Here is a 68,693-nt window from a genome sequence, read left to right as displayed (position 1 = left end):
GGTGTGGACCCCAGCAGAGTTTAACAAAATATTTGGGGCAAGCAGGGGCCCTGCTGGCTGTTGAGTAGCACAGGCAGAGCTGGTGGCACAGTGGGATGCCCAGAGGGGCATTAGACCGGTCAGAAAGGTTTCCTTAATAGTTTGTCGATACAGGTGGGACCCACTACCTTTGGAGTCTTCCTTCTCCAAGCACCCAAACGGTGCTACCAGGTGAGTTCATCTGCATCTTTGGAGCAGGGAGGAGCCTGAGCATGGCTGTTCAAATTACCTGAGCACATTCAATATAAATGCTAAGGGTGGACCTGGGACCCTCTGTTGGGGCATCATTTTGTTCAGATTTGGTGACACTCCTGCGGGGATTGGAGCCCCAGGGGAGGCACACACAGAAGGTGGTAAAGTGTATTTGTTTTAGCGTGTAAAAAGGTGGTTCAAGCCCCTCTTAGTGCTTGAAAAGGCGGGACAAGCACTGACAAGAAGCTGCCCTTGGCTGAGGCCGTGCAGAACAATCCCCGCTGTGCCGGGAGCGCATCCCCGGCCCCGGGAGCGGCACCAGCGCGGTGGGGCCGGGGCCGTGTCCGCAGCCCTGCCTGTCACCGACATCTTTTCATAAAAATCCTTTCTTTAAGATTTTTTATTCCTTCTGAGAAGCTGTGGCCTCAGCAACAAAATGTAAACAATGGTTATCTGCTGCTGTGGGATGCAACAGGTGGATCCATGATTGGTCTAGGGTGAATGTTTGGATTTCTGGGAGAGAGCTGGGTCTCACTCTGTGCTGAGACACAGACCTTTGTTGTTCATTTCTTTTCTAGCTTCTGAGAACTTTCTTTCTATTATTTTAAGCATAGTAATAATGTAATATATAGCATAAAATAATAAATCAAGCCTTCTGAACATGAAGTCAAGATTCTCGCTTCTCTCTTCACCCTGAAAACCCTTGCAAGCTCTGTAACACCTGCCCGGCCGGGGCCCTGCGGGGACTGAGGGCGCTCGGTGGGCTGGGCTGAGCTGGGGTCAGAGGAAAAAAGGCTGAGGGAGAGTGGTTGAAGCATTTTAAAAGACACAGTGAGAACCTAGTAAAAATTGTGCGCTAGAAACAGTATTTAGGTTTGGTGATTCCTTCAAGACATTTTAATCTAAGAGTTGATTTAAAAAAAAAAAAAAATTGTGGGCTTCTGGGAAGCTTTTGTTGCAGCTCCCAGGAGAGTCTCTGGGGCACCAACATCTGCAGAGGGAGCTGCTCCCTCGGGGTCACTGCGCACACAGAGCCTCCTCAAAATGGGAGATTTGGGTAGATCTGCAACCAGAAATGTGTACTCAGCTTCAAAATATGTACTGATTGTGTCAGTTTTCCTGGAAAACTTAAATTGTTTGTGAATTCAGATTTAGTTGTAACTATTTGAATGGATTGTTGGGGTGTAGACTAGAAATATCACGGAACATGTTCTCCAGGTGTGTGTCAGCTCAACCACCACTTTATTTTTGTATGTATATGAGATTCCCTGTGAACATGCACTTGCTCATAATTTGCTATTTTTGTATATTTCTAAAAGAACATTTATAAAAGCACATTTTTCTCCATGTACATTTATATTAGGTGAAGGGATGATAAACATACCATACAAGTAATATTTGAAGACTTCCCTCAGAATAAGGAGAGCTGTTGTAGCTGTTCTTGAAGATCTGGTGTGTTCTATTCATGAAGGGAGGGCATCACCTATGGCTGCGACTAGTGGCATGTGCAAAGCAGCAGAAAAGCTTCTTACACTAATATTATTTCTATTAACTTGGGAAAACTTTCATTTTCTTCCAGGACAGTGGGCAAAAAGTCCTACCTGAGCAGGAAACTGGTTCCATTCCAAATGCTTTGTTCCAAAAGATTTTTGTTACTGAAAAAAAGTTATATTTAATATGTGTGTGTGTGTGTGTGTGTGTGTGTGTGTGCACATGAACATAAGGAAACGGCCACTGGACTAACAACATAGGAAATCTGACCCTACCAGACTGGTCACACATTCCTCAGTTCATCTGGATCCAGTTGCAGGGGGAGCCCCAGCCTGTCATAAATCGGTGGTGGCAGCAGCAGCAACATTAGAGAAAAGCCAACCCCCCCACCCTGGGACATCCTGCAACAGTCCAGGTCCCACAGGAGGTGGAGATACTGTTGAAAGTATCCAACCCCAGCTCTGTCACAACAAATCCTCCTAACAGCAGATACTCTTAAAAACATGCAACACCTCGAATGCAGTGAGCCGAATGCCTCTACCTGACAATGGAGAAGCACATCTCCAGTCTGAGCAAGGGATGAAGATTTCCATTAACTGATGTTCCCTCACATAATAACCAAGGTCTAGCTCTGGGCTCGTCTTCCTACCTGCAAGGACAGTGATGGTCTGGGTAGGCCACCCATGGGGATGCCAGGGACAGGGAACAGAAGCTGAACCACTCCTAGCAAGGAGCAGCACGCAGGGAGCAGCCCTGGCTCCTGCTGCACATCTGGGAAGAGGGAACTGAGTTAACAGCTATACATTTGATATTTGCTACACTTTTGGTGTTTGTCATGCAGCAGGAATGTTATGGAAAGGGCAGGGATTTTTCACATCAGCAGAGTATCCAATGGAGCAGAAATATGCAGTTTGCTAGAAGCTGTAGAATTCCCTGCAGAAACTGCTGGAGTGCCTTGTCCAGCCCACTCTGGAGGCATTACAGGGGTTGGCAGAGGCAGTGCCCCAGCTAATGCAGCTGTGAAGGCACAGCTAGGCAGCCTCTGGCATGATGGGGCACTGTGACTCTGTCTAATGGCTGTTGAGAGTGAAAGGCCCAATTTAACAGAATTTCAAACTATCTAAGAGAAAGATGGCTCAACAGAAGGAAAGAGATGGGAAAAGTGGGAGGCAACTCAAAATGATGATGGAATACGGTCAGCTGGAGAAAATCTGCTCTGCCAAAGAAATGTTTAGTAACTGTGGTCAGATGGTTTCAGGGTAAAGCCCATGGAGGGACAAAAAGTGTGGGCAGCTCCAGGAATTCAGGCTGCTGCAAAATAAATTACTAATAGCTGTGCAGCTTGCCCAAAGCTCAGCTCTGATGTAACAGAGCGAGCTCAGAGGTGGAAGGGTCACCATGGGCCTGCTTCCCTTTCCAGTGGCTGCACAGATCCCATGGACAGGAGTGGCTGGTGAAGGTAGGTCAGCTGCCAGGCTGGGCAGGAGCCTCTCCAACAGGAAGGGAGGAGCAGTAAATGCCTGGCTAAAGGAAGTTATACCTGATAGTCAGGGTTCCAGAGCTTAGTGAAACAGACTGAGGTGCTCATTTTACAGAAAATATAATCCATCAGCTGTACAAATCTTTAGGGAGAGAAAGGAAATTACATATACCACATCACTCACAGTCTTCAGGAGAAGTAGAGAGAATTAACAGAACATTAAAAGAAAAGATAGTGAAAAGATGCATGTACACTAATCTGAAATGTCCAGAAGCCTTACATTTGGCTCTGCGGCATACTCAGAATACTCTGTGATAAGCTATAGGGCTGACACGAACATAAATTCTCTTTGGAAGGCACTTAGCTATGCCAAGATCTTATATCCCAGCTTATTGGATGGAGATTGACCCAGTGTGTCATATATAATCAGAAAGGGTTCAAAGAACAAAGTATGCTCAGTGTTATCAGCTCAATCCCCCGAAATACAGGTACATGATATACAGCCTGGAGATGGAATTTTAAATAAGGTATTCTCTAGAAAATCCAAATTAGTACCTAGATAGGAGGGGTCATGTGCTGTTTTACTGTGTTCCTATTTTGCTGTTAAAGTTATGGGTAAGAAAAAATGGATATACTCTTCTCACATCAAACAACCAGTAGATGATCTGTTCAATTAGTTTCACTAGCAGTGAGCAGTGATCACTGTTGAGCCCAGTTCTGTTCAGTTTATTTATTGATGATCTGAATAAGGGGATTGAGCCCACCCTGAGTAAATTCACAGATGACACCAAGATGGGTGGCAGTGTTGATCTGCTGGAGGGTAGGAAGACCTTGCAGAGGGATCTGCACAGGCTGGATTGATGGGCCAAGACCAACAGCACGAGGCTCAAAAAGACCAGTTCCCAGGTCCTGCACCACTTTGGCCACAAAAATCCCCTGCAGTGATGCAGGTTTGGGGCAGAGTGGCTGGAAGGCTCCCAGCAGAGAAGGGCCTGGGGATGCTGGTCAACAGCAGCTGAACACGAGCCCAGGAGTGTTCAGGCCAAGGAGGTCAACAGCACCTGGCCTGTACCAGCCAAGGTGTGGCCAGCAGGACCAGGGAGGAGATTCCTCTCCTGAACTTAGCACTGGTGAGGCAGCACTTTGAGTTCTGTGCGCAGTTCTGGGCCACTCAGTTCAGGAAGGACATTTTGGTGCTGAGTCCAGAGAAGAGCAAGAAAGCTGATGAAGGATCTGGAGCAAGTGTCTGATAAGGAGCAGCTGAGGGGGCTCAGAGGGCTCAGCCTGGAGAAAAGGAGGCTCAGAGGGGACTTTCTTGCTCTTCACAACTTCCTGACAAGAGGGTAGAACCAGGTGGGAGTTGGGCTTTTCTACCTGGCAGCCAGCAACAGGACAAGAGGACAGTCTCAAGCTGCACTAGAAGTTTACATTGGACATTAGGAAGGACAATCACAGAAAAGGTGATTAGACACTGGAATGGGCTGTCCAGAGAGGTGTTGGAGTCACTGTTCCTGAAGGTGTTTAAGGAAAGACTGGATGTGGTGCACAGAGCTCTGGTCTAGTGGACAAGGTGGTGCTTGATCACAGGTTGGACTTGGTGGTCTCAGAGGTCTTTTTCAACCTTTTTCAACCTCTGTGATTCTGTGATCAACAGGTTGATAAATAACTGCCTTCTGAGAATCCTTTGTGATTTTGTGAAGTATTTGTGCACAGGAGTCTATGTTGTACTTCACCCTGTTAGCCTTAATTCTGCTATGTTTTTTACTTGTGATAATATTGTATATAAGGGCAGTACTCAAATATCTTGAAAGTTTTTTTCTTTTTCCTTTCAATATATTAGCAGGGTGCTCCACTAAAACAAAGGGAGGGCTGTTGTGGGATGCTCCAGTGCCCAGCTCAGGGAGCTGCAGCATCTGCAGGTTGTGCTCAGAGTGGGGGGAATGGCCAGAGCCCCCAGCAAGGGGCTGGGACCTGGCACTGCCCCTTTGCCTGACCAAGGGTTTGGGGCCCTAAGGAGCCATGTCAGGGCTCTGGGACTCTGCAGGAGTCAGGAATAGGAGCCAGGCTAAACATCAGCATCAGGATGGGCACAGCCTGGAGGGGCTTTGTCTGGGGTCCCCCCCAGGGCACCAGCTCAGCTGTTCTGTGTCCCTGCACCACAAAGGAACTGGGACTGTGCTGTGGGAACCTGGTGAGCTGGTGAGAGGAGCTGGTGTGACTGGGGGCCTGTGGGGTGTGCAGGGACCCACACGGGGCCCGTGGGGTGTGCAGGGACCCACACGGGGCCTGTGGGGTGTGCAGGGACCCACACGGGGCCCGTGGGGTGTGCAGGGACCCACACGGGGCCTGTGGGGTCACTGGAGCCTCTGCTGCCAAGGGGCTGTGACCCCAGCAGTGCCAGTGTGCTGACAGTGGCACCCCAGAGCAGCATCTGAATGGTCTGACAGGGGTGACAGGGGAGTTTCCTCACCAGTTTGCTGACCCAGGTGGGACCTCAGGCCACTGCCCTGGAAGCTTTATGGCCTGTGGCCAATTAGAGGACACGTGGAAGGTTCTGCAGTTGCATTACCCCATCAGTGACACATAGCTGGTTTTGGTGACATGACAGTGATTCTCCAATGCAAAACATGCCACGAGCTGGGGGCACTCCAGGATGTGAAGAATGTGGAGACTACAGGCTCATGCTTAACCCTACACAGCCCCAAGACAGCATCCCTCTTTCTTCTAACACCAAGTCATCATCTCCATTCCCTGCAGCCCACGTTAAAAGCCAGTCCCAGGGGATTTTGGAGCTGAAAGGCACTCACAATGGTACCACCATTATGTATTGCTCTTTAGAACTTATGGCAAGAACTCCCAGGCATTAGAAGAAAAGAAGAAAGTGATTTCCATCCAAACTAATAAAAAATAGCTTTAGTGGTTTTTTAGGCCTTCCTCCATAAGTGTTCAGTTCAGAACTAAAAAAGTTACTTGTAATAATGAAAATAAGATGTTTTACTTCTACTGTGCAGAGCAAATCAGGGAAGTAAAGGCCCCCTCTGCAGACCAGCAAGGAGTCATCCTCCTCTCTCTCCTGTCACACAGCCACTCACTGGTTGCAGCATTGTCAGCAGTGAGAAACTCAGCATGGGACAATAGCCCTTCCTAAGAGATTCTGCATCCAACATGTTCCAGCTTTGTTCCTCCCGATGCTATTGAATGCTGATCATTGGATGCTTAGCACCCCTGGACGTGCTCTAGTCATCACCCACCAAGGCATTTCACTGGGGTCCTGCAGAAACAGGAACAGCATCAACAGGAGAAAGTAGTAACACCTTCCTGTAGATCTGGTGTTAAAACTCCCTTTGGCATCAGAAGGATTAAAAGTCTGATGCTCCATGCTGCATGTCAGCAACAAAACCCCTAAGAAAAGATTCCCTCCCCACTCCTTCAGCAATTGCTGCCTGTCACAGAGGAACAACTGACCCAAACCATTGCTAGGCTGGAGCCGCATCTTTCCTAGACTGCAGGTTCTGTGAAATTTTGGCTTTCCTTCCCTGCTGCTTCAATTGCCTGATATGCAACAGGGACACCTTGGCAGTGGGATTGGAGTGTGCTTGCAGCATGTTGGTTGTCACCCATTCTCAGAGCCTGGGTCATTGATAGCCTGGGTGTCACCCAGCCAAGCTATGAGGCTGCTGCCTCTTTGTCTGCCCCCATTAATTTATTAGCACTTATTTTTGGAAATGGGATTCCTTGGATACCATGGTCCTGCCGGTCTAAGGTGTTCACAACTGGGGTAACCCGAGAGCAGCACAGAGTCTCAGAGCCTGGAGGGTCTGAATCTGTCCCCACCCTGACATGGCTCCCACTTTGAGCATCACCCAAAGCCAGCAAAAATAAGTCCAAAGCCAGAGTATTTTCCTTACCATTGTCTCAGTCTTGCTGCTGCTCTCTCTGTGATACTGCAAATGCACTAATCCTTTAGCTGGATAAACACTCCTCCAGGGAAGTAGGGCAAACCTGTCGCAAGGAGCACAGCACAGAGAGAAATGTGTGATGAGCAGAGCCACTTCCCTGCACATCACAGAGGAGGGGAGGGAGTCGGCAGTTTTCCTGCCAGGGTTTGTCCAACAACAACCAAAGGTGTCAGTCCAGCGATGGGACACAAGTGTACATGGGTTGTATGGGGCACGAGGAGGGGCCACCAGGGCAGCAGGACACCCGAGAGGCTGCTCCTGCAGCCCGGACAGCGTTCCCAGGACAAGCTGCTGTAGCTCTGCCGTCGGGAAGGTGAAGGATGAAGGATGTCCCACCTGGAGCCCGCAAAGCCGAGGCGAAGGGCGTCCCGCCGTCACTGCCCGAGCGGCCACAGCCTCTGCCTTTCGTCACTGCTCCGCTCAGGAAACTGCCTAGAGCCGTGCCAGGAAAAAGAAGGGGAAATGTTTTCCTCGAGCAATTGTGTCCCCGTGAGGGCATGTATGCGCCAGAACAGCCTTTCAGCTGCTGTTGAGCAGGAAGGTGGGGCCGGGAGCGCTGAGCGGGGCACGGAGCAGCCCGAGGGGGAAGCGAGGGGGCTGGGGCGGGGGCTCTGGGCGGCAGCCGCGCGTCCTGGGGCGCTGCTGAAGGCGTCCCCCGCCGGGTTCACCGGCTCCGCTGCTGCGCTGACCCCCGGGCCGGGCCGCTTCTCTCCCCCGCCCAGAGCTGGCGCCATGCCCCAGCGGTCGGGGGTCACTCTCAAACGGGGCGAAACCTCTGTCCCAGCGATGCCGCTCAAACCGGGAGGGTCCCCAGGGCCCTGAGAGCCGCCCCCCACCCGGCGCAGCCCCCGCCGCGAGCAGCCGGCCCCCGCTCCGCGCCCCGGAGCCCCGCCCCGGCCCTCACACAAACCCCGCCCCGTCTCTCAGGGTCCCAGCTCGGGCACCCAAGCACCGCCCCTCCCCAGCTGCCTCTCTTCGATTGGACACCGTTCCCCGCCAGTCAGCGGGATTCCCGTCATTCATTGGCTGTCGTTGACGGGTCTGGCGCAGCGCCCGCCTCCTGCGGTTTCTGGCGGGCGCTGATTGGGTGGTGGGGGAGCGCCCCTCCCCGGCTGGGCCGCGGTCGGTGCCGGGCAGGCAGAGGGTCGGCGCCGCCATCGCCATGGGCACCCGCGACGACGAGTACGACTATCTGTTCAAAGGTACGTGCTCAGCAGGGCCGCGGCCGCCGCACCGCGCCGGTCTCGGCCGGGACCAGCGGGCCGCGCGGGCCCGGGGCCTCCACCGCGGCCTTGGTGCGCGGGACGGCCTTGTGGGCCCCCGGCCTGGTCTGAGCCGGGGCAGAGCCGGGGGAGCGGTGGCAGAGCCGCAAGGGCCTGCCCGCTCCGCCCCGGCCCGGCCCGGCCCGCGTGGGCCGGGCGCCAGCAGCTGGGCGGCTGCGATCCCCGGAGGCGACCGGAGCCGCGGCGGGGAGCGGGCGGGCCGCGGGCCGGGGCTGTGCCCAGCCGTGCCTGTGGCTGTGTGGAGATCGCCTGGTGTCGAGTCGGAGCTGCAAAACCGCCAGCTTCGGTGGAGGCTCCTTCGCAGGTCCCCGCTGAGCGCCGGTACCGGGAGCCTGGGAGCGGAGCGGCGTTAACTGGCTGTGCTGATGGGTGTTTGCCGCCTGCCCTGGCCCTTCCTTGGCATGTCGGGCTGGCCAGGGCTCTTGTGAGGGCTCGGTGCTGCTCCTCCTGCGCTGGCTCCGGGGACAGCCGGGGGATGCCATCCCGTGGGATGGCTGCGGGCTCTCTGTCCCGTGGGTGTTTCCCCAGGCCGGCCTGTCCAGGGGCTCAAGCTGCCCAATTTCCCGGAGCAGCCCACAGCTCTGCCTGTGAGGCCCGAGGAGCAGTGCAGGTGGGTGTAAGCACCCTCGGCTTTGGTTTCCTCGCCTGTTTTGCACTGGATCTACTGTTGGTAGAGTGGCTGAAAGCTGATTTCCATCCCCAGAGTTCGCTCTTGGGAGGGGCAGAGCCAGCGGTGCTGTGGCGGTCTGTGAGGGCTCTGGGGGTCTCCTGCTGCTCTGACAATTTCCCAGGCGTTCCATGTCTTTGTACCTGGACGCTCACAAGGGCAGCAGTGATTCTGAACTTGTGGAGCAAAGAAAAGAACAGTTCCTCATCTGTGGGAAATATTTTATAAATATATTTGCCCATTGCTTTATTTGTTTTACAGTGGGTTGAATCTTGAAGACAATGGGGGAAAAAGCCCTTATTTCTTCTCCGCCTATAAAGCAGACAACCAGACTGTAAAAATATACTAAACTGAGTCTGAAGTAGTTTCCTTCTGAAGTCTGTTTCCCAGGTGGTTTAATAGCCAGGAACTTGAAAGCCTAAAAATTGTACTTATTTTTTTCTTTCTCTGAATAGTCAATTAGCTAGGGAGAATGCATTCATCTTGAAAATACTTGCTTTGAAATGCGTTTTTAATGTTATTTGGAATGAGACTGAACCTAAAGCCATTTGGTCAGGATCTGTGCTGTGGTGATGCTGGCAAACTTTGTAGCACATGATAAAAAACTGGTGAGAGAATTGTCCTTTTCTGTGCATCTTTTGGGAGGGGTTGTTGTGTGGATTTCTAAAAAAAAAAAAAAAGTAGATAGAGAAGGATTTCTTTGTGGGTTTGATTATTTATCTTTTCCTTCTTCTGAGGCTTTTTGGGACTAGACAAAAAATAATATAAATAGGACCAAGAGGGATGAGTGCTCTGCTGTGGGACCAGCTCTCCTACTTTTCTTTTTGCCTCCTTCAGTAGTAGAATTAAACCTCAAGGACAGTTGCTGTAATGATGTCCAGGACTTTGTTTGGTTTGTGGTTTAGCCCCTTCTTAGCTACACAGATGACTTTTGAACTATGTTCTGCCAGTCTGTGTAGTAGTTGGTGGTTGAAATAATGATGTAGGAGGATCTTAAGTCTAGGAAGGTTTATTTTTATTAAATTTAAAGCTTGACTGTTTCCCCTGCCACCTATTTCCAAAGGACAGCATGTGCCAGGCAATGACTAACTTAAGGTTTGGGAGCAGTCTGGGATTGTGAGTGATTACAGTCAGATCTGCTCTGCTGGCCTACTGCTTCTTTGTTCCCAATTTCCCTTTTTTTCTGTGTGCATCCCAACAGAACTGCTTATTTTATTGATCACAACAGAATATTCCTCTTTACCAAAGTGCCTAAAGCATCCTTTGGGGGAAGGAGCCAAGGTTTGTATGCAGGGCTGTGTGGGGTGTGAGGCTGCGAAGAGCTTGTGCCTGTGCTCAGGGGTGTGACCCACGTGGAGCCAGCAGTTCTGGCCTCTATTCCCAGTCAGGTTTGTAGCAGGAATGGTGAAAAAGCAGGGACTTCTCAGGATGTGTTTTGAATGCGTTGATTTGGAATTGAATTTGTGACCTTTGAAGAGCCGTTAAAAGTGTGGGAAGCCTTGTGCCTATTAAATGTGAGCTGCACATTAATTTTGCTCCCAAGATTAGCTACTATCAGTGTTTATTTTAAAAATTAAATCTGAGGTTGTGCAGATGTGTGCTGGCTCATGAAAAAGGCAGGAAAAATCAACCATAGGGCAAAAGAGTGTTCTTTTACTTTTGTGGGAATTTACACTGCTCTGATTAGTCTCTGTGTAGCTAAGGCTGTGGTTTTTAAAAACAAATGTGTATCCTATTAGTCACCAATATCTGGCAACCTTATGTACTTCATATTTGTCACAAACTCTCATTAGATGGTGTCTGCTAGAGGGAGTCTTAATCTTCTTATATACTCAAAAGTATATATTCTTTTTCCCAGATGAATAAATGAGTGTTTTTAGAATTCTGTCAGAAATTGATCTGTTTATTTCCCCTTTCTTACCAGGGATGTATGGCACTGGAATTTCCATTCTGACTTTGGCTGGTTGTGTACAAGGATGTCAGCGTCCAGGGCAGGTGTGTGGGGTGGGATTGTGCTGTAGCTCTGGGTGTTGCAGACACAGGAGGCAGAGTGAGGTGGTGACTGAGTTGGTGATGTGGTGGTGGTGATGCATAACCCACAGAGTGGCAGGGGGTGCTGGAGGAGAGGGAAAATCAGGAATAATGAAGGAGCAGGATTCAGGATATATATAAACAGGGCACTGTGCAAGGCTTGTCTCTGTGCTCTGGGCCATCTGAAGGTGGCTGGTGCTGGTTTTTGGTTCATGTCACTGCCAGGATCTTTTCATCACCAGTGGGGCCCTTAGGGGCATTTGGAGAGTGAGTTCCTCGGTTCTGGTGAGATGTGTTTAGAGAGTATTCAGACTCTTAAGTTCTCATTTGGAACTCTTTCCTTCTCTGTCATGACTTCTGAATTTGAACAGGCAATACTGTGTGGTGGTCTGTTACCAAATTTAGAAACTTTCCCAAGATCTAATCACTTAGTCCAGAATGTTGAAGGTATCTTCTTGCTCAGCTCCTGTAGAAAATAAGTTTGTAGCTTCTCTCTGCATGTGGGGCCCCCAGTCTTGGCATCTTTCTCCTGAAAGTGAAAATGCCCTTTTAGTGCTCAAGATTGGGTATTAATAAGAAGCACATGGAAACTCTAGGAATGCTCTTTATTGAATTGGGATCTGGTTGCTCTCCTGTGACTTCTGAAAAATGCTCTCCTAGAAGCTCTGCTGGAGTGTGGGGCAGCAGGGTGAAGGGAGCCTGTGAATAACCAGCCAAAGGAGCACAGGACCCCTGGAATTTTCTTCCAGTGACAGATGGAGTTAATGACCTGGGAGCCATTTGCATGGTTTATGCCCCAAATTGATACTTTTAAAATGCCAGAGCCTGAGAGATGGCTAGAATGTGGCAAGGCCGTGCTTTCTCCAGCTGCAAACTCATGGGAAGATAGCTCCTCCAGAAACAGCTGGAAGCCTCGGGGGTCTTCCAATCTGGTCTAGCTTGTGTGGTGGATATTGTTGTTACTTTTGGTTCTGGCCAGGGCTTTGCTGTAGGATGGAGCCTTCTCCAGCCCCAGCTCCCTGTGCAGGATGGGCGACCTCTGCCTGTTCTTGGACAATCCCATGGAATTAGTGATGGAAAACTGTCTGGAAAATAAAGATGACAAAATCCTACAGTTAGAACTTGGAATAAAATCTTGTTTTTATCTATCTGTTCTCATACCCTAGAAAGTGGTTTAGGCTGTTTGCCAGGGCAGGCAGAGCCCTGTGAGGAGCTGGTTGAGTTCTCCTGGGTGGGAGCTGTGGTGCCTTGCCACGCTGTGCGGGCTGCCCGTTCCTGCTGTGCTGTGTTTTGCCTGCTCAGCTGTGCCAGCACGATTGTCTGGCTGTGCTCTCAGGCAGAGGAGCTGCACAGGGGCTCTGCAGCCTTTCAACAATGGCCCTGTGCAGCAGAGCCAGGCTCCAGCACCAGCCGGGGAATGTGCTCAGGGCTGGGATGGCAGCGAGCTGGAGCAGGGCTCCATCCTCAAACAATGGCCTGAGCAGAGAAAAGCTGAGGCGCCACTGAAAGACAAGGATGATCCTTGGCCCTGGGAAAACACTGGTGAGCTCATTCTGGGAGTGTGCAATGAGAAGGTTCTTCTGTAGTTGCTGGGGGGAAATTGGGACCGTTTTTTGTCCATGTCTGCTTTTCTGTAGGAAAAGCAGAGCAAGTGAATGAGGAAGATCAGCAAATCTGTGCTTAGAGCTGGAGTAGGAAATATTCCCTAGGTTAAAGAAGCTCACAGAGGCTGGCTGCCTTTCTTCCTTTTTTGCTTGAGCCAGGACACTTGAATTCCAAAGGGTATGTGATAAGAGTGTTTGTGAGAGGAAGGGAGCTTGGCTCAGCTGTTTCAGCTGTGTTTCTCTCTGTTGTTTCTTGCTCTCATCTATAAGCAAAAAAGTAGAGGGAACCTCCTGCCTCAAGATGTGCCTTTGTTTTCACAATTCCTTTCAGGAAAGCTGGGTTTTGTGTGCTGAAGATCTCTCTGCACTTACATTTTCTGTTATCATGGCAACACCATGTGTGGGGGCAGAGGTTTCTAGCTCATCTCTTACTTCTCATGCAGTCTACTACAACTTGTTTTGTTGGATGAAGTTCTGCTTTGCTTTGTATCTTTTTTGTAGTACCAAATATCTCCTGTTTTCCCCTTTTTGTGGTGAACAGATTTATTAATTAAATTATTGAATTAGAACACCCTATATGACTCCAACAGGGACTGCAAATGATTTACTTACCATGTTTTTTATTTTTTTAAATAAAAATAGAGTTCACTTACACTGTATAAAGGCTTTTGTTGGGCAGACAAGTGGCCTGTTGCCATGTTCTTGCCTGTAGTGTTTCTTAAAATGTGGGTTGCAGCCTTCCTGTGCCAAAGGTTGAGTGTGTGAGGGGCATGTCTTACCTCTGCCTGCTGCAGTGGTTGGGGCTTCCAAAGCACTGTTTGACTTTGAGAGTCACTGTAGCAATTTCTCATTTTCACCTCTGAGGACCAGGCAGCTACTCAGCACAAAACAGCTTGGGGCTCTCCTGGGCTTGGAGAAGCAAGGTGTGCATAGTAAAGACTGTGGTGTTGTCTCTCCTGTGTTATCTGAGTGCATTTCTGGTGGGTGCTGCCTGCCAGGCCACGCTGCAGCCTGGAGTTGGTGCTGGTGTGAGAAATTAATTGTGAAAATAATGTCTTTGCTTTCAGTTGTGTTGATTGGAGACTCTGGAGTTGGGAAAAGTAACCTTCTGTCACGTTTCACACGCAATGAGTTCAATCTGGAAAGCAAGAGCACCATTGGGGTGGAATTTGCCACCAGGAGCATCCAGGTGGATGGGAAGACGATAAAAGCGCAGATCTGGGACACCGCGGGCCAGGAGCGATACCGAGCCATCACCTCAGCGTGAGTACCCTCCCTGTGCTCCACAGGAGCAGAGATGCTGCAGGTAAATGTCTGGGTAGAGAGTGAAACACACTTGGCACACATGACAACCTCATTGTGACAGACTTAAGTGTGGATCCAAGTCATAAGGTAGCAAATACTTTTGTGTTCCCTTGATTAATATAATGAAAGTACGTTTTAGATTCTCGTGTTATGGTTACGGATGACAATAACAAATGACAGCTTAAATCAAAACTGTGGGAAATTCTGTTGGAGTTTTGGGATTTAGTTTTTTGTCTGTGCTGAATGTGCTGCATTCATTATGTGGAGTGAGTGTCATTTCAGATGGAAGCTGGGTACTGTTGGTATCAAGTTTTGGTCTAGGTATGGTGGCTTACTGTAACACCCATGGCTTCTGGTCTCAACTGCCTCCTTAGTCTTGAGATTGAGGGTATTTTTAGGAAAACCTGCAGCCACAAAGTCCTTTGAAATCTCAATGACTTAGAATTAATCACAGCCCTGAAAATTAGATACGTGAGTGCAGACACTGAATAGCCAGGAAGTAGGAAGGGAACAATGATAGTGCAGGCTGTGCAACATTGGGCACAATCCCTGGAGGTGAGAAGCTCTTTCACCTGTGGCACCTTGTTAATCTGCAGAGTGGTTTGAGCTGTACCTATTTCTATGCTGGCAAAAGTATCCTGCAGAGGACAAAAAGCAAATCCTTTGGTCAGACCTGGTTCTCCAGAGCATTTTTTGATCAGTGAGTTGATTTTTTTATGTTACAGATGTGTATCAGTTTTTAAAGGTAAAAACATGTTTCTGAGTCATTAATGGATTGAGCCATTAAACTCAAGGTAAAAGGAATTGTCAAGATGGGAGAAAACCAGGAGACCCTGAAGCCCAAAGGGAGCAGTCTATAGGGAAAGGGATGCAGAAGCAGATGTAAGTGACAATTTCAAATTGCATATTTTCTGGATTTGTTAGTTGACTTTAAGAAATTTTTTTGTGACCCTTGCTCTTGCTGTAAAAACTTCTAGTCTAGTCTGGGTCATCAACAACAGGTTTTACTGCTGGGAGTTAGTGCAGCTGCAGTCCTGTGATCCTGCCTCTCCTTTGTGCTGGCACTAACTGCTGCTTGACACATCACTCAGCCAGTTCAGCCTGCTCGGCCAGCAGAATGCCAAACATCAGGGAAAAGAGAATGATTTCTGCTGACTTGGTGCCCTGACTCAGTTCAACAACATGTCAGACAGGTGCTGGCAGAACTGAGGAGAAATGGTAGGATTGTGTGGAGGAGAGATACGGATGTTACAGGATTGCTGATACAGATTGGCTTGTGTGGAAATGGGCCCAAACCTGCGCTGAGGAGGCAAACCCTGTTCCTGGATTAGAGGTTGGTGGGTAGTGACAATATCTATCGTCCAGAGTCCCCTCTTTAATTTGTAGGAGGGACAGGAGATAGTTGAAGGATCAGGAACAAATACTGACATTTTATTAAGGGCTGTTTTCCTGGAGAAAGTTAGGTTGTAACTTCACAAAAACCTCCCAGCTGCAATGGTGAGTTTTCCTATACACAGCTGGAGCAGACAGGACCTTTTCAGTCCTGGTTTCTGGAGGCTCTCCAGCATTTTGGTACACACACTGGACTTTTTTAGAAATGCTATTAGAAGAAAGCCCTGCATTTGGAACTTGGTCTTAGGCTTCGAAACCACTCCAACAACAGTGTCTGCATCAGCACAGCTTTTTCTGACGGGGAGCGCGTTACGGAGGGCGGGATGGGCCGGGTGCTGGTGTGGCTGGGACAGAGCCCTGCTCAAGGGCTGTGCCTCCTGTTTTCAGGTACTACCGCGGTGCTGTTGGGGCTCTGCTCGTCTATGACATTGCCAAACACCTCACCTACGAGAACGTGGAGCGCTGGCTGAAGGAGCTGCGGGACCACGCCGACAACAACATCGTCATCATGTTGGTGGGCAACAAGAGCGACCTGCGCCACCTGCGGGCCGTGCCCACCGACGAGGCCCGGGCCTTTGCAGGTACGGCTGGGGCTGCTGGGATCTCACCCTTTGTCCAGGGCTCAGCTCCCACCTCCAGCTTTAGTTTGGACCCTAAAAAAGGCATTTAAGATGTTTTGTTAGTTTTTGGTTTTTTATATTGAAATACCTTGACTTATTAACTAGCATGTGTGGTTGGTTTGGGTTTTTTTGGAGCATTCTCTTTGCCATTTTTAGTTTGCAGTTTTCTGTTGTTTTTTAAATCTAGTGGTAGTACATGTTTTTGAAACACTGTCCTTGAGCTGCTGTTGCCTTCTGAAGCAAGGCGAGGCGACTTGGTTCTGAGGAAACGGCACGGCGACTCACTGCTTAGGGTCACTCGGGCCAAGAACACACACAGACACCAGTATGGTGGACGGTTCAAGACCTTTATTGTCCCGTCTCGTCGGGTTTTATACTGGGAAAGTTTTTTCTCTACGTCAGGGGGTCTTACCTTACTGTAATTGGTTAGTAAGGAGTAGAAAGTTACTAATGTTAGGGGGGACAGCATTCTTGGGTGATCCTTTATCACTAGGCGTTAGGGGGAGAGGAATCCTGCTGCTTTCCGTGACATCGCGAGATTTTCCGAGCGCCTGACCCTATCTACTACAAGCTGCCTGATAGCTGAAGAGTAAACACTTCTTCTAACAAGGCTAGAAACAGTAAGCAGCGTTTAGAAGAGAGAATATCAAAATGAAAATAAAAAAAATCACAATATAAAATGTCCATCCTTCCTTCCTAGAGACCTGCTTCTGCTGAGTAGATATCAATGTGGACAGCTACAAATGAATGCTAAACCTTCTCTTAGATGGGGTGGTTGCTGCTCTAGAGCACTGATGCATTTAGTGGTGTCATCTAGTCTCATTTAATGCAGCAATCATCAGGTTTGAGAATTTTTATTTGTTGGGAGAAGTCAAGTGAATTATGTAAGATGCTGCCACTGCATTCCTTCTCTCTTCCTTACCTGGCAGAGCGCTGGTCACATATTCTTTTGTCCTGAAAGGCCTGGGCACATTCAGCTTTTGTGTGGCTGTCAAGCTTGGAGGTGGAATGTAAATGTACAGCTTCTAAAATACCTGTAGAAATATTACCAAGGCTTGCTTATACACACTCTCTGAAGTTTGCTGGTAAGCAAGTACCTTGAGGGTAATAAAGCCACTTTAAATTTTCAGATGGAGGAGAAGTGACATTTATGTAAAAGAAGCAAAACAAGTTGGTGGGTGCCCCAGATAGTCTCTTACTTTGGTCACTTGATTCAACTTCTTACTTTTTAACCCTGGACTTCCTCCTGAGGCTGTTTTAAATTGCTAGTGATGCTCTAATTGTTGCTGTTTAAGCTCCATTACTGAAATTTACCTGTTCCTGGGCAGGTGATACAGAACCATTCTAGGTATGATATTTCAGTGTTAATCACTTTCTTTTGTTAATAATAATTTTTAAAAATTGCATTGTAAGAGGAAAGAAGAAAATAGACTGTTTCAGGGGGTCATTGTTATTTGGAAGTGGGGTCTGATTAGGAAAGTATAGGTCTTTTGATCTTGGGATTGCAGAGGAGAATTGTGTCTCTGTAGCAGCTGATGTGCTTTTGCTGGGGCTCTTCCTCAAGGTACCTCTGGGTGTGATCTGTAGCCAGAAGAGAATGGTATTTTGTGTTGTTTGGCTGAGCAAGGGCTGCAGTGGGGAAAATGTTCTTGCACTTTGGGCAAAGGAAATGTTGCTGAACTCCAGCACCAAGGTGTTCCTTGTGCAACAAGGAAATGAGAAAAAATTACTGTGCCCTGGCTGGTTTGGCCTAAAGTAAAAGTTAAAAAACCTCAAAGTAAATGTAAAATAAAGTGTCATTAATTTGTTTAACTGAACCACTTCTTGTTTATTACAGAAAAAAATAACTTATCTTTTATTGAAACATCTGCTCTGGACTCTACAAATGTAGAAGAAGCCTTCAAGAACATCCTTACAGGTATGGTTTGTTATGGATTCAGAGGAGCAGCTGAGGTGGTGGATCTTCTTCATGGGCATAGTCTGTAGATTTCTGGAATGTTTTGGAAATGAGTGGTGGGAACAATGGTTGCTTTGCAAGCTTTCGGATCTCACCTTTGTGTTCTGCCTCCCACCCCATACACCCCTTTCTGTCCCAGGTGAGGGTTTCTGTCTCCTGGAGGTTTCTATCTCCTGATGTTCCATAAGTTCAAGCTATGGCAATAGCACTGTTGTAAAGGGACTGCTAACTGTACTTCTGTGCCTGCACAAAATCTCAGCAGTGAAGCCCCAGCCATGCTGGAAGTTAAGTGTTGCAGTATCTTCTCTTGCACCAAAGCAGGCTGGTAGCATTTTCAGACTACTGAACTCTTAGTCTCAGCTGATAGCAAAGGTGGTGACTGCACTGCACCAACAGCATCTTCTGCAGAGAAGGACCTGGGGTTTCTGGAGGATGTCAGGTTGACAGTGAGCCACGGGCAGGGACACCTCCCACTGTCCCAGGCTGCTCCCAGCCCTGTCCAGCCTGGCCTTGGGCACTGCCAGGGATCCAGGAGCAGCCCCAGCTGCTCTGGGCACCCTGTGCCAGGGCCTGACCACCCTCACAGCCAAGAATTTCTTCCCACTATCCCATCTAGCCCTGCCCTGTGACAGTGGGAAGCCATTCCCCCTTGTTCTGTACCTCCAGGCCCTTGTCCAGAGTCCCTCTCCAGCTCTCTTGGGGGACTGTAGTTGTTGGTAGTCTGCATTAAGATCTTCTCAGAGCCTTTTCTTCTCCAGACTGAGCAACCCCAACTCTGACTCCAAGGTGCCCAAGAAGAGGCAGACAGGAAATAAAGGGTACCCAAGCTGCTCCCATAGGTAAAAGCCTGACAGATGAGGAATGGGCTGTATTTGGTGCCCAGCAGATCTGTGTTATTCAAGAGCCACTAGTGAAGCATGTGGAGTGTGAGGCAGAGCCAACTGCCCAGAGCTGGAGCTGGGCTGGTCTTGCACCGTGTAGCAGATTTGTGGCTGATCTGGGACACTTGGCTGGATTTGAAGCAACTTCCCTGGCACTTTGAGAGAGTATTTTTTATTTTAGTGTTCTGAGTGTAGTTCAACAGTCACCATCCATCCTGTCTTCCCTTGCAGTGTTGTTCTGAGACTGACCCAGGTTAGAGATGCTGGCCTCAGGCCACTCTAGGAAGCCACAGTGCTGTAACACCTCAAGCTGAGGTCAGGCCCAGGCAAACTGAACTCAAACCCCTCTCTCACAGCACCTGGGCTCCCAAAAGTGTTGAGATTGTCTGCTCAGGTAGCATAGGCACATGGATAATAAGACTGAGAAGTCCTGAAAAGATTATTCCTAAAGTGATTGCACCTGGGGGAGAATCATTCTTCTAAGAGAGAAGGAACCTAGGAAAATGTGCTGTGTAGAGTAGTGAGTTGGGAACCACCACAGGGGGCTTGGTGGAGGGAAGAGAATGGGAACAGCAGGACAGGAGTTTCCTTACTGGACACTTGTTTGAGGAATCACTAACAACTGGAAGAAAAAAAACCCCACAAAACACCCCAAAGAGATGCTACCCCAAAGCAAAGCGGGCTTGGCAACCACTCTAAACAGCTGAAATTCAAATACAGTACTGAGCAGGAAAGAAAAAAGTGTGACAGCCTCTGAACAGTCCTCCTCCTTCCTTTAGCAAAGATCTGTTGGTAGCCAGTGACAAGACTGGCTTTGAGTTAAAACTTTTCATTTTAAACAACATAAATATATGTTGTGCAGATTCTTAAAAAAAAAAACCAAAAAACCACCAAAAATCCCCATTAAAAAACCCTGCACAGTCCTCTGTGATTTTTAATCCTTACTAAAGGCTTTGGGTGTTGCTGTTTTGGAGTTGTGGCTCTATGAATGTGACCATAATATTTACCACAGACTTCCAGGGAAGTACTTGCCCTTTTCCTGTTTCACAATGGAGGGAAGTTGGAACAAGGGCTTATAGTCAGTGAAATAATTTAACTTAAAAACCTTTCCACTTACTAGACTTCTGCTAAGTATGCAGTTGAAACAGTTTGGTTGTGAAAGCTTTTAAGTTGGCAGTCTGTCTTCAGTGGTTACAGCTTTGTGGATCTGTATGCTTTCAAGCATTAAGTTAGTTTGAGTCAAATAAATTCATTTGGAGAAGTCTGGGGCTTTATGGACCCATGCAGCTTTTACTGTCATAGGTAGGAAAACTGATGTGTTGCAAAGGAGCATTGCTGTTCCTTGGTAGGAACACTGATGTGTTTTAGGGAGGAGCATTGCTGTTACTTGGTAGGAACACTGATGTGTTTTAGGGAGGAGCATTGCTGTTCCTAGGTAGGAACACTGATGTGTTTTAGGGAGGAGCATTGCTGTTACTTAGTAGGAAAGCTGATGTGTTTTGGGAGGAGCATTGCTGTTCCTTGGTAGGAACACTGATGTGTTTTGGGAGGAGCATTGCTGTTACCTGGTGGCAGCAGTTGCCGGGAGTGGAGGTGGACATTGGGTAACCTGTTGCTGCAGTGGAGGTTTCCCAGCACCCTGGTGATTGGTGTTTCTAGAGTATGCTGCTTGCTTTTTTTCAGTCACAAAGATGATGATTCCCTGTTTTAGAATGAGCATTCTTGCTCCTTTCCCATTTGAAAACCTATTGGAATATGATCCCAATATTACCAGGTAGAATGTGCCTGGGCTTGTCTGACCCTTGCTGCTGGGCCAAAGGCGGCAGCTGTGGTGTTTCACCTCAGAGACACTTTTGGCTGGCTGGAGGTTGCAGCTGGGCATTGAAACAAACCCAGGCTTGTAGAAACTCAGTTTACCTCAGGTGGAAAGGCTTCAGGCTAAGGTGAAGAGGAAAAGGAGACGGATTCTGCAGAGGGTTTATATCCAGAGTTTTATTCCATGGTCACAGATGTCTGAATCTTGGTAACAGCTCCAACAGAATGCTGAGCACATGGTTCTGGCTCAATTGAAGCCCAGGGACAGGGGGAGGGGAAGGTGAGCACCAAGCAGGTGGGAGGAGGAGGGTCTCAGGGGACGAGGGACACCAAGACAGGCCAAAGACCCCAGGCCTGAAGGGCATCCCTTGAACCTGACCAACCACATGATGGCCTTGCTGGAATGTTAAGCCTGATTGACAGAACTCACTCAGCAAGGGGGCGAGGGGGAAGGGAGAGAGGTATTGCCACACCTGGGAAGGGACTGGGAAATCTAAAACAGGAAATTGCAACACACTGCAACAAAAACCCTTTTAATAATCCCCATTTTCATGGAATCATTGAAAAAGAACAGGATAGGAAGTGCTATTGTGGAAGGCAATGAGGACTCTTGTCTTAGTAACTTTTCCAGACAGAGCTGTTGTACTCATTCCAGAGCTGGAATGCCAGCCAGATGTTACACACCACATCTGATTAGCCTAGATTCCCTTTCAGAGCCCTCAAGTTAAAATCTCCTTCTCCTTGGGTTCTGCCATGTTCTCACCGTGTGCTGTCCTTGCAGAGATCTACCGCATCGTGTCGCAGAAGCAAATCGCCGACCGGTCTGCGCACGATGAGTCTCCAGGCAACAACGTCGTGGATATCAGCGTCCCGCCAACCACTGACGGACAGAAATCCAACAAACTCCAGTGCTGTCAGAACCTGTGACCTTCTCTAGATGACTCTTGTGCCCTCCACTTTGTCTGTGCTTCATTTAGAAACTTGTGTGCACTTCCTATCTCCTGTGATTCAGTGACTCCCTCCTCCCTCCTTTATTCCATTCCCAAGTCTCCCCTCTCATATTAGAGCTTTAATTGTAGGGCTAACATCCTCCTTCCTCTGAAACCCCTTCCATGTGGTGACTTCTGGGCTTGAAATGTAGTCACTGATCTGATAGACATGTTTGTGTTGGAAAATCTGCTGCTGGATATTATCCCATGAAACACTCTTATCAAATAGGCTTGTTTTGGTTTTGCTAGGATTTTTTCAGTTTGGTTTTGTTGTTGTTGTTATTTTCTGGGAGGGGAACAATGGGACTTGACTCTACCAGTTGAAGAAATAACTATATTTAGGTGACAAGGTTTTTTCCTCCCATAGTCAGATATCTCTTTTTCTTGTGTTTCTGTAAACATGGGGGAGAAATTAAACTAGCTATCCTGCCAAATGCTCTGTTTTCTGTCCTGATGAAGTCTCACAGTGAGGATTTTAGTGGCTGCACACACATAAGAAAGCTGTTGAAAATAACATTACTTATTCTGTAATTACCCCTAATACAGTTAGTCTGGCTGTGTAGTTTACTGTTTCCTGCTTGGGAAATCTTTCTCTCTTCTTGTTTATTTGGGAACAATGAAATATGTCTGCATTGCTTTCTCTGCCACCATGAATGCCTGTGCAGGCTTTATGAAGTGGCGTAATATTTATTCATGGCTTATGTTAATCAGTTAACATTATTGTACAGTAAGTGCCAGCACATTGATTTCAGAAACCTTTTGCAGCCTGTACAAGTAGGCTTCTTTTTGTACTGTAGGTCAGTGTCTGAAAGCAGGATCTGTGCTAGTTCCAGGGTTTTTTTTTTTGCATGCTGCTTTTTCTCTAGATCTCTCCTGCCCCTGTCTGAGTGAGTGAGGCAATATTTTCATGTCACATATATACCTGCACTTGTAAGGGTTTTGGTTGTTGTAGAGAAACACAATACTTTATACATTTTGTAAAACTTCTGCAGATCCATAGTATCTGAAACTTTCTCTTCATGATCTTTCACTATTGACCTCTACTAAAATGCATAATATTAGGATTTCACATAATAACTACTAATCTGTTGTTTTCTTCTTACCGTTTTACTGAACTGCAGACTGTAACTCTTAAATGATTGTACTTCACTGATGTAACAGATTTGTCATCAGCAGGGCTAACTACTATAATTCTTCATTGTGCTGAATGGGAAGAATGTTACCACAACTTTGTGTAGTCAGTCTCTTGCTTGCTTGTGCAAATCTCTGATGGCTTTTCATCACTCACTAGCTCTTGCACACTTGTATCCCCTCTGGTATCCGCTGAATGTTCTGATGGTAAATACTGGGTGAAATGATCTAAAGGAAGAGCTGGAAAGCACCTGCTGCTCCCTGAAGGCTTGTGGCACCATTTGCAGTGAGTTTTTGCTCTGTATTCTGAGCCTGTATCTCACTGGATGAATCCCAGCTGCATATTAGTGAGTTGATTTTTCTTTACCGATACAAAGCAAATATGAAACTGTGAATTGTGCTTGAAGAGGAAATCTGACATTCCAGTCTCAACTGTTCTGTCTGGTTACGTAATAAAATTAAGGGCAGTTAACTCTGATGGCTTTTCTTTTATAAGATTTCCAGACCAATGCCTTTAATTTTGTACTGTATGCACTGAGAGGGCTCCAGCTCACAGCACAGGATGCACGTAGTGCTGGCACTTTCACTCTTCAGCTTTGTTTAGAGGTTCCCTTCAAGGTTCAAGGGTGCATGCTGCAGCCTGATCCCATTGAATGAGGGTATGAATTCCTTGGTAGGCATCACAGGACTCTGTCCTAAGGGAGTTCCAGTTCAGGAAGCACTTTCAACACTTGGTATTTGCTTCACTAGCATTCTGTTGAGAGAAGGTGGGAACTGGGATATCTCCTTTTTGGTGGTCCAAGACCAGACCATGAAGTGCAGTCAGTGTTCAGACAGCTGGCAATGAGAGAATGGAAAATTGTGAAATACTGAAAATATTTCATTTGAGAACAAGTGGACACTGGTGGAGCTGGGCTCCTTAATTTTTGAACAAACTTTATATGAAGAAATTAGCTGGACAGCATGAGGAGAAATTGTACTGTTAAGAAGACTTATTAGTTCAGTGTGATGTATTAACATGCTTACTCTGCAAGTCCTGCTCTTAACATGAAGTTTCTAGAATCAGTCTGGCCTGGTGAGAGAAGCCAAGAAAACAGTTTAGTCACTTGCTTGTCTCTTCAAAGATTTTCTTTAGTCTTTGACTTTGTGGAAGGCTTTAAACTTTGCTGCAGAGTCCCAGTGAAAGGTCAGTGTCTAGGGCTTAAGTGCAGTTAAATTTATGGGTATTGAAGAGCTCTTGAACAACTCCATTGTCCAAAGCCCCTGAGCACTGGTGGACCTTGGACCATTCTGTTGTGTTGTGTGGCAGGGAGGGGCTCCTGCCCTTTGTGGGGCACACAGGGCTGTGGGTGTGTGCACACGGGCACCCATGCAGCTCCTGAGAGCCCTGGGAATGGGCTGGGGGCTTTCATCTGCTGTGCTCCCTCCCTGTGAGACAAGGCTCTTCTCCAGGCTGCTGTGCTGCTCTCCAGGCAGAGCCACAGCCCTTCTGTGGCTTTGAGGTGCTCCTGCCCAGAGCTGGGCTGTTTGTGGTAATAGGAAAAGGACATTGGATCAGTTGTGCCAGGTTAGGCCATGTTCCTGTGCACAGACTGGGGACAAGGCTTGTGATCTGGGGTTCCTGGTGTCCTGATGAAGCATTGGGTGCTCCTTAGAAACTGCATCCACACAACCCAGCCCACTACTGTGCTGGAATTACTGAGGGGAAGACTTGGAGGGATCCTGAGGAAGCTGGAAGTGCTGGAAGAGCTGTCTGACATTCAGAGAAGCTCTGCAGTAGCCCTGACTCCTTATGCATGCTTTCCTGATGTGGAAATTACAGACTACATGTAACCTCAACTTGACTGCTTCATCCCACAGCTTTGCTGGCTGTGTGTCTCTCAGTATTACTGTCAGGAAAAAAAAAGGTTACAGCTCTCTTCCATCTGCCCCAAGGGATTTGAGGACTAAGTTTGGCTTTTGTAAAATTCCTGATAACAGGAAAGCTGCCTGTGAAAAGAAGGAATGTGTGCTTTGCTTGCTTTACTTGGATGTTGAGGCTGACTTTCCTTTAATATTGAAAACACCACAAAGCCCTGAGTACTGCCACCTGTGTCATAACACAACCATCCTACTGCTGTCTAGAACAGCTCCTTTAATGCAGAATTAGGCAGGAGTCTGTCGTGCTGCCTCTCCTCTTATGATGGGGAGGGGGAAGGCCAAAATGAAGGCCAAAATGCATACATCAGGACTTGGTCCTGAGCACACAAACAGTGAATTGGTAAAATGAATTCCTTGGGCAGATCCGATCAGTCCAGCCTCTTTTCCTGCTAAGTCACTGCTTCCAGACAGGGGAGTTAGTCTGGGATCTTCACTGGAGCCTGCACAGAACAAGGAGGTTTGGTTCCTAGGAAAGCTTTAGAGCTCCATATTTGTATAAATATAAAAATCCAGTTGATGAGTTATGGCTTGCTCCTTAGTTACAAAGATTTCAGTGTGTGCTGTGGAGGTCAGCTCTGTGGGGCCAGGGATGCCCCGTTTGGGTGCTGTCCTGTGACTCCCTGCTGGCCTCTTGTGTGAGCACAGAGCTCTCGGCTGGCCGTGGAATGGCTCGGGCTGAGCCTTTATTTGAACCAGTTACTTAACACAAGCTGTTGGAGAATTGTACAGGAGGTATTTTTGCTCCTGGTGCTTTGATCCCTGCGTGCTGTACTGCTCCACAAGGTGGGGTGGGATCTGTTTGTGGTTGAGTGTTGCCGAGGCTTGGTGCTCATTTCCCTTCCAAGCAGAAGGAAGAACTTGCTTAGAGGTTCTGGACTCCGTAGAAGAAAAGAAGATCCCAGTGAAGTGGCTCAGTCACCTAGGGAAGATTTTTTCCTCCATAAAAGACTAAAACAGTGTTAAAGGTAGGGGCTTGAATTTCAGCTAAGGAAAATCAGACAATTGGAGGTTAAGACAAACTGTCCTTCAAGTAAAGCACAGTAAGTGGGGGCTGAAGGGTAGATTCTCTTTACTTGCAGACTCTTAAATGAAGTTGGTGATTTGTGGAATGTTTCCATGGAATGAGTATCTCCAGGGCTGCACTGTTTCAATATATAACAGCAATTCCTATTTTACACTGATCAGATAATGCATGGTAGTGTTGACTATCAGGCTTTGTAGGCTATAAATAGTAGTGGGCCTTTATGCAACCCAGAAGAGAGGTTCCTTTTATTTACTTTTATTCCTGGTTCCTGTGTTAAGTGCAATTCACTCTGTAAATAAACACACCACTCGATTTTTGTGCATGGTTATGATGTATTGTGGATATAAAGATTGCCAAATCATACCGTCTGTGTAAAGTTCTGTTCCAGACACAACTGCAGAATAAGCTGGGGCGGGGATGCCCCTGCCAGCGCCCCGGGAGCGGCGGGACGGGGTTCGCGCTGTCCCCGGGGCTTTGCACTGCCGCAGGGCGCCGCGTTGGGCGGTGTCCCGGTGTCCCTCTGTTCCCGTGTCCCGCGGTGCCCGTGTCCCCCTATCCCGCTGTCCCTCCGTGCCCGTGTCTCGCTGTCCCCCTGTCCCGGTGTCCCTCTGTCCCGGTGTCCCCCTGTCCCGCTGTGGGGCGGCGCTGGCCGAGCCCTCCCGGTGCTGGGGGCGGGGGCGGGCCCTGCGCTGGGGGCGGAGCAAGAGGGGAAGGGCGGGGCCCGGTGTCGGGGCGGGGCTGAGGAAGGGCGGGGCGTGGCCGCGGGGCTGCCATTGGCCGCCGGCTGTTGCCAGCGGGGTCGCGTTGCTACGCCGGCGGGTTACCCGCAGTCCATTGGACGCTCGGGAGCTGCGTCAGAGCGGTACGGGCGGGGATTGGCGGGCGAGCGCTGGGGGGCGGGGCCCGGCGGCCGCCGCAGCCGGCGCTGGGGCGGCGCGTGCCGCGCTGAGGGGCCGCGGGCGCCGGGAGCGCAGGTACCGGACGGGGGGGGGCGGCGGGGCCGGCCCCACGCCCCGCGCCGCGCCCACCGGCCCGGGCAGCGCTCCGGCGCGGGGCTGCGGCCGCGGCAGCGGCGTCCCGGCCGGGCCGAAGCGGGCGGGCCCGGGAGCCCTGACAGCCCTCCCGGTGTCCCCGCCGAGGGGTGGCCCCGGTGTGCGGCGCCGCTCGTGCTGGGGAGCCGGAGCCGCGCTGCAGATCTCGGGGCCTCGCCCCCGGAGCGGCTGCCGCCGGCCCCGCTGCCCGCACGGGCCCCGTGCGAGACGCTGCCGCCGGTACGGACTGCGCCGTGTTCGCTGTGCGGGCCCCCGCGCCTGAGCCGCGGCTCTGCCGGGCCGGGCTGGGCTGGGCTGCGCTGGGCTGGGCGGACCCGAGCCGGGCCGGGCCGGGCCGGGCCGCCACTGCCCCCCGGGAGCGCCGGGGCTGTCGCGTACAAACAGCAGCAGCGACACAAGTGCCGGAGGTTTGAGAAGCGCTGTTTGTTCATTAGATTCTTCTTCCCTGGGTGTGAGCAGTGATTAGGAAAAGTTTTCTTTGCCTCTGGGCTCCCGTACCATTTTTTCACATGTTTGGGAGCGTTCTGGTGCCTGTTTTGCCTCCTGATCACACAGCCACGCTGCCTCGTGTGCAGAGATTTCCCAAGAGAACGAGCTCGGTGTCACAGCGCAGCTGAAGAAGTTGCTGCAGTCCTGTGCTGGAGCAGCAGCTGCTTTCCTCCGTGGTGTAAGCTTAGGGTTTGCGATGGACTTTACATAAACTGGCAGTCTTGAACTTTCTGTCTCGCTTAAACTCAGGTTTCTGAGCCGATTGTGACAGGCCAGAACTGCTGGTTTGTGGGATTTATCCAAGGGACAAGCCTGTGGCTCTTGTACGGGAAGGTGATTGTGACATGGGAAGCGTTTTTGTTGCAGTCTCAAACACAAGAGCAATAAAATTGCTCTTGTTGTATCGAGATCTGGTGGGGGGACCAAGATTACAAACCAGAACGCCATGCAGTGGTCTTGGAGGCTTCTGGAGTGTGAAGTTGCTTGCATGTAGTGCCCTCAGAAATGGTGCCACCAAGGCATGGGGTGATAGCTCTGCACTGCATGGTGCTGCTGGACCGAGGAGAGTTTAGGCTGTTGTCCTGTTGGAGGGAGCTGAGCAGAGCTCGAATTTTGCAGGCAGGCAGGTGAGGTGTTGCATATCAGGGATGATGATGGTGAGCTGGAAGTGTCAGGGTTATCTGAAGCAGCTGTGGCTTTTTATTCTGCTTGTTTGTATTCAGTGTTCTGTCCCTGCCCTGATGTGTGTGATGAAGATCTGTCAGTGGGGATGTGATTCTCATCCAGCCCTGTGGCCTTTATTTGCTCATCCCTAAGGGACTGTTTCTATTCCTCTCTTAACCCTCTCTATTACCAGCCCTTCATTTTCCTTGGCACTCTCATTCTCTTGCTCAACTCTCCTCCCAACAAGCATTTATCTCTGTGTCTTTCCCTTCTGATGCAGTTTCTAGCACTTTCTTGACCTTTTTCCAGGTTCTGGTTGAGAATGCCTGTGATGTCACTGTGGTTGGCAGCTGCTTTGGCTGTGGGGACATAAAGCCCTGCTTGGCTGCCACTCCCACGTGCACAGTACAATCCTCTGAACAGCTGGACAGTCTTGGCTTTCCAAAGCTAAAGTGTTTGAACACTTTTCTGCATCTCCAAAGGATTATGCAGGGGAGTGCTTGGAGGCTGGAAGTGCCCTGGATTTTCAGGTGTGTTTGAAGCTGTGATGGTGTGTCACCCATCAGAAACAGAGGCTCAAAGGGAAGGGAGCTGGGACTCTTTTCAAAATCCCTTTGTCATATGCACTGTGACAGTGAATTTAATAATTCTAGTTGAGGACAGAAGGTCTGATTCCCCCCAAGCACACACAGGGGAGCGTTGCAGGCAGCCTGCACCAGTAGGGAAGTGTCAACTGCCAAGAATAGAGCAGGTGGCACAGGGAATGGCCAAGTGTGACCCTAATGTGCAGTTCATGGACACTCTATACCAGCTATATAGCTGGGGTGTCTGTGTGTGGTTAGCTGATCAGCACGACTGCCTAAGTGGAAACAGAAAATGGCATCAGAACTAATGTTCCTCATTCTGGATGTGCTTGCTCTGTTTTGCTGTGGATTGCACAGGCTGCAGGGTGAGGTCACGCTGTGCTGGACGCCAAGGGGCCATGCAGATGAGCAGAGCTAAATGCACTGACTGTGAGCAGCTTCCCACAGAGTTCTTGCCTTCCTGGATGCTGGGAGAGGCCCTTTCCTCTTCCAGCTGATTGATGCTGGCCTGCATCAAGCAAGTGTAGCACACCATGTTTCCCTGGAAGGAAGTAAGCACTGTTTCCTTGAAACAGCAAAGTCAAAATGCATCCATGGCAAGCTGAGCCTGGTATGGGCTCTGAGACTCTGTGAGTCTGAGGGACTGTTGCAAGTCCTCAGGGTGGGACTTTGTAGTACTTCTGCAGGTAGAGGCACAAAGCAAAATGAGCACTTGGGGACTTGTTTCACTATTGTTTAAAATATCTTGGTTTTTCACACTAAGACCGCAGAAGCTTTTCTTAGAGAATGAAGGGAGGAATCCAGCATTGTGAACTATAAACTACATGATAAGTTCATTTTTTCTCCACTTGCCTTTGACTTAGCTTTGGATATTTGGAGATTTCAGAGTTTCTCTTTCCAAACTAGTTTGTTTTCCCTTCTAGACTGAAGTTTGAGCTGGTGTGTCTCTTCTCCCTCCCAGTCTCATTTACTCTGGTTAACCTTATGCTTCTGCCTGCTCTGAGCTGCAGCCTTTCCCACAGTAGAGAAATGGTCTCAGTTACTGACTCTTGTCCTCTTGGAAGCGCTCTGGGCACGTCTCAGTGAGTGACACCTGGGCCCACAAGCCACGAGGTAAAGCCCTGGGAGTGCTTTCTGTGAAGGGAAGGAGTGCAGCACCCAGCCAGGGTGGGCCAGTGGGTCTCCACAAAGTCTGTACATCAGCTTTGCTGGCTGCTGAAGTGACGCATTAATCTGTGCCGAGCCTTATCGAGTGTGGCTTATCAAATTCATGGCTTATCAGCACAGTTCATGTCATGCACGTAAACAGCAGGATCTCCACCTCTCCAGTCCTGGTCTTGTTCTCTCTCCAGCTACAGCTGTAGCAGCTGTTCCCTGGAACCTGTGTCTTTGTGCCATCTTTGTTGTAAGTAGACCAGCTCAGCTGTAGCTCATTGCAGCAGCAATGCAGCTCAGCTGGGAGATGGGGTTCCCCACTGCAGCTGGTTTGGGAGAGCTTTTGGTGGCTCATCTTACTGGGTGAAAGTAGGGAAGTCACTACTGAGTGTCTCAGGGTCTTGTGTACCTTTCCTGGGGATGGAATGTGCCTCTCCTGCTGTGCAGTGACAGCCTGTGAGAGCCCTAAGCGCTGAAGGTGAAGTGCAGAATGACAGCATCCTGAAAGCAGGGACTGCTGGCATGTCCTGGGGCAGGGACTGAACCCTGTGCATCCTCCAGTGAAGGCAGCAGCCCAACAGGAGCTGTACTGACCTGCAGCTCTTCCTACCCATCTGCCTTGCAAATACTTTTCCTGGCCCAGGCCTCTCTAGAAGGGTGTTACAGTTTGGAATCTGTCATTTGCCCCTGTTTCAAATAGATAGGCATCTGTAAGTTTTATTACAGATTTTTTGTAGCAATTCCAACGAAACTTTTTAGAACCTGACGTGATTTTGTGTGGTTAACCTCAAAGACAGAAGTGCTGTAAGAGAAGTTGCAATTATAATCAGTTGTCACAAAATTAGTGATCAAAGCTGAAGGAAACATTCTCCTCCAGTTCCTAAAAAAAGGAAACAAAGGACAGGGAGCAGCACTGGCTCAGGAAATAAAAGTAAAAACAAATCAAACTTATCTTCTAAAGCACTTTTCTGCAAAAAGGAGAACACACCAAGCTCATGTAGTCTTGGCTTGAACAGGGATTTCTTTGTTCAAAGCTTTGAGAGCTTTAGTTCTGTTTCAGCTGAAAGCTTTTTGGGGTTAGATTTGAGAATGGTGGGAGGGGAAAGGTAAACTTCATTTCTGGACTGTTTTCAATTTATTTCCTCCCAGTTTTTTTGTGCTTCCCTGCAGACAAATCAGACAAGGCCTGTGTCCAGAAAAACTAAAAATGCAGCCTAAGCAAAACATTGCAAGCTGAACTGAGAGAGTTTTGCAGCACAGATAGCAATTCTGAAGTTTCACTTGAGGATTGAGGAGGGAAGCAGTGAGGAGTGGGCAGAAGGGAGGCAGGGGTGCTGCTGGCTGGGGTCAGTGCCTCCTCCTCTCTGGCTGGCCATGGCCATGCTCTCGCTGGGTGTCTGTCTGCTCTGCAGCTCTGGTGACTCACACGCTGCCTCTGGTGGTGCCTTTGCTGGAAAGCCCTTTGAAAGCTGAACATCCTGAAGAGATTTGTGATACAGCTAGGTTGAAAAATAGAAATAGTGAGGTTAAATTGCAGATGAAATGTCTCCTGGGGGCTGAGTGTGTGCCTGGCTTCGTGCAGCGGCTCCCTGAGCATCGCCTTTGCTGTGGATTGTTCCAGCTCAGCTCATCTCCAAGCACAGTGCTGTTATCTGTACAGCAGTGTAAATGGTGCTTTATAAACCAAGAAGGAAGACACTGGGGAGAATGCATGTTCTTTCTGACCTGGGCTTCCCAGTGCTGAAATAATGTTTCGCATCCTCCTGAGTCGTGCCCTTCGAGGGACTGACCAGTTCTGTGGTGTGTGGGCACTGCAGTCTTGATCTGGTGCATGCGTTACTGCTACACCAAAATTCTGTTTCCTGAGGTATTAAGCATAGCTGGAAAATCCATTTGTTGTGAACAAACTGCAACTGCCTGGCAAGGGACTGTGCAGGACTGGGGAGCACCTGAGCTTTGACCTTGCTGCAGAGGCTGCCTCTGTTTAAAGAGGAGCTCGCTGGAGCAGTAGGGCTGGGAACAGAAGTGTCTGCTGCTGGTGTTTTGTAAAGCACGTGGGTGCAGAGAGATGTGAGGCCACACAGCTATGGTCCCTTAGCAGGGCAGGGCTGTGCTTGTGTCTGCTGGGCTGGCTGTTGTCCCCAGTGATGGACAGCCCTCTGCAAGAATTGTTTTGTAGGCATGATAATACATTTTTTTCCACCCTGGTTCATGGTTTCAGTTTCAAGTCTTTTTAATGCATCTTTCTTTCCCTGGAAAGAGTGATAAAATGCAGAGGGATGTGGGTACAGAGACTCTGCAGTTGCATTATATAGTGGGTTGTGCTGCTGTTCATCTTTAAAAGCTGATGTCTTTTGAATCCTCAGAGGAGTCACAGGTGTTCCTCATGCCCCAGCTGGTTTTTGGTTGTTCCCTTATGAAACTTGTTATTAAAATGACTGAATTTTGATTGGAGATACCCTCTGCAAAGAATTTTCTTCTAATGTTGCAATTCGTTTTTCCAGATGTTGGTAATCAAAGTGCAGTAAACTTTCCTTTCATACGGCCTTGTGGCAGATAGCAAGTCTCAAAAGAGCTGAGATAACTTTGTTCATTTTGGTATTCCAGCTGTAGCATGCAGCCTAATTGTTCTCAAGCACAGCAAGAAAAAAATCATCCTTTAGGCTTCCTCTTTTTATACTGATTTTTTTTTTCTCAACATCTAAGCTTGAACCTTTTGCTTCTTTTTGAATATTGAGTAACTTTATTATGCAATGAAGAAAACTTGTGTGAAGAGCAGTGGGTGAACAACCCGACAGGTACCCTGAAATGAAGGGAGCTCTGCTGTGTTGCAGTTCTGCTGTATCCACATGAGACCCATGCCTTTGGCCTTGTTTGAAGCTTGGGGTTCTCACCTGCTGGGAGCCCCACCAAGACCCACAGGAGCCTTCAGGACCTTCCTCTTTGCCAGCCAACAGTTTTCCATTGCTTCAGCACGTGGAGATGAAGTGAAACTCCTGCAGAAGTGAATCCAACATACTGATGTTTGGAAGAGGAGGGGTGTGTGTGGATGTTGGCTTTGGAAAACAGCAATTATTGATCACCAAGGCTTGCTGCAGTATTTTGCTTGGGGAATAGAATTCAGATGCTGGCATGTCTCCTCAGAAAAAATGGAAGTGGAAGACTGTCTCTTCATCTGTGTCTGCAAACTCATTTGCCATAATCTAAATAACAAGACTTCAGAGAGCTTCTAGAATATGTCTAAATAGTTTCTGAATATAGAGAAGTTATGATTGTTTGTCCCCAGCAGCAGCAGCCAGTGAGTGAAGCCTTGAGTTAGCAAGTGAGTGTTTGAAATAGTGGAGAGGCAGCCCAGCCAGGTGAGCTGTGGTCATGTACCAATGTGACAAACACAGGAGTCCAGAAAGGCTGTGTCCTCTGAGCTTCTGGCCTCCTCCTGAGCATTACAGGATTAGACTTGGAGCATTTGTTTTTAAACCCTGCCCCAGGGATGAGGCAGGTGAGCCTCTGGAGTCAGCCCAAAGCTTTTGCTGTTGGAGGTGTAGGAGGAGTTTCCTGGTGTGAAGTTTTATCAGAAGCTTCCCAAGCTCCCAGAACGTTGTGCCTTGCTTATTTTTTCCCCTTGCCTTTTGGGATTTGTTTTGAGCCCAGGGTCAGGGCTGTCCCCTGGCTCTGACTCACAGCATTGCTCCACTGGCATCCTCTGAAGAGCAAGTTGTGGCTGAAGTTTTTACAGCATCTCCTTCAGCCAAATGCTGCAAGCGGGGCAGAAATAGAGAAGCTCCTGGGGAGTGAAATGCTTTCCCCTCTGTTATTTACCAAATTTTAAGATGTTTTAGAAGCTGTTGCTTCAGATGGCATCAGATATTTTATTGAATATTGAGGCATATGCCATAAAATGCTGTGTCACTTTTCTCACTGGACAGGGCTCCTTGCACCCTGACTTTAGGGCTGTTGTATTCAGGTGACTTCTGAGCACAGGAATAATGAGATTTCCTCCCAGGCCCTGAGCATTGGGAAGAGTTGCTGATGGCTCAGCTGGGGGCAGATCCTGAGCTGGCTTTTTGAGTACTTTTAAGGTGTTACATGGGAGACCTGCAGGGTGACTTTGGGGAGTCAGTTGATGTATAAAATAGTTAATAACGAACAAAATAATACTGTGGCTTTCAACCCTCAGCAGAAAGTATGTTTAAACAAACAAAACTGAAAACAAAGCCCAGTGTGGGTCTGGTTCTTGGTGGGGGGAGATGGTTTGGGGTTTTTTTGTTTTGGTTTTTGTTGTTGTTGTTTGGTTGGTCGGTTGGTTTTGTTTATTTTGTTTTGGTTTTCTTTAGATTAAACCACTTAGACAACCTCTGAACAGTACCAGGGAGCACTTCAGGCCACTCATCCCCTCTGTATCTCTGGTGGCAGCCCTAGGTGTGTGATCTTGGGTGTGAGGCTGTAGGGGCCAGATGTGGAGAAGGGGGATGCCCTGCCCCTAAGCCAGAGCACAGAGCCACAGGTACCCTGGTGAGGCTGGTGCCTCCGTAGGCAGAACTGGTACTGGAGGGGGTGCTGCACACCTGGGACTGACCCTGGGCCGTGGGGAGATGTGCATCAGCTGTGTGAGAGCAGGTGCTTGGATGTGTGCAGCAAGCAATTCTTTGTACGGTCTCCCTCGAGATGGAGAGAGATGTTCACATGGTTATAGGGCCCAGGATTTGGGAAATCCAGTTTTAGTGATGAAAAGGAAAGCACTAATGTTAGGAAATGCCCTTTAGCAACTGAAAATCTTCAGTTCGCTGGTGACATTTGCAGGATCATATGATTAGAAAACTCAGTGTCTGTGTGCCCAAAGTGGCTAAAAGGGCTTTGGAAAGCAGGCTGGGAAGCTTTGCACCCAGGCTTAAACATCAGCTCATGTGAGGAGGGGTCAGAGCTCTGATTTGCCATCAGTGAATGGGTTACCTGCTAAAAATAAAAGAAGTCCTTGTGTACAGATGGGTGGGTTGTGTTGGCTGCACAGCTTGGTTATCTCTGTGGGACCATGGGTGAGGGACCAGGGCTGGGTTCCAGCAGTCAGGGCAATGGGTTGCTCAGTGAGGGGAGCAGAGCTGGCTGCTGGCAGCCTCAGTGTTGGGTGTTGTTTGATGGAGATGTCCCAGGGAAGCCAATCTGTTCAGGAGCTGGTGCCTACACTCTGCACCAGAGCAGCTTTGCTCTGGATCCTATCAAAGCCACAGGATTGCTCCAAGGCTTTACACTGGTTGGGATATTCATAGTGGACAGGCCTCAACCTGCCCCTGGCAGTCCCCATTACTGCCATCATTTGGCTGAAGCCTTTCCTGCTGTCATTCTGATCTTGATTGTGCTTTTCCTTTTGTGGCTTTGATCCAGATGTTCATCTGGTGTGCTGTGGTTTCCCTGTCTGGGAGAAATAACTGTTTCATCCATCTTCAAAGTCAAATATGGAGAGCAGAGCTGGGGGACCTTTTAGCTCCTTGACTCCTGCTTACCTCTGCTGGGCACATCTCCTGCATGGAGAGCACTGGTCCGACCAGATCTCTGCAGTCTTTTGAGGGGGTTTTGCCCACCTCATTGCCCTTTTACAAATCTCATTGCAGTGCTTGGGGACTGGCAAGGGACAGTGTCTTGCAGGTGTGTTTCACTTAAGCCATGGAGCAGGATCTTGCACCAGCCTGGTCTCTGCCTTGGGGAGTGACAGAGCACAAGCTGCTCTTCAGGGACTGACTCATTTTGTCACACGTGTTAGTTTTGGAATTCTAGTGCAGAATTCACTCTTCTGAGACAGCTTTCCACAGACAGGGTTTGGGTTCTTTTCAGTTTGAGTAATTATCTAAAAACCCAGCCCTTTATATTCTGGATCTGCTCAGAAGCTGAGGATGCAAAATGTTGCTGAGAAGAGCCTTCCCATTTATTTGCTAATGTCTAACTGTGGCAGCAGAAGGGATGTTGATAATAAACCTAGTGTCTCTGAGACTTTTTAAAAAAATGTGTGCAAGAAATGTATCCCCAAGGAATGGGCTCAGAAAACACAGGTGCTTAGAAAAAATACAGTGTGTGGTTCAAACCAGCTGTTTGGGTCTTGCTTCTCACACTGAGATTTTGATGTTTCTGCTGTAAACAGAGCTGGGGAAGCGGCTGGAGCACAGATCTGATGATGAGTGGCTGAGGAGCTGACTGTTCAGAAAAGGAAGTTTGGGGGGACCTTCTTGCTCAGTAAAACTCCCTGAAAGGAGAGTTCAGCTAGGTGGGGGTCATTCACTTCTCCCAGGAAATCAGTGACAGGAAGAGAGGAAACAACCTCAAATTGTACTGGGGAGGTTTGGGCTGAAAAAACTCCATCATGGAATGTGTGGTCAGGCAGTGGCACAGGCTGCCCGAGGCAGTGGTGGAATCACCATCCCTGCAGGGATTTAAAAACTGTGGATGTGGCACTTGGGGACATGGGTTTGTGTTGGGCTTGGCAGTGCTGGGGGAGCAGTTGGACGAGATGATTTCAAAGGCTGTTTCCAACCTGAATGATTCTGTGAACACTGGGTTTGGGCTGGATGAGCTGTTGACTATTGTGAGAGAAGGCTGTGTTGATGTGCTGATCCTTCAGGGATCAGGAAAGGGACTGACTTGGCTGTACACCATGGTTCATGTTCCACTGGGTATGCAACTGGACCCGAGTGCACTGCAGATGTTGTCTTTGGATTTCAGTTACTTCTTTACTAACCATGAAAATCTTGCTGCTTTTCCTTCATATTTGCTGAATGGCATGAGTCAGATATTAAAGCAATGACTTCAGGTTCCACCCTGGGCTGGACCCTGACAAGGAAACACCAAATAACTCGTAACAGAAACCTGTGCATTTCCTGAAGAACAGCAGGGTGGCCATTCCCTTCCAGCCCCAACAGAGCCCTGGGGCAAGGCCATGGGGCTGCCTGTGTCTGTCAGATGTGGAGCACAAAGAGCCTCAGTATAAATACTCCCAGGACACAGTCAGTGAGGGCAGTTTTATTCCAGTATGCAGAATGGACTTTTTCCTCTGAACTTTAAAATAAACAACATTTTGGCCAAACAAATGGAACTGACCTTTTTATTAAAAGCATATATCTTCTCATGCTTGTTTCAGTAAGAGGTTGTTAATTTTATAGAACTCCTTAATTTGCAGGACAGCTGACTTAAGTAATTCCAATAGCATTTGTCATCTTACTTTTTGCTCCTTGCAGCTGGAGAGTTTGTAGCCTTTTCTTTGAGGAGGAGAAATAAGAAAAGTAGCTCTAACTCTGTGTGTTCTTTGCACAGGTGGAGAGAGAGGCTGAGTCTATCAAGTTAATTTTTAAATTGATGAAAAGATTCAAGTTCATGCTGAAGAGGATTGACCTGCCCACAAGCTCAAGCTTATTGCTGCTCAGATGCGAAGGAAGGATTACAGATAGTTATCAAGAGCAGCTTTGGAAAAGAGATTAGAAGGTCTTCTATTAGATGTTAGAAACTATTCTGTAAAGTGAGGGAATCCTTGGGATCTGGTTCTGAGACACCAGAGAAGGGCTCTCTCCCTCTTGAATGCGTGTTCGTGAAGGAAGCTGTCCTGACACATGAAGCCCTTGGTTGTGTGAGTTGCTCAATTTCCAAGACATGACAAAGCGCTTGTGCTTACCCAAATGAGTGTTTTCAGGGCTTCAAGCATCATGGTCTTGTACCAGCTTTTTGGCTTTTTTCCTCTGTAGTGTGGCCAAGCCTCCAGCCAGGAACAAGCCCTTATTTTCTTTAGTTATTTTTGTTAGATTTTGGCTTAGTTGAACCTGACAGAACTGCAGTTTCATGAGAATGTTTGACTCCTGTTGTCCTCAGAGATCTCAAAACAAAAACCTTTCCTTGGATGGGATGGTGAAGATTTGTTTGCTGGCTCCTACCCCCAGGAGGCAAGGATTGCCGATTCCCCCCACTCCCCCAAAATGTAACAAACCTAATTGTTTTCATATATCTTATTTGGGGCTGTGGTTATTTCCTTTTATTCCTCCCCTTTTTTCCTTTTTATTGCTTTCATTTGAACTTCTTTTATGGATTTATTTCATCTTGAAATCCAGCCACCAGGATGAGGCAGCATTCCAGCTCTGATCCCAGCAGTGCTGGTGCACAGGGATTACTGTGCATGCCTTACATAAGGCAGTCCTGTTTACAGACACAGGGATTTTGGTTTTACCAGCAGTACAATGTTGTTGGATTGTGTTCAGTGTGACTCAGTGTAACCTCAGCTCTTTATTTCTGCACAGCTGCCTCTCAGCGACCAGGTTAAAGGCGATTGGCAAAACCAGGATTTTTCTAAATCTGCAGAGCATACCCTATTTTGGGGATGAGATACCCTGGCCAGGGAGGAACTGGCTGTTTCTGGCAGCTTGGGTGAGCTGCTGCCTTACCTCAAAGGCAGAGAGCTCTCCTTTCCACATGTGGCTTATCAGAGCCAGCTCCTGGTTTGCCATATTGGGCTTTTCTCTGCACCTTCTCTCCATTTCTTGCATTTGCTGTTTGTTCTGTGTCTTCTCTTTGCTGGGTGAATGTTGAAAATGTGCTGGTGTGCTTTGCTGTTTGTAAGCGACTCTTGTGAAAGTCATGGATGGTCTGAACAGTTGAAAGGGAAAGGAGTCAGGCTGGCCTGGTGCCCTTCCCAAGGAGCATTTTTGATGGTTTTGGGATGTCCATGTCCACACATTCACTGCTGGGATGTACCACAGCGGATGTAGAAATGGGAGCATGTGTATTTCTTCAATGAAATAAGGAGAAAAAACATCAAAGATGGGATGGGAGAGCCTTTTGGGCTTGGACAGTCCTTCAAGTGCTCAGGAAGCTTCTGAAGGCAGCTGAGAAGGGCCTCCTGAGCCCAGCCACCTAAACTGGTTTAGGTGCCCTGTTCAGGTGAAACTTTGCTGTATTTATGGAGAGTATGAATGTAAGTTTTCAGGATGGCTGTAGCCAGAGCAGCACAGGCCCATGGGGCTTCTGGTTGCCTTCCCCATCTCTGTATCAGCACATTTAGTTTGAAAGGCTTCATCAGGTTAAAGGGTGGTTACCAGGAATTCTCTCTGGGAAAGGCAGATTTGCAATTCTGATGGTAAGTTATGTAAGTAGAACACTTGGAGCCTTAATGTTATGGTAAGGCAGCCTCACAAAGCCTGTTAAAGGGGACAGAAGACACAAAAAACTCGCGTGTGTTGGGGCCTGGGGCGCTGCTGGCGCGAGTGGGGCTGGAGGACCGTGAGGGGTTGGGGGTTCCGGGGTTCCGGATCTGACTGCGGTGCTGTTCCTGCAGGTCTCCCGGGTGCCGGGCCCGGGACAGCGGGGCCCAGAGCTGCCATGACGACAGGCGACTGCTGCCACCTCCCCGGCTCCCTGTGCGACTGCCCGGGCAGCGCTGCCCTGTCCAAGTCTGTGGAGGAGTCGGACATGGGCCGCCCTCAGTACATCACGCAGGTCACGGCCAAGGACGGCCGGCTCCTCTCCACCGTCATCAAGGCGCTGGGCGCCCAGAGGTGAGGCTGCTGCAGGGACGGGCTCGGAGCCGCGCCTGGGCCCTTCCCCTGGCTCGGGGGCAGGGAGACAGCAGAGTCTCGTTGTGTGAAGGAGTTTGCGGGGCGCTGATGGCGGGCGGGACTGCTCGGGGCCGGCCGCTCCCAGGGCCCTGAGCCGGGCTCCTGCCGCCCTCAGGGCGCGGGCAGCGCCTCCGGCCGCGCTGCGCTCCCGGCCTCGGGGGCTGAGCCCGGGCCGTGCTCCCGGGCACTGTGCTGGGCATGGGGAGCTCAGCCCTCGTTCAGGAACGTCCATGGAGCGAAGGCGTGGTGGTGTTGATCTTCAGCCGCAGGGAGCGGACGGTGTTTGTGTTGCAGGAACTACCCCATCCAGCTATTGCTAGAGGGGACACGTGGCAGCTTCACTAGCTCAGACTCCTCCTGATGCGACTTCTTGTCATTTATTTTGAGTAGCTTCCAGAGTAGAAGACATTTGGCAGCATTGTTCAGTCCGTCTACTGAGAGCTGTCACATTTTGTGTTCAGAAATCCTGTCTGAACAGCTGTTACTTGTTTCAATGAGTTTGGTCAAACATTTGTATGATACAAAAGCAGTGATTGCAGACATGGGGGAGGGATGCAGGGAAGCTGGATGAGAATAGAGGCAAACATAATTGCAGCAAACCTCGAGCAGGTCAATAAAAATGTGAAAGTAACTGGACTTGCTCTCTGGCAGTAGATAGGGTGAGAAGCTGTTTAACCCTTTAGAACTTGTGGGGGTGTAATAATTGTGTGGGAAAACTGCCTGGAAACAGGTTTTAAAACCCTAATGTTTTTAGGGTTTCATGTTTAGGGTCAACCCGTAATGATTCCTTATGTTTCTACATGGACACCAGTTTGTTTCTTGTGGTAGTGGGTTTCAGTGTCTTCCTTGTCAGCAGCACTTAGCACAGCAAAGCCAAGAGCAGCGTGACTGCACTGGAATGTTGAATTACCAATCCCAGGTGACTTCAGCCTGCTGGAAAACTGTGTCCGAGTGTGCATCATGGGGGAGTGTGAGCGGGTCCCCACCCGGCAGGGGAAAGGAAGGAAGGAAAATGAAGTCTGATAAGAATTCTTTTCACACACTGTCAGCAAATTTTTTCATTTTGGATTGTTTGTTGATAGCCAAGGTTATAGTAATGTTCTGGAAATATGAAACTTCACAAACAGGAAGAGAACGGGTGAAATAACTTACAGGTGCTTTTCTTAGGAAATGGCAGATGCATGAGAGCACTGGAGGCTGTAGGGAATTGTCTGTCTGTGTCACTAGGGCTCTGTGTGCACGCTGTTCTGGTACAGCATTTTATGGCAGTGAATGTTGCACAATCATCAAATAATTCAAATTGGAAGGGAATTCCATAGGATGTCTGGTCCAGCTTCCTTTCAGAGCAAGCCTGCTCAGAGTCTTGTCTGATGTAGTTTCCAGGATCTTTGAGGATGAAGTTTCCACCTCCTTCCCAGACTCCTGTTGCACCTTTTGCAGGGATTGTCTTGGCTGAAGAAATCCCCTCAATAAAAGGCATGTAAAAAGGAGGAGAGAACATGGGTCAGTGGTTCACCAGTGATGTTTGGCAGAGAGAAGGGGGTGGTGTACATTGGGTAATTTGCTTTGCAGCCCTAAATATGAATAGAAGTCCAATTGGGATGAAACCAGCTAAATACTGAAAGTAGTAGAGGTCTCCTGTGGTAGAGATCTCCTGAGGAATCTTGCTTCTCCTCTAGTGAGCTGACATGCACTTCCTTGCTGGCTCTTCTCTTTCCCTTATGTCCCACCAACCTTTTTCCCCAGTGTGCTCCTTTTCCTTGAACTGTGCTTCCATGTCTCACTCCTTGCTTTCTATGCAAACTAATGGAGGTGGTGCTGCTGGTTTTGAAGGTTGCTTTGGCTGTTGTGTTGCAATCCCACAAACTTCTGTAGTCAGGTGGGGTTTTTTGAAGTCAGAATAGCAGTTGAATGTGAGCTATGATATGGGTTCAGTGTGGCTTTTTTTGTTCTGTCAGCAGTACCTAGGAAAAGGAGTTATTTTATAGATACCACTCACCTGGATTTCAAGAGAACCTACAATAGGGACTTTGAAACAAAGATGTTCCTTTTTCACCCTCTCTCACATGCCCAAATCTGGGCAGCTGTGGATGTAAGAGGAAAACTGTATGAAAGAAATGGCTGTTTGGAAGGTGGGAAGTGAGATACTAGTGAGGGCCTGGTTTCCATGGTCCAGGGGAGGCAGTCCTGCCCCAGGCCTCTGCTGTCCAGCATTTTCTTCCTAAATTATCTCAGTGATTGGTGAATGCTGAAGAAATTAACTGAACTGCTGAGAACAGCAAACTGGGGTGTCTGCAGCCATCTGGGGCTTCCCAGGGAGCCCAGAACATCCTCATCACGGGGCTGGCATGTGTGGCACAGGGCTGCTAGCAAACCAGTGCCTTGGGGTGCCAGCTGGGATGTCCCATCTCTGTCAGCGTTCCAGGCCAGGTTGGCTGGGGCCTTGAGCAAGTTGGTCTAGTGAAAGGTGTAGCACTAATTGTTCAGTCAGTGGTGCCAGCTGAAGGTGTGAGGAATATTGTGGGAACAGATGGATGCTTTCAGTGTGATGAGCAGCTCAGGCCTCCTGTGGGGAGGGTTGCAAGTGTCTCTGAAAATATTTGTTAGTTGCTTTGGTAGATATTTGTGGTTCTGTGAGGTTCTGTGTGATTCTGTAGCTGGAACTTGTGGCCGAGGAGGTGTTGTTCCTGAAGCCCCAAAGCATTTCTGCAGGGCAGTTGCTGTCTGGGCAGGGTGTGCCCACAGGATGCTGGAGAGTTACTGTGCAGTGATGGGCAGAGGGTTTGTATGCTGGAGACCTTGCTCTGGGTGCATGCCTGCTGTGAAATATATTGTATTCTTGGGGAGGTGAGCTTCCAGGGTCAGTTCAGTTGTCTCCTGAAATATTGCTGTTCCTTTTGCAGTTCCTGCTCAGCCCAGGCTGCAGGGCTGAGGTGGGCTGAGCGTGGGTAGGTGATGTGGTAAATGTGACCTGACTGCCAGCCTCTGGAGCAGCTGCAGGTGGCTGGGGCATGCTGTGACTGGTGTGGGTCATTTGGCTTTGCTGTGAGTGTCTGGATTTGCAAGAGTGCTTCAGGCTTGGTGTTGGGTCTGGTATCAGCCCCTGCCCACTGTGGGCAGAGCTGAAGACTGCAGGATGTGCACTGCACTCCCCTCTGGGGCCAGCTGAGCTGGCCAGGCTGATGTGCCATCTTCTCTTGTTGTTATAGGTCTTCCAGATTTTAAAGTATCTGAAATGTCCTGAGCACCTCCATTGTCCCCTGAGAGTGGTTTCTTGCTGCAGCAGGCTCCTGGCATGCTGTGCCACACACTGCCTGCTGCTCATGTGCCTTTCTGGGGCTTGGTGGGACCAGACCCTATGGCAGTGTTGTTCTGCCTGCTCTGACTGTGATTTCATTCTGTTTGTCTCTCATTCTGCCTCTTTAGTGATGGTCCCATCTGTCGAATCTGTCATGAAGGTGGAAATGGGGAGGGACTGCTTTCCCCATGTGACTGCACAGGAACACTGGGCACCGTGCACAAGAGCTGCCTGGAAAAATGGTTATCCTCCTCCAACACAAGTTACTGTGAGCTCTGCCACACAGAATTTGTTGTAGAAAGAAGACCAAGACCCTTGACAGAGGTACCATTTTCTTCCTGCTTCATTTTTATTTCCATATAATTTGAGAGAAAATGACTGATTGCACTACTGTTCTTGTAGTTCTTGGTGTCTCCTCCTCCTTGCAGTACCTTTGTACTCACAAAAAGAGTCTATTTGGAGAGGTCAAGTCCCTTGTCAGACCAAGTGAGGTAGTTGCAAACGTGCAGTAGTGGTGTTTGGGGCAGCTCCTACCTGTGACCTGCCCACATGCCACCTGCCAGTGGCAAGCACTGTGCTTTTTTGGCTGTGCTTTAATGCCTGAGCATCAAATTGCAGGTGTCACAACATGGCTGACTGAATTATAAGTTCTCATAAATATTCTTTTTTTTTTTTTTGCTCCTGGTTTTAATCTTATCTCAGTGTTAGATTAGTGCAGCTCTCTTGCATGTGCCTTCCTTGTCATGTTCTGTTCTGAAAAGTGAGATGTGATGATTGCTGATACTGTTTGTAAAAGACCTGTCTTCCCACGACTAATATTGATGTGTGCTCCTTCAGGCTTTGCTCCTTCCTGCTGCTCTGTGCTCCTCCCAGGTGAAGGAGGAAACAGGACAGGGCTCAGCTGCTCCTCATGTTCCTCTCTGTGTCGACCACAGGGGATCAGTCCCTCAGCTCCCAGAGCTGGAACACACAATGCAGGCTCTGCCTGGTGCATTGGGGTTTTTTGTTTTGGGAACAAAGGCAGCATGGACCAGGCCATAGTCTGACCTCAGGTGTACATCCCCAAAAGAGGAATAAGTAAACAGGTGAGGTACAGTACAAAAGGCTTAAGGATTTGTTTGAGAGATGGTTTAATACGTCTGCAGGTGAGTGAGCTCTCCTGTGTCAGTGTGCTGCTGCCTTGGCTCGGGGGTTCCTTCAACACAGACAAGTGTCACCGTGCAGCTGGGCATTTCCCCAGAACAGTTCTGGGAGTCCCAGGTTCCTGCAGCCATCAGCCAGTGGGAGCTCTGGGAGCTGGTTCTTAGCAACACACTCCTGTTACCTGGCAGCTGTCAGGGATTTGTCACTACCTGCTACCAGAGCATGTGTGGGGGCAGGTTATTTCAAATTTGTAATGGTGGCTGCTTTTGTCCACTCTCTCCTGCCCCTTGCCCCATCAGTTAGGTCAAAACTGAGTCACAACTGGAATTCTAAGTTGCTTTCCACATTTCTGTTTCCATTCCCGTTAATTCCAGAGGTTGCTTCTTTTCTCTTCCCACCTCCCTCTGGAAACTATTTTTCCTGTCCTCCTTTTGAGAGTCCCCAGATCTATTTCTCATACTCCCATCTTCTCCTAGTGAACCTTTGAGTGGAAAAGAATCCACCAACTAGGGAAGCATTCGAGCTTCAGTTTGCAAAGTAGATACTAAGTTTTAATGACTGTTTAACTTACAACTGATTGCCATGGACTGGACAGCCCCAGACAGGAGCAGGCTTTAGCCTGCAGTGCTAACCCAAACCATGTGTCTAGCACAATAATTTGTGTGACCATTACCTCAGTGGTTACTGCTGTTGGGGTCTTACTGCTTCTCTCCCAGCTGCTCAGACATATAAATTGGTGCTTTGGCCAATATCTCTCAAACAGTTGTTTCAGAGGTTGCAAAACACTGCTTTAAAACATTTAGGAAGGGCTGTACCTTGGCTTTGAGAACACAGTGCAGGCACAGGGGCAGTGATCTTGCAAGGGCTTATGCAGGCCAAGTTGTGAGTGCAGGTCTCAGATGTTTTAGCTTAAGAGCTGGTGTATAAATATTAAATATTCGTAGCCAGAAACAAACACGTGGGAGCGTGTTCAGCCATCTTTCATGATGCTGTGGCACCTCATAACAAGCACAGGCTTGGAAAACTGCACACTCAAATAAAAGCTCAAAGACTAGTGTGTATAGGAGGAGTTTTTCCTGTGACACCAACTCTGTGCCTCCATCTGGCATAAGGAGCTTGCTGGGAGAGTGGGACAGAAAAGTCTTGTCTGTATTTCAGTGTGGGTGAATGAGCATTCCAGGACAATCAGTTTTAGTTCCTGTTGAAATTTGTGAAAAGCCCCTCTGGACTAGAGCCTATAAGGGTATGGTGATCAACAAACTGTGAGTGCTGAGAGGTGTTGGGTGGGCAGCATTTAATGAACTCAAGCACAGGAGAACTGCCACTGTGTTTTCAGAGAGGAATGGACTTCTTGAGCCATTACTGCCAGCTGGCAAAGGCTTTGGGATTCCAGGGTTTACTACTTCTGGTGTACTTGGACTGTCTGTGAGCACAGTGAAGGAGATGATCTACTCTGTTGAGGTGTCTGCTGGGGAGCAGCTTGCCTGAAGTGCCTTGTGAGCCTGGAGGCTGGTAAGCACATGATGAAAGTCACCAGGTGGCTGCCGAGAGTGATCCGTGCTGCAGAGCAGAGCCCGACATGCTACAGCCCCAGAGCAGTTCCCTTGCCACAGCTCAGGGGCAGAAAGGTTTTCCCTGGCTTGGGAAGCAGCATGTAGCCTGGTTTGACACAGCCCATGGTAGCAGGGGCTGGCAGCATCCCCCAGTGATGGAGTGCAGTGGGGCAGTTACAGCAATGTGCTGTGGCTGCACTCAGGTGTGCTGGGGCCCTGCACAGCCCCGTGTGCTCATCAGCACCTGTGCTCTGGGCCTGGCACTCCATGGCTGGATGGCTCCTGCTGGAGCAGAGTGGCTCACCTGGTTTGAAAGGCAACCTGGTTTTGTTGTATTACTTCCACCACATTATAAACTCTCTGATCCTTGCCTGGAGCCTGGGGAAAGTGACCTGGAATTCAGTTTCTCATTTTCATTGGGAGCTCTTACAGCCACTCTGAGCTCCTGCACCACTGCAATCTGCTGGGCAGAGGCAATGACAGTGAATGTGCTTCAACCCATGGGGTTTGCTGGGGTTAGAGGCCAACTGACCAAGTGTGACACCTTTGAGAAGCTCCTGCTGGTAGCAGAGGCTCTGCCCTTTGGGAGGAGCTGATAACCCCTTGGCCAGCTGGCTGGCCCTTGTCATTAATACCCTGCCTGCAGTCTGGTGCAATCTCATCCCCATACCAAACTAAATACTTTTGGGAAGTGTCATCTCCAAGTTGTTCATCTGTTTCTGAGAAGAGGGCTTGGGAAAGAGGCTGCTTAGTCATTTAAAAATGTCACAGTTCCGCAGCCACCTTATCTGGGAAGTTCTGTGCCTCTTGGTTGTTTGAGAGAAGGGGTGGGGAGTGTTTTGAAACTTTGGGGGAAGTGATGTTTGTGGTGAGTGTGCTGTTGAGGAGCCCTGATAAAAATTCACTGCTCACCAAGTAAAGCTGTGAAATCAAAATAGAAATTAAGAGCAGAGGATAAATGGCTGGAGACTAGGACTAGGAATGATGCAGGGGCATGCTGCAGGGCAGAAGGGTCTGCCCCATGTGTGAAATGCTACCCCAAGCTCTCTTTTGCTGTCACCTGGCCACAAGGGAATTTGGTAATGTGGTACCTGCTGCTGCTGGGCCTCTGAGGAGAAAGCAGCCCTTGCTGTTGGTTCTGCCATGTCCTGCCTTTCCAGCCTGGGGAAGCTTAGAGCTGGTCATAGTGGCTGCAGCAGTCACTGGTCAGCTCATCTCTGGGAAGGGACCATCAGCTTCATTAAGAACTGGCTTTGTCATGTGGTTTTGAGATCCTTCAGAAGGAAAGGGTCTGAGGCTGATTTTGGGATCCAGGAGACATTTTGGTGAGTACTGGGGGGAAGCTACATGGCCAAGTTGAAATGCTTCTGTGTAAACTTCCTGATTTCTTAGAAGTCAGGAAATGCCATGACCAAAATTGCCTTAGTTTTTACTTCATGCCACTTGTCTATCTGTGTTACAGTGTGGTCTTCATGGTCACAGGCTGTGTCTTCCAGAAGGAGTGCATGGATGGAAGATGCTCACTAGCTAACTGTATTAATCCTGCTATGCCCTTGTTCACCAAGACCAAACTATTCATTTTCTCACAAGCTTCTCTGGGGTACTTATTGCTGTGACATCCAAGCACTTCACAAACAGTAATTGAATTTTGCAGCCTCTTTTACAGAGGACAGGTGTCAACTTTGTCCAGTATGGATTGAAGATAATTTGTTAATAGAATTATATTTTTGTTTTCTTTAAGCAGCCATTGATTTATATTGTGATCTGTTCAATGTAAAAACAGTGACAGTGTTGACTGCCAGCATGCCTGATCTCTGAACCCAGAGTGAGAGACTCATCTGAGCCCAGAGCCAGCTCTGGCAACCACAGGCTGGCCCATGGCTGTGATGGAAATATCTCCTGCAGTCCAGCCTAGTTGAGCCATTTTTTAACTAACAAGATGGTTAAAAGCTAAAAAAAAGAAAGGCTTTGGAAAACTGTCCAGCTGTGAGATCACTGGGCTGAGTGGCGGCATGTTTTGGGGGACATGTTTTGAACATGCAGGTGGAGATGGAGATGGAGAATTGACCTGCAGCCCTGAGTGGAGAGTTTTGTAGTCAGAGGTGCAGGACACTGCTGCCTGTGGTGTGAGAGGACAGAAAGGCCCTGCTTGGCTCTCAAGTAGTCTTCAGCACAAGACAGTTGTGAAGCAGGGTTCTTGAGTGAGGTGCATGTCCCCAGCAGAGAACAAAATGGCCAGGCCTCAGAGAGGGATGGTATTCCTGTATGGTTTTTCATTTAATGGACCTCCATATGTTTACAGAAAAGTGATCTGACTCCAGGACACTCTAGCCAACATGGCATAGTCAAAAAAAGCAAAATACTTTCTGTCTTCCCTGAAAGATTTCGTCATTTGATACTTAGATAAAGTATTTGAAGTATAAGCTACACCAGACAGTTTTCCTGGAGGAACTACTTTCCTCTTTGTTCTAATAATATCATGCACAGGAAATGCCCAGTTGCTGCCCAGGATTCTTCTTCAGGGAGTATCTGTATCTTTGGTGTCCAGAGCATGGCAGAAGGAGGAGTGCAGGCCTTTGGACCTGAGGGATTGCTGCAGCCTAGACAGCTCTTTCTCCCAGGCCACAGGTGATCATACAATTCTCTAGGCATGATTGAGTTTATTTGTCCTAACCTTTCATGCCTTAAATGTGCCTCAGCCAGACCTTGTTCTTTAAAGTCCTGTATAGTGTATGGAGAAGGGAATACCTCTTGTGATCAATTTATTCCTGCCTCCTTAGAAGGCTGAGTTAGGATGTGTCAGCTTGCCTGGAGGAGTCTGCCTCTTCATGTGGAGAACGAGGCAACTTGTGTATGAGTCAAAACATTGCCTCCCCTGCCTCTGTCCTTAATGCTTTCCCTTCCACATAAACCCTTCTCTTTGGTCTGGGGCAAAATCCATCACAAACCTGTTTTCTCTACAAAGTGGTCTTCCTGCTGGAGATACTTTGCCCTCTGGGATTTCAGGCAGAGCTGTGTGGATGGAGGTGTTTGGGACTGCACTGGATGTGTTGTGTATTTCCAGAAAGCAGTGCCAAGGGTGACAGTGTGGCTGTGTCTGTACAGCCACAAGCCCTTCTGCACAGCTCTGCCCTTGCCTCCCCCACTGCCCACAGAGGGACAGGGCTGTGTGGGTTGGTCTGTATTGGTGCACCTGAGCCCACTCCTGCCCGTTTTTACATTCCCAGGTTACCAGCAAAGGTATTTTTTCTTATTTTATGTGTTTTGCTGTGGCACCCATGCTCTCATTTCTCTCTTCTGTTCATTAACCGCTTGTAAAGTGTTAAAGCTTCAACCTGTTGTTAATTTTGTCCCCTCTGAGTGTTTCTGGTTGGGCTGAAGAGAAGCACCACCCCAGCAGCCCAAAGACTCCTCTTTGGGGCCCTGTGCCTCTGCTGGAGCCAGCTGTGGTTTCTGAGGCCAGTCCTGGCATGGGGAGAGACCAGGTCAGGTCTGTGCTGCCAGCCCAGGTCTCCGCAGAAGTGTCCTGGGCTTGCAGGTCAGGCAGGTATCAATCAGAGCAGCAGCTGCTGGGTCCCAGCAAAAATCACTCCATACTCCACAGGAAGGGTGTGTTTTTGTTCACACATAATGTAAATACCAGGGAGAGGAGCCAGGAGTTTCAGGTCTCTGCTCTGAGAGGACACAGACTGCTGGTGCAGAGACCAAGGACTCTGGCTTTGCTAAAATTACTGGGAGGTTGAAAGTCAGCATAGCCTCATGGTGAAAGCTAACAGGTACAATGCAGGACTTGGTCATAATGCTTCTGCAAGCATTTAATTCCTTTGCTAAGGCGAAAATCATTTAAGACATCTCACTAATTCCAAAAAAGATTTCTCTGGTGAACCAGTCACTGTTGGAGCAGTCCAGCCACATGTTTTGTTTCCCTATTTCTGTCCTTGCAAGCAAATCTTATCATGGAGTCCCAAGAAAATTCTGCTTCTGTATTTCAGTTCTGCTGGTATTTTTCAAGCAGTGTGTGTTTTAATAACTTTATTTATAAATGGGCTGCTTTAGTGATTCTGGTGTGCTCCTTTGCCTCCTCAAAACAGCTCCTGCTTCCAATAGTGCTGTGCTGTACAGGAGCTTTACAGTTTTTTGCTCCTGCTGTTCTTGGAGTTTATGGTGCAATTTTGATTAAAGATGATTACTTTTCAATGACTGCTAACACTTTTGGTTAATTTAAACTGGATATTTTATGTAGGTCAGTGGATTATTTTTTGGCTCTAGAAAGTACAATTTTCAAACACAATGTCACACACAAGGAAACGTGTTTGAAATTCTCTGAGGAGCTGCTTGACTGCAGGTTACACTAGAGTGGGCAACACCTCCCGTGGGTCTGTCCCTGCAGTCCTTCTGCTTTATCTCCTGAGTCTCCTGCACCTCTGTGGCTGTGGGAGGTGCTGCAGAGATGTCCCTGGAACAGAAAAGGGAGGTTGGCAGGCAGGAATTGTGATGTTACTCCTGCTTGTTACTAGGGAAAGGAGTTTTGCCTCAGCACTCACTGTCCCCCCTCCAGTTTGGGGAATTGAGCTGTGATACAAGCTCTGCCCCACCCTTCCTCCAGCCTTATCTTCCCTGCAGACAGACTTTTCCCTTTGCTTTCCTCGAACTCTTCTGCTGAGCTCACTGCACTGTTGTCTGATCCGTGCTCCTCTGCCCTTCCCCAGCCCACCTCTCTTCTTGCTCGATGCACCCCTCTTTTACATTCCTGATTCTAGTGAAAAACAAATCCTTCTTGGTTCCAGCTGAGTTCCCACCCCTCTAATCTTTTCCTTTCTCTCTTTACTTGAGTTTGCTGTCTGGAGATGCTGGTCACAGGTCCAACATGAGATCCTCTTGGCACTTCTCTGTGCAGTCCTGGGCACTGCTCTGCATAAAGCAATGGCCTGTTTGTGGAAATACCCTTGCACTCTTGATACTCACCAGCACTAGTCTTCCTTACCTGTCCTTCTTCAGCACTTTGTCCAGCCCAGTCTGTGCTGTGCTGATCCAGAAGACCAGTGAGCTTTCTCTGGGGTGCTGTGATCCCATACTGGCACGTGTCATGGTGTGGCATTTGCCATGGTGCCACCAACCATGGGAGCTGGTGCTGCTCTCTCTGGAGGAAAGTGTCCCAGTGACCTGCAGCCCCGCTTGGGTGCGTTCCTCTCCTGTGCACCCTTTCTAGTGCTCCTAAATCCCTTGGGTCAGCCCAGAGCCCTGTGCTTCCCAGCAGCTGAGGGTGTAGGGAAGGCTTTCATGCTGTTCAAGGAGAGATTTGGGTTGTGGAGGTCTATGGAGCATTGCAGAGGGGCAGCTTTGTGCAGCATTTAACTGCTCTGCTTGCAGGACTAGGGGCATTTCTGGAGCAGCAGGTGCTGGGATGGATGAGAGACTGCTCTGGTATGCTTTGAGTTCTGCTCTTGGCTTCCAGAGGAGCTGCTGATGTCCTGGTGCCTTTTACTGCCTGCTCTCCTCCTGCCTCCCATCCCCTTGGGCTCACCCAAGCTTCATGGGCACTGCAGCACCCAAAGGTCAGCTTCTCATCATCCCACAGCCCAGCTGTGGCTCTAAGAAATGAGCTCCTTTCCACAACCCTGCTGATCCCAGTATCAGGAAAAGCCTCAGGATCATGCTGGAGGACAAAGAAATATGGTTATACCCAGAATTCTGTCACACAAGCAGAGAGAAGTTGTTGCAAGCAGGATCTGGGGCTCAGCTCATAGCCCAAATGGCAGCAAGCAGCCACCTCTGCCTCTTTCCTTTCAGTCTCAGACATGATTGCAGTGTGGAAGCTGCTAGAAGAAGACGAAGTCGTGCTTTTGTTGCTTTCCCATGCTCACTTGATAGTTTTCCCTACAAAAATTGTTTAATCTGCCTGATCATTTTATGGATTGTTGGCAAAGTTTATTTGAAGTCCTGTATGCACCAAAGTGTTGCTGTGCCAGAAATGCTGCACCCTTAGAGTGACTTATTGTTTTCCATTTTGTTACTGTGTCAGTGCATATTGGCAAAGTAAATCAACTGCTTCAAAAGGAAATTAATTTGCTTCCTGCCTTTATATGTTTGTCTCCCATCTTGGGAAGGAGGAAGGAGTTTCAAAAGTCACAAGGAATATAAATAGAATTAAGATGCAGTGAAATACTTATCTGCCTGAGCTTCTTACTGTACAAGGGTCAGAAGTGCTCCAACGTGTCCTGTTGCATAGAATGAGGTGCTCTGGGCTTGCTGCTAGAGGGAACTTGGTCCAGACAGGGTGATGTGGCACTCACCTGAGTGCTGTGTACTGGCCCTGGACTGGGGGGAGCCTGACACAGGGCTGGGTTTGAGCCCTGTGTATGGGAGCAGCTTTCCTATGCCAATGAGTTGCTGTCCACCCTCACTTCCCCCCAGAACTGCTCAGACTGCATGTGTGGTGTTGATTGTCCCCATGCAGCTCCTCACACTGATTCCTCTGCATGCAAGGGGGGAGCTGCAGGTCTGCCTCCCTGCTCCCAGTCCTGTCCAAATGACAGTTGTGCCTGCTCTGAAAGCTGCCCACTGGAAAAGACCTGGTAGTGCTGGTCAGCAGTGGCTGAATGTGAGCCAGATGGCCAAGAAGGTCTGTATTTGAATATGATCCCAATATTACCAGGTAGATTGTGCCCGGGCTCGTCTGACCCTTGCTGCTTGGGCCAAAGGTGGCAGCTGTGGTGTTTCACCTCAGAGACACTTTTGGCTGGCTGGAGGTTGCAGCTGGGCATTGAAACAAACCCAGGCTTGTAGAAACTCAGTTTACCTCAGGTGGAAAGGCTTCAGGCTAAGGTGAAGAAGAAAAGGAGACGGATTCCGCAGAGGGTTTAATCCAGAGTTTTATTCCATGGTCACAGATGTCTGAATCTTGGTAACAGCTCCAACAGAATGCTGAGCACATGGTTCTGGCTCAATTGAAGCCCAGGGACAGGGGGAGGGGAGGTACAGGTGAGCACCAACCAGGTGAGAGGGGCAGGGTCTCAGGGGACGAGGGACACCAAGACAGGCCAATGTCCCCAGGCCTGAGGGGCATCCTTTGAACCTGACCAACCACAAGAGGCCTTGCTGGAATGTTAAGCCTGATTGACAGGACTCACTCAGCAAGGGGGCGAGGGGGAAGGGGAAGAAAGGTATTGCCACACCTGGGAAGGGACTGGGAAATCTAAAACAGGAAATTGCAACACACTGCAACAAAGGCCAATGGCACCTGGCCTGTACCAGCCACAGTGTGGCCAGCAGGAGCAGGGATGTGGCCATCTGCCTGTGCTGGGCACTGCTGAGGATCCCCCTCAAATCCCAGGGTGGCTGCCTGGTCCAAGAAAGACGCTGAGGCACTGGAGTGTGTCCAGAGAAGGGCAACAGAGCTGGGGAAGGGTCTGGAGTACCAGGAGCAGCTGGGGGGCTCGGCCTGGAGAAAAGGAGGCTCAGGGGAGACCTTCTGTTATCTGTCCCTGACAGGAAGGTGCTGCCAGGTGGGGTCGAGCTCTACTCCCAGGGAAGAAGCGACAGGATGAGAGTGAACAACCTCAAGGTGTGCCAGAAGAGGTTTAGGTTGGATACTAGGGACATTTCTTCATGGAAAGGGTTGTCAGGCATTGGAACTGGCTGCCAGGACAGTGGTGGAGCCACCATCCCTTGAAGTGTTCAAAAAGTATGTGGATGACTTGAGGACATGGTTTGGAGGTGGCTCTGGGTTGATGGTTGGACTTGATGATCTTGAAGTCTTTTCCCACCTTGGTGATTCTGTGATTCTTTGAGATTTTCTCCTGGCTGTCTGCCCATTAAGTCATGCTCCAAATGGCTTTAGAATCAATGAAAGTTCCTTGACTGTTACCACTGAAGTGTTCAGATGATTGAGGTCACATCCCTAAAATACTGTGGTTATGAGTCCTCCCAGCTGGAATTCCAGGCCAGGCTCATTCCTGTCACTGCAGCATCCTCTCCTCTGCTCATGGTCAGCTCAGTGTCCTGTCCCAGGTGCTGCAGAACCTGCTGTTCCTGTGGCTTTAACCAGCCTAGCTACCCCCCTGTTCCATGTCCAAGTTTGCCAGCTGCCCCTTCTCTTCCCCATTTCCACAAAAGTTGGCTGTGCTTCCAGTCCCGTTCTTGCCCTTTTGCTCTGTCTCACTGAACATCCCTGCTGCAGTTAAATCTGCCCTCACCTCTGTGGCCCCTGCCTTGCTTCCCTCTTGGCCTGCATGCCTCTGGCCAGCCATGTCCTCAGGTCACCTCTGCTGAGGTCCCATCATTTCTTGCAGACCTGTCACCACCACTTCAGTATTGCTCCTTGAAGGGTGGATTCTGAGTAGGAAAGGAGCTTTGTGTGCAGAGTTCCCAGATGAGTCTCTGCCCAAGCTGTCTGTTCCAAAGCAGGTGCCATACAGGAGGATTGGCCTGACAGCCCAGACCCTGATAGTCTCTTCCCTGCTCTGCCTGTGCCTTATCAATAATATTCTCCAAGTCTTATCTAAAAATAAAATTTAAAAAATCCTGAATGAGGCAGTCTTGTTTGTGAGGAGAAGAAGGAAGAATCTGCAGGCCAGCACACACAGATCCCAGTAAAGATGTGCTGTAACAATTTGGTATCTGTAGGAACCACAGCTTCTTGCTATTCTAAAAAAGGAAAGGAAAGGCTGAAAATAGCATAATTCTAGGAACATAGAACAATTGCTATTGCTGAAGTATCTAAAATGAACCCGCACTGGAAGCAAGTCAGGACTCCCAAAAGAAAAAAACATTTGGAGATTGCCTGTGAAACTCTAAAATGCTGTGATTCTCCCACAGGAGCCCAAGGCTAGAGTTGGGACAGATGCTGTCATGGCTTGGCCTTGCTGCAGACCCAGTGCCCCTGTTTCCCACAGCCCCTTCACCAGTTAGAGTCCTGGGTCTGTTTCTGTTGAAGTTTAGTCCAAGACCTGTCAGATCCATGTTAAGCCAGGCTTTACTGATGTCCTGCAGTGCCTGCTCCTCACTACTCCAGAGGAGAGTCCAGGAGCTTCTGTATTCATGACTGTCTTTCCCTGTACATGTTCATTAACTGTTTCTTCCATTTCCTTGTTAATTGTTGAACCTAGACTTGCCACTCTCTGGTTCCCTTTAGGAGAAGGTTGGTGTGAGTCAGCCTGCACAGTGCAGCCAGAGCTCCCGGCTCTCCTGCCTGTCCCAGGCTGATCCCTCTCGTCCTTCCCGCAGTGGCTGAAGGACCCCGGGCCCCGCAACGAGAAGAGGACGCTGTTCTGTGACATGGTGTGTTTCCTGTTCATCACTCCCCTGGCGGCCATCTCGGGCTGGCTGTGCCTGCGCGGCGCCCAGGACCACCTGCAGTTCAACAGCCGCCTGGAGGCCATCGGACTCATAGCACTCACTATAGCACTTTTCACCATCTACGTCCTCTGGACACTGGTAAGTGCCAGCTGCCAGCGTCCTGCTCCAGAGGAGCTGGGAGCACTGGCTCACCCCTCATCAGTGCCACCTGCTATTTCTGCCTCCCTGTGTGAGAACACCTTGAGCTCTTCCACTTGATGTCCATTTAGTTATCTTCATGTGCAAGCTGAGAATGGAAAATCACCTGCTGGTCATTCATCTGCTTTCCAGACTGTGTTCCCTGAGTGTCAGAGCCCAACCAGCCACAGATGTGCCAGAGCTGGGATGGGGCTGAGGCTGAGGCTGGGTGGGAAGGGAAGGGCTTGGGGCTGGGTCAGGCAGTGGCCCGTCTGAGGTTCACAAAAAAACACAAACTTGGTACCTGGGCAGTGCAGGGGAAAAGTAAAATATGGAACACATTTGATGCCTAAATAATTTACCACCATGTCCCTCTGTGATTTGCTGCTCAGAGCAGACCAGCTGTGCCCAGCTGGGGTGCAGACTGGCCTTGGGGGTCTCTGGCCACAACTAAACAAACTCCTATGCAGTATTTTTAAGGTGTGTGGAAGGAACTCTCTGGCCCTGGGGAAACCTGTGGCTGCTCTGATGTTGTGTGGTCGGCCCCAAGTCAAGGCTTGGTAGCCAGTGTGCCCTGGCCCACTGCTGCATGGGGGACACTGGGCATTGCTGGGAACCTGCATTTGAGCCAGTCTGGGGTTGAACTGGTCCCTGGTGGGAGACAGCTTCATGCAGATGCCTTTTCTGGACGTGCTGAATTAGGGAGCCAGGAGCTTGCATCTTGCAGGGAGCAGAGAAGGGCAGGACAGTGAATGCAGGTTTGCCTGTGGCACAAGTGGAGGCTCAGTGGGGCTGCCTGGTCCCTCCCCAGGGCCCCAGGGCTGCTGGCCAGGGACTTCCCTCTGTTTCCCATTCACTTCTTTTGTCTTGTGATGCTGAGTGGATTTCTGGGTTTGGATCTTGATTTTGGCTCTCCTATTCCAAGCAAGCCCTTTGTGTGCTCATGCCCTGTCAATGCCCTTTTCCAACTCCTTGCAGGGAAACATCATTTTGGGAAGGGAAAAAGTGCACTTGATGCAGGAGAAATAGTGGGACCCCAAAAAGCTGGGAGTCCTGTGGGCAGTAGAAATTCCCCAGTCCGTTTCCTTGTCATGTCATTTTCCAATTTCACAGAGTAACCCCTTCCCCTGGGGCTGGACACTCCTTGCAATCTCCCTCACAGACCTGGGAACCAGGGCAGGATGAGCTGGTGCTGCAGCAGCCCCTGCTCTGAGGGTGAGAGTGCCTGGGGCAAAGCTGGAGGCACTCCTTGCATGGGAGCATGGAGGAAAGTTTCCATGCTGCATGTTCCTTCATGAAGCTTGTTTCTGTAGGAAGCCAAGCTAAAATTGGAAACCTTAAGAGGAAGTGTCTCCATCTCCTCTATCTCAGGCATGGTGGGGAGGAGCTGGAAACCTGGAGGAAATGGAAAAATGTTTGTGCAGTAACAAGTCCTGACTTAAATGGCTCTAATTCTGCTGTGTGTCACATTTCCTTGAGCAGAGGAGGACATTAGGTGAAGGCCTTTTATTTATATTCAGCTCATTCAGCCCTGGGCTGTGCAGTCCAAGAGGACAATATGTGGGAGGGAGTTCATGGCTGTAACCAGTGTGAGGGTTGTGAGAGAGGCTGTAGCCAAGGCTGCAGCTCCTTTGTGAGGAACAGGAGCCTTCTTTGAGGTTCCCATCATTAACTCCCTATTCTCTGAAAACTGGGACATGAATTTGTCAGCAAAAAGTCTTATTGCCACAATCCCTCTGCAACAGGAAGGAGTGTGCACAGATCAGTAAGCTCAGTTACCTCAGTGCCACAGCTTCGTTTCTCATAAGATGTCTCGTAGACCCATCCAGAAGTTCCAGTTTTACTGAGTTTTCTGTGTCAGATGCACTTCCTGCTACGTCCCAGTTGCCAGCTAAATGCTTCCCGTAAGAAGGGCCGGTTCAGATCAGTGGCTGACTGCCGTCAGTGTTTGAGCCAAGCTCAAAGCTCCCCTCGCAGGGCTGCTCTGAAACTGCAGGGCCATCTCGGGCCTCTGCTGGGCTGCTCTGCTGGGTCCCGCCAGCCTTTGCATCCTCCCCTGTTTCCCTCCAGGTAGACAAGTGTCCCAGGCCACGGTGTTGTCAGGAAAAAGTGAATCCAGCTGCTGTGCTGTTGTTGCAGACAGAGGAGGGAAGGTTTTTGTGCAGGACAAAGAAGGTCCCCAGGGTCTGTGAGATAGGAGGAGGCTGGTTGGGTTCAGAGCTTTGTTTTGCTCACTGAAGGTGCTGCTGAAGCCCGGGGCTGGATGAAGGGGTGAGGTGCAGCTCATGCCCACACCCTGCACCAGCCCGGACCCAAACCCAGCTGAGCAAACCCCAAACTCTGCTGGTGCTGCCCCGAAGGCCCCTTTGGCTGTGCCCCTCAGCCTGGTGTCCCCAGGCAGGGACCGATTGTCAGGCTTGGGACACGGAGCGCCCCACACCATGCCGGGGTCACTGCTGTGTCCCTTGTCCCAGAGTGCCCCACACCGTGCCACACACTGCTGTGTCCCTTGTCCCAGAGTGCCCCACACCGTGCCACACACTGCTGTGTCCCTGCCTCAGGATAAAGGGTCCCCGGAGGCAGAGGGGTGTGGGCATCGAGCGTCCCTGCGTGTGCTCCGGGGCAGGGCTGGGCTTGGTGACAGCACTGCCGGGGTTGGTGACAGCGCTGCTGGGGTTGGTGACAGTGCTGCCGGCTTGGTGACAGCGCTGCCGGGGCTGGTGACAGCACTGCCAGGGTTGGTGACAGCGTGGCTGGGGTTGGTGACAGCACTGCCGGGCTTGGTGACAGCGTGGCCGGGGTTGGTGACAGCACTGCCAGGGTTGGTGACAGCACTGCCAGGGTTGGTGACAGTGCAGGCAGGGTTGGTGACAGCATGGCTGGGGTTGTGACAGCACGACCAGAGTTGGTTACAGTGCAGCTGGGGTTGGTGACAGTGTGGCCGGAGTTGGTGACAGCGTGGCTGGGGTTGTGACAGTGTGGCTGGGGTTGTGACAGTGCAGGCAGGGTTGGTGACAGCGTGGCTGGGGTTGGTGACAGCGCGGCCGGGGTTGGTGCCAGTGCAGGCAGGGTTGGTGACAGTGTGGCCGGGGTTGTGACAGCGCAGGCAGGGTTGGTGACAGCGTGGCTGGGGTTGGTGACAGCGTGGCTGGGGTTGTGACAGCGTGGCTGGGGTTGTGACAGTGCAGGCAGGGTTGGTGACAGTGTGGCTGGGGTTGGTGACAGCGTGGCTGGGGTTGTGACAGTGCAGGCAGGGTTGTGACAGTGCAGGCAGGGTTGGTGACAGCATGGCTGGGGTTGGTGACAGCATGGCTGGGGTTGTGACAGCGCAGGCAGGGTTGTGACAGTGCAGGCAGGGTTGGTGACAGCATGGCTGGGGTTGGTGACAGCGTGGCTGGGGTTGTGACAGCGTGGCTGGGGTTGTGACAGTGCTGTGTTCTCGCCCGCCAGGTCTCGTTCCGCTACCACTGCCAGCTGTACTCGGAGTGGCGAAGGACCAACCAGAAAGTCCGGCTGATGCTCCCGGCCTCGCGGAGCCCCCACCCCGTGCCCCACTCCCTGCTCTCCGCCAAGCTGATGAAGAAGGCCGCGGATGAGACCACGGTCTGAGCCGTCCGCGGGCGGCCACGGCGCAGGGTCGGGCGTCCCCACAGGCCCAGGGACCGTGGCAGCTGTGGGGGCACTGGAAAACAATCATCCCACCCAAAGGCACTCTGCCCTCAGCTTTAGACCTTGGCAAAGAGACACATATCAACATCTGTGGGGGAAATGGCCCAAAAGAGCCTGATGGCAGAAAATGCCTGTCTGCAGGGACACTTTCCTATAATGAAATACCATACATGGAAAACATCTCCCTCTCTCTCTCTCCATATATATATATATATATATATCTATATATAATATTATTTTTTAATGGCCATGCATATTGTGTTACAGTCCTTTTGTGTTGATGTTCTAAGCTTCAGGATAGAAGCTGGCAATCTGATCTCATTCAGAGGTTAAATCAATGCCTTTTCTCCAAATGAGCGTATGAGGAACACTTTTCATCAACCATTCTTGAAAGTCCCCTTCTCCTTTGCACTAAATTGGTTTTGATATACTACAGCAGCCTTCCCGTTACTCTTTGGTCTCTTTTGTGGTGTTCTGTCCTTTCTAGAAAGTTGAGTGTTTTTAATAATTATTATAATCCCAGAAGGAGTAAAATGACATAATACTGAATGGAGACATTTTGTATTGTAAAGTACTGTAATTTTGAGAATTTCAAAATCAGTTTCAGAGTGAGAGAATCTTTTCCGGCGCAGACATGATCTCACAAAATGCTTTCCTTGAGATCCTGGCTTATCCCCAGGACTCGGATGCACTCAGCCCTTGGTCTGTCTGGCAAAGGTGGATGGAGGATCCGAGGGTGGGAAGAGATGGCTCCGTACTAGCTAAACCCACCACTGCCTTTTGCTTTGCAAAGAGTGAGAAAGGAGCTTTCCTGACCCCAGAAGGTGGGAGTTGGAGTCTCTGTTTGCTGATGTCCTTTTGCCAGCTTGAGGCTGGACCTCCTGTAGCATCAGTTTCACACGTACCTTAGGGGACAGGCCGTGCCCTGGCAGGACGCAGGTGCTCTTGGCTGTCTCTGCGCTTTATTTGCACATTCCAGAGGAGCTGCTGGCGTTGGGTTCATCCCTGGTAGTGCTGCCTGCCTGTTGTGTCCTCTACACAGGCAGGACACCAGCAAACCCCCCAGTTTGCTGGTCCCAGAGAACAGGCTCTGGGTCCCTTGTCCAGTGGGGCCAGTGTTCCTCCTTCTCCTCCTCCTTTCACCTGTGTTTCCAGCACATGCAGTTCTCAAAGCCCTCTGTCTCAGAATGCCCCCTTTGCCAAGAGTCCCCCTGGTTTGGCTTTGGTCCTTGCCTCTGCCACCTCACCCTGCCAGACAGTGCCTGGTGCTGATCTCTCCTGAGCCTTGAGTGGCACAGGCTGTGGGGACACTGGCTGTGATGCTGCCCTGCCAGGTGCTCCAGGGGTGTGTGCAGCTGCTTTGCTGGAGCCTGGGCTCTGGCTCCGTGGTGGTGAGGGTAGAGAGCAGGCAAGAGGCAGGCTCTGAGGGGCCTGTGTCCTTGCACTGGGTGCTGGTGGTCATGCACTATGTCCCTCTGCCCCTTTGCTGAAAGCAACTGGGTCAGTGCAATGCCCTGTGAGATGGACATCTGTAATTTCCTGAATTCAAAGCACCGTGTGCACTTCCTCCTCCTCCTCCTCCTCTCTAGCTGCCAAGCAGGATGTGTTTCCTTGTGTGTTCCCTCAGCCTGAGCTGGAAGTTTCTGGTGGCCTGAGCAGCAGCAGAGACCAGTGTGCCAACTTCCCCAACAGGATTGCTCCTGGCCCTGGTGTCTGCTCTCCTCTGTCCCCTCTCCCAGGTGCAGCTCGGGGATACCCTGACACATCTTGCAGCAGCCTCTTTGTGCCCTGAGGGCTGCTCTGAACTGGTCTCTCCTCCAAGCGTGAGGGGCTGGTGTGACTGTGGGTGAATGTCCTCTGCTGCAGCCAGGCTGCTCATCTCTGCTCCCCTCCCTTCTTCCACATGCCTGGGCTGTCTGCCCTTTTCCCAGTCATGCACTCATGCAGGGATTACTCTGCTTCTGGTACTCTTGGGGGAGAGGCTGCTGCAGCCCTCTCCAGTCACAGTCCCTGCTCCAGTCCCATCCCATTCCCACGCAGGTGGTCCCACCCTGCATACCCCTTCCCATGGCAGCAGGCTCTGCACCACTGCTCTGTGCCTTGTCCTGGGTGTCCCTTCCTTCAGCCCCTTCCCAACAACCCCCTTGTCACCAGGACATCACCAGTGAAGAGAAATGGAAGGGGGGGTTTAACCTTCCCAGGCCTGGCTGCCTCCCGGGAGCTTGGCCCCACAAGGCACCGAGTTGTGGCAGGTGATGAGGGATGCTCTCTCCCATAGCATGTCCCCAGGGTAAGGACTTCATGGAGCCAGTGTTCTGCTTAAGAAACCCACCATCAATCCAAATATGCAACTGTGAAAGCCAGAAGCCCTTGGCTGGGGCAGTGGGGGCCCGGTCCCGTGTGTGGCTGTGGCTGCACTCAGCATCCTTGGCTTTGTTGTCATTGCCAATAATTGGAGTTGTTGCTTGTGCCCCCACAAGACTCAGTGACTCTTTGAGTCTTGTCCTCCTTCCCAGAGATGTTCAGCTCGTGGATGTGGGCAATGGTGTCTGACCCACCACGTTCCAGTGTGTTCTGGGGAAATGGGCTGTGCAATTATGTAAATAAAAGTGAGACAAACTTTGGGCTGTTGTGTTGTTATTGGAGGGGGCCAGGGCTGCAGAGCCCAGGCTGCCTCCCTGAGAGCCCCCCGGTACCCCCTGCCCGCAGCAGCTGCCATGGCCAGCCCCAGGGCCCCAGCAGAGGTTTCAAAGTTGGACAAAACCCAGGGCTTTTTTCATTTCTGGGCAGTTTCTCTGTCAGTGTACAGAAGCCTGCCTGGCGTGGGCCAAGCCAAGAGTCCTTTGGCCCCTGTTTGGGCCAGGGCTGTGTATGGGGCTGCGTGGAGCGACCCTGATGCTGCGTGATGCCACTCCACAGAGGCTCCCTGTGAGCTGCCCGACCCAGGCCTGCCCACGGCCCTGAGCCCAGCCCCTCACTGCAGGGCTGTGGGAGACGCTGGACACATCTGTGAGCCCTGCTGGGGTCATGGGGGGCAGTGCCCAGCTGTGCCCAGCTGTGTCTGAGCTGTGCCTTGCTGTGTCTGAGCTGTGCCCAGCTGTGTCTGAGCAGTGCCCACATGTGCAGGAGCTGTGCCCACGTGTGCCCAGCTGTGTCTGAGCTGTGCCCAGCTGTGTCTGAGCTGTGTCTGAGCTGTGTCTGAGCTGTGCCCGAGTGTGCAGGAGCTGCAGGGCAGGAGCCTTGCTCTGTGTGCTCGCTACCATCTGGCTCTGAGAGCCACCCAGGGCCAGCACCATGCCAGGGGCTGCAGGGCATGGAATGGAACCTCAGGGCAGAGACTTGGGCAGCCATCGTTCCCTGTTGTGTGGAGCAGTGAGGGGACCCAACATCCCCTGCAGCCTCGGCCCCTGGCCCTGGCCCTGTGCTGCAAATCTGGTCACGCCACACTTGCAGCAGGGGGTTGGAAATTGTGAAGCTGCCCATTTAAAGTGCCACTCAAAGCACTGCAACACCAATGTTGGATGCACTTCTGAGGTCCTGGACAAGGCTTTAGCCTTGGGCAAGACCTTGGATGAGTTACCTGGCCAAGCTCTCAAATCAAGGGTTTTCTGGGTTTTTTAATATTAAAAGAAAAAAAAAAAGGTTTAAAAAAAGAGAGTGCAGAGGTTGGCTCAGCCAGACCTTTAAAATAAAACTGTGATGCCACACAGCAAGCTGGCAGGGTGGGGAGAAGACAAAGTGGCATCTGCAACAGCGAGAAGAGTGTAAAAGGAGCAGAAGTGCCAGAGAAAGGGCTCACCGGGAAAAAGGAAACAGTTTCATAGGAAGGGCGGTCAATCACAGTTGTTTGGCTGATGTGCCAAATCCAGGCAGGCTTTGTTTGGAGCATGTCTGACAGACCAATGCTGAGAAGAGCATGTTTGTTGAGGTGCTTCCACTGTCCACTGCTGCAGCCCTTTTCCCTGGCAGCAGGAGGGTCCCAGGGGTCTGATCCCAGCCTGCTGTGGCCTCGCTGTGCAGGCAGGGTTGGAGGCAGCATCACTGCTGCCATGTGCTGGCTGTGGCACAAACCCCCAGCCCCAATTGTCTCCCCAGAACCACTCGGAGCCCATGTGGGTCCAGCCTTGCTCAAGGACCCCGGGGTTCCTTCCCTTCCTACCCGTTGTGGTTCCAACATGCAGAGACCTCTAACACATGAGAGCTGAATTTCAGCTCCCCTGAGTCTTTGTGGTGCAATTCTACATGGAACTGTGTATTTCTCACACAAATGCTGCAATTACGTAACTCAGCTCCCAGAGAGATGATTTTTTAAAATTTAATTTTTGGGAGACACATCAAAAAGGAAACCAGAGCAAAATATTTACTTCCTCCATACCACAAAATTGCAGTGAAGAAGTTCCCAGACACCAATCTGTTGAAAAACCCAACTTTTCTCCAGTCTGAGGGACTTAGTGGGCTTTCAGAAAGGAATTTCTTCTTCTTGATTGAGGTAGGTGCCCCTAAATGCACAGCACAGCTCTTTTGGGATGTTTTGCATGACAAAGGACAAAAATACAGAACTAACAATCTGCCATCTCTATACACCAACCTTCTGCTATGAACCTCTGTCACAGTGTAACCCCAGCTGACAACTAAACACCACACAGCCACTCAGTCACACACCACCCTCCAAGGGGGATGGGGGAAAAAAACCTTTTTATTTGAGATAAAACCAGCTTAATAATTGAGATAAAAGTAATATATAATAATACTAATGATAATAATAATTCTAATGAAAAAAATATAAACCCCAAGTGGAACAAGTGATGCCCAGTGTAGGTGCTCAGCACCCGCTGCTCTGTGCCCAGCTTGTCTCCCAGCAGCCATCAGCCCCTGACCAGCAGCTCCCCCAGTTTACACTCTGGGCAGGATGTTTTATGGTGTGGAATATCTGAATGGCCAGTTTGGGTCACTGTCCTGGCTGTGCTCCCCTCCAGCTTCCCGTCCAACTCCTCGCTGGCAGAGCATGAGGCACAGAGAAGGCCACGTAAACACCACATGCCTGATGGTTGGCTTGTTGCTACCAATATTATCCTCACCTTAAATCCCAAACCCAGCACTGTTCTGGCCACTGAGAGGAAAATTAACTCTATCCCAAGGAAAATAGGACAGTCTCAGAGGCTCCTGCCCATGGACAGCAGCAAGTGCCTCTGTGGGAGCAGAGAACCCTGGGTTTCCCCAGTCTTGATGCTACCACAGTGGAAGAGGCTTAGGGCAGAGCTCTGGGGGCAGATACCTGGGTTTGACCCAGTCCTGCAACTGCAGCTCCTGGAGTAGAGCAGGGAGACCAATATTGTTGTCTGTGCCCAGATGCCACCACAAAAATGACAACTGAAGTGGCAGTAAAGAAGGTCCAACCAGAAATGATGAAATCTAGGCTGAACCCAGGCAATGTCCCTCTTCACCTACTCCTCTCCTAAGGACAGGATTTAGCAGGATCCTGTGAGGTGGGACCTTGAGAATGGCAAATCTGTGGCCATTCTTGTGGATTCCAGCCTCTCCTGTGGGTTTCAGACCCAGCTCAGCATTCTGCTTTCCTTCCTGGGCTGCCCCTGCTGCTGCCCCTGCACTGCTCCCAGTGCTCTGCTGCAAGAAACGTGCTTGGTGCACATCAGGCAAGGACAGGCTCTGGATGTGTGGGGAAGATAAGTGTTATCATGGGTATCCTGCTATGTCTGGGGTTTTTTAACTTAATTGAAAAAAGCCAGAGGCACTACACCAGCACCCTGGGAGGAGCTGGACCCTGCTGCATTTTCCATGGCCTCATACAGAGCAGCTCTGCAGTGCCCTGGCACTCAGTGATGGTCCCTGCCAGGGACCACCGGGCACCAAGCCCCTCCCTGCTCCCAGTGTCTGTGCTCCCTGTTGTCCCCGCAGTCCCAGCCGAGGGGTGGGGGATAAAGGAGGCTCTGTTGTGGCATCCACCTCCATCACCTGCCTGTCCTCTCCTTGGGGGCCAGAGGATCCTCATGAGAAGCCAGCAGGATGCAGGAACCCCCAGTTCCCAGCACCAGGACCCAAGGTGACGGATGGCGTTTGCCTTTCCAGCCTCTCCCCCGCCCCTGATGTTCCCTCCCTGTCAGGGGCACAGCTTGAGCCACGAGTCCATCCCCAGCCAGAGCCACGGGCGCAGCCTCTCCCCAGCACACGAGGCCAGGCAGAAAGCAAAGATTGGGGCTTCACTCTCAGCATCAGCAAAAGTCACCTGCTTGTAGGTGAAGTCCAGGCAGACCTGGATGGCCCTGGGGAGGCAGGGAAGGTGCAGTGGGGTCCAGTCAGGATCACTGAAAGCGTGGTACTGTCCAAACCACTGCCCCACGGCCCAGATCCCCTCCTGGGGCGTAAAATTGAGGACCCCCTTCCTCCTGACAGACTCCCGGGCCACTCCCACTGCCCACCAGTCCCCCGCCTCGGCCACCTCCACCTGCCAGCAGTGTCTCCCTGCAGCGAAGGCCTGGCTGCCCAGCACGCACGGCTCCGTGTCAAAGCGCTCGGGGCTGTCGGGCAGCAGCGCCCACTCGTGCCCCCGGCCCACCCCTCGCTGGTCACTGGCCAGAACGAGGAAGGGGTTGGCGGTGTCTGGGTCCAGAGTCACGTCAGCTGGGGAGAGAGGAGAAGCTGCTCAGAACAGGCAGCCCTGGGGCTGCATCCACCCCAGCAAGAGAAGGGACAGGGTGAGCTCCTTTTCCCTGCAGTGGGAAAACCTCCCTGGCTGGACTGTCCCTGGCTCCCTGCTGCCCCATCCCTGTCCCCACCCCGGGGGCCTGCACACGTCCTGGACAAGGGGACCTCAGCTTCCTGGAGGAGGAGGCAGCGCCTGAGTGGGTGGGTGCACACCTGCAGTGCAGCCACCTGGACCTGAGCCTGGGTGTCTCTGGTGCTGTGAGAGGAGAACAGGCAGGTCAGGGCACAAACCAGCACCGACCACAGTGGAGGTTACCCCAAGACCCACAGCCCATGGCCCCAAATTCACATCTCTTTCTATGAACAGTGGAGGGGGCCAAGGATGTCAGCTCAGGAGCCTTTGGTGCTGGAGCTGGGCCTACGGGTGAGCACCAAGAGCTCAGCTGGGAGTGTTGCAGCCACCAAGTCCCAACCCATGAAAAGCCCAGTTTGGGGACAAGCCCCAGTGCTTTGACCTTCAATAGCTGTCCCACAGCAGAAGCAGATGCATTTGTCCTCAATAGAGGACAGTTCCCCCTCCTGTTCCCTTCTGAAAACTCACCTCTTCCACTCATCTCCTCCACCTCATCAATCAGGGTCTCGCTTTGTACTGTCTCCATCCTGGATGCCAGCATATGCACAGTCAATCAGCAGCAGGGGAGACAGGATTCACTGCTGGAAGTGGGAATTCCAAGACTCGAGGACTGCCTGAAGATGATAAAGCAGAGAAGGAGTAATGAAAAGGTCACAGCATTCAGCACTTTTTACACAGCCAGTACTTACCTGCCCAGCCTGCAGGCTGACTCCAGGAAAGCAGGTTTGAGGTGGGTTGAAGGGTCTGCAGTCTGCTTCCCACTCCTCTGATCCCCTCATCTGCCCATGGCTGGACCGAGCTTGCCCAGCACTTCCAGCCTGTTTGAGTGAGCAGGGCACAGTCCAGAGGGGCTGGATGGCCTGGAGAGCAGACCTGGGAGTTTGTCTGGGTACCACCCCACCAAGCTTCCCCCTCCCATCCTCTGGGCAATGACCTCCCATGCCCTGAAGCTGCCAGCCCATGTGGGACCTCATCCAACACTTGAATTTGGCAATTCCTCCTGTTCCTGCAGTGCCCAGTCCTGTTTACATCACAGGGTCTGCTGCAGCCCAGCTGCAGGTGGCTGATAAGAGCCCCTGAGTGCTGGAGGAGTCTGTATCTCCCTGTGCAGGATGCTCAGAGCCCTCTTGGGCACCTCCAGCCCTGGGGATGGCACCTGGGGACACCAGCTGGATTTGTGGTTCTGCGTTCTGGGAAAAGGAAGGGGAGGGATGGCTCTGCCCCGGCGGTTTGCCCAGTTCTGTCCTGCTGCGGGGGCTCATGGTGGAGGTGTGTGCAGGGCATGTGCCACCTCGATTGCCCAGCTGGTACATGGGGGAACAGCATGTGCTGGGCTTTGCATCCCAGCCGTCTGCTCTGCAGGCAGCTCCTCCTGTGTCCAGGGGTGATGGCCTTATTGCCAGGCACAGGGAACACAAGGGATTCCACTCTGCTGTGTCACGTCACTCTGGAAGGCACCAGCTGAGCACAAATCAAGCAGGGTGCAAGGGCAGCTGCTGCCAGGGGGCTTTGCAGGCACCGCCTGAACCCCAGCCTGGAGCACTGACCAGTTCCACTTTACCCATGACCAGCTCCTCTTGCACTCTTCTGGCGTGTCTGACACCTTGTCCTCCCCAAATCCTTTCACTCCACACCGCTTCAGTGCTCACGTCCTTCCCTTGGCACGTGGAGTTGGCTGGGACACGCAGCTTTGATCCCCAGCTTTGCAGGCTGGGTGCTAGGAAAATTCATCCACAAACACCAGAGGTTTGTGTCCAAAAAGGAGACAGAGGAGTCCTTTCTGGCTTTATTCAAATAAAGGGAGAGGCCATGGGGCATTCCCCTGCGATCTCTCAAATTTTTGGAGGATGCAGCCTCTTTTTTATCCTAATTTCCCGGCCACATTTCCCTTCTCTCTTTCCCCACTGGCTGAGGTACTTGAGAGGTACAGACTCCCTGATATGCCTGATACCAAAGATTTCCCTCTAATGTACAACCCTCCCTTTGAATTTTTAACTCTTATGGAATTTAGGGGTTATTCTTCCCCATTGTTTCTTTCATCTTTGATTGTCTAATTTCGTTTATCAGCAAACCTAAAGTTTATTTGTAAAAGCAAATATCTTTTTCCATTCATCAATCAGTGGAATGCTTCCCATTGTTTCTTTTATCTCCCAGTGCTGGTTTTATCTACCAGCAGACCCACAGCTTGTTTGTAAAGACAAATCCGCTATTCCTCTCATGGGTTTCCCTGGAATTGTGATCCCATCGTTAAATTATGAGGTTCGATTATTACACTTTGTTTGCTATCATTTGTTATTGATGGGGGTTAGGACTTTTCCTTTTGTTTCTTTCTCTCAGGGAATTTTCTCCCATTTGTTGCTAAGAGCCAATAGCCACCGACACTTAAGAGACTCAAGATATGGCCAAGAGAAGGGGGAGGAGTGGAGCTGGCTGCACTGTGGCAGCTGGGGGCATTCTCCTGGGAAGGGCAGAGGTGCCGGGAGATGCGGGCTGGCAGGAGGGGCTGTGGCTCTCTCTCGCTCTGGACATCAGAGGGGAGGCGCAGAGGCTGCGCTCCCTGCGGGCAGAATTCGCCACCTCTGCGGGACGGGCTCCTCCTGCCTTCCACCGTGAGCGGAACTGCTCAGGAGAGCGGCCGTGTCTCCGGGACCTTATTAACCCCTGCCTAACCGAACAAAGGACCCTCCCCATCTACTCGGGTGCCTCAGGGGACACCCCGGGATCCCCGAGTCCCCTCCCGCTCCGAGGGAGTCTCTCTCGGCGGCGCTCGGGAGCCGAGCGGCCCCTGCCCAGCCCCGCCGCTTCTCTGCCACTGCTCCGGGTGTTTCACTGCGCTGTAACTCAGCAGTCCTGCCTGCCGGGCCTCCCCTCGGCTCCTGCTACAGCTGCGGAGTTTCTGTTCCATTTCGTTTGCTACCCCGGAGTCCGCTCGTCCCTGCGGTTCCGGCCACCGCTCCGCGGCTCTGCTGCAGCCCCTTCCCGCCATGCAGCGCGCCCGCCATTGCCGTGTGGAGAGGCGGCCGGGCCGGCGCCACAGCGCCCCCTGCAGCCGCGGGGGAATCATCGCACCCGCCCCGCCCGGCCGGGAGCCACCGGCGCCCCTGCCGGCTGTGCCCGGAACTGCAGCAAAGCGGAAAGCGCCGGGAGAGGCGGGGCCGGGGCCGGGGCCGGGGCCGGGGCCGGGGCCGGGACTGGGTCTGGGGCCGGGGCCGGGGCTGGGGCCGGGGCTGGGCCGGGGCCGGGGCTGGGGCTGGGGCCGGGGCTGGGCCGGGGCCGGGGCTGTGCTTGGGGCTGGGACTGGGACTGGATTTGTGGTTCTGTTGTTGTTGCTGCTGCTGTGGTTGTTTGTTTGCCTTGTTACACACACACACACACACACACATATATATACATACATACTGCTAAAGAACTCTTATTCCTTTTCCCATTTCTTTGCCTTTGCCTGAAACCCCCTTG

General features: G+C 50.4%; 3 protein-coding genes across 3 annotated transcripts; 2 read left to right on the top strand and 1 right to left on the bottom strand.

Moving 5' to 3' along the window:
- The first annotated feature begins 8,256 nt into the window (after positions 1–8,256).
- Positions 8,257–23,314, top strand: RAB11B (RAB11B, member RAS oncogene family). Its single transcript, XM_058040999.1, has 5 exons — positions 8,257–8,363; positions 13,814–14,009; positions 15,831–16,024; positions 17,901–17,981; positions 21,498–23,314. The coding sequence occupies exons 1-5, from the start codon at positions 8,324–8,326 to the stop codon at positions 21,641–21,643; spliced, it is 657 nt and encodes a 218-aa protein (XP_057896982.1). The 5' UTR covers positions 8,257–8,323; the 3' UTR covers positions 21,644–23,314.
- A 3,396-nt stretch (positions 23,315–26,710) lies between these two features.
- On the top strand, positions 26,711–59,039 carry MARCHF2 (membrane associated ring-CH-type finger 2). The gene is made up of 5 exons (XM_058040998.1): positions 26,711–26,754; positions 39,025–39,244; positions 42,731–42,926; positions 54,524–54,733; positions 58,223–59,039. The coding sequence occupies exons 2-5, from the start codon at positions 39,069–39,071 to the stop codon at positions 58,379–58,381; spliced, it is 741 nt and encodes a 246-aa protein (XP_057896981.1). The 5' UTR covers positions 26,711–26,754; positions 39,025–39,068; the 3' UTR covers positions 58,382–59,039.
- A 4,054-nt stretch (positions 59,040–63,093) lies between these two features.
- On the bottom strand, positions 63,094–66,166 carry LOC131093718 (thaicobrin-like). Its single transcript, XM_058041000.1, has 3 exons — positions 65,927–66,166; positions 65,706–65,851; positions 63,094–65,080 (listed from the first exon to the last, which is right to left on the bottom strand). The coding sequence occupies exons 2-3, from the start codon at positions 65,776–65,778 to the stop codon at positions 64,560–64,562; spliced, it is 594 nt and encodes a 197-aa protein (XP_057896983.1). The 5' UTR covers positions 65,779–65,851; positions 65,927–66,166; the 3' UTR covers positions 63,094–64,559.
- Positions 66,167–68,693: the final 2,527 nt, after the last annotated feature.

This window comes from Melospiza georgiana, chromosome 26, assembly GCF_028018845.1.
Source record: "Melospiza georgiana isolate bMelGeo1 chromosome 26, bMelGeo1.pri, whole genome shotgun sequence".
Classification (NCBI taxonomy): Eukaryota; Metazoa; Chordata; class Aves; order Passeriformes; family Passerellidae; genus Melospiza; species Melospiza georgiana.
This window is presented reverse-complemented; position numbering and strand designations above follow the sequence as displayed.

What these genes read in the sequence shown, in the direction of transcription:
- RAB11B (XM_058040999.1), top strand. Translation starts at nt 8,324, where the DNA reads ATGGGCACCCGCGACGACGAGTACGACTATCTGTTCAAAG. An exon ending in GTACGACTATCTGTTCAAAG is followed by an intron (nt 8,364 to 13,813) that starts GTACGTGCTCAG and finishes CTTTGCTTTCAG; the next exon opens with TTGTGTTGATTGGAGACTCT. An exon ending in TACCGAGCCATCACCTCAGC is followed by an intron (nt 14,010 to 15,830) that starts GTGAGTACCCTC and finishes TCCTGTTTTCAG; the next exon opens with GTACTACCGCGGTGCTGTTG.
- MARCHF2 (XM_058040998.1), top strand. Translation starts at nt 39,069, where the DNA reads ATGACGACAGGCGACTGCTGCCACCTCCCCGGCTCCCTGTGCGACTGC. An exon ending in GACCAAGACCCTTGACAGAG is followed by an intron (nt 42,927 to 54,523) that starts GTACCATTTTCT and finishes TCCTTCCCGCAG; the next exon opens with TGGCTGAAGGACCCCGGGCC. An exon ending in TCTACGTCCTCTGGACACTG is followed by an intron (nt 54,734 to 58,222) that starts GTAAGTGCCAGC and finishes CTCGCCCGCCAG; the next exon opens with GTCTCGTTCCGCTACCACTG.
- LOC131093718 (XM_058041000.1), bottom strand. Translation starts at nt 65,778, where the DNA reads ATGCTGGCATCCAGGATGGAGACAGTACAAAGCGAGACCCTGATTGAT. An exon ending in GGAGGAGATGAGTGGAAGAG is followed by an intron (nt 65,081 to 65,705) that starts GTGAGTTTTCAG and finishes CTCTCTCCCCAG; the next exon opens with CTGACGTGACTCTGGACCCA.